We start from the raw sequence: 60,948 nt of genomic DNA, 5'->3' as shown, positions 1-60,948 counted from the left end.
TCTATATTACGTTATTACAACTATTTGGTTCCAATAATTTAAAATCTTTGTAAGCATGGAGGATTACAATTAACTATTTGATTCCAATAATCTAAAAAAATTAAGCATGGAGGTTTAATTTCAAAATGTGAAAACTTTTGCTAAATGTTTTTCGTTGAAATTGAATGTTGTTTTGTTACAATCATGATTTTTGAAGTGAATATTTTGATGGATCAATTCAATCTGGCCTAGTGGGCTTAGATTGGTCATTATGAACTGGGGCATGGGGTTAGCACTAGTTGAGACGTAAGGCCCATAATCCAAACTGGACAACGGATCATTGGGCTTACAAAAAAAGTAGATGTGGACATGTGGTTCACTAACCAAAAGTCACTTCTTAAACCAAAACCGAACCGCTTTAGAAATCGGGTTGTAACCAAACTAACAGTTTGCAATGGGTTTGAGAACCCCATTGAAGCAAGCTAAAGTCGAACCGAACCGGAAAAAAGTTCATGCCAAACAACCCCCCCCCCACCCCACTTATAAACGGGTCTGAAAACAAACCTAGGTTTGGTTCATATTCCGATTTGTGCACCTCTAGGAAAGAGGGAAAAGAAAACTAAAGAGCATGAAGCATAAGGGAAGTAAAAATTTATTTAATTGCACATTGTGATAATTTATTGATTCTCACAACAATTACCTTTTTTAATAACATATTTTACTTTTTAGCGGGATTATAAAAAAATTAGACCTCGATAATGTTATTTTTAGCGGGATTATAAGAAAACTAGACCTTGATAATGTAACAATAACTAGCAATCAATTAACTTGCTACAAGTGCGACTCAATAACATATAAATCAACGCCAAACATGCAACTAGCTGTGCATCCAACTCAACGGTTGAAGCATTTGTAGGTGAGCAACACAAAGTGCCCAGTGGCGGATCCAGGGTCGGATTCCACTGGGTTCCTTTTGATAGTTTTTCACTAATTTCCATTATTTTTTCCCAAATCATAAAAGGTTTACACTATTTTTTTCCATTTTCTTCGAATCGAATGGGTTCCTGAGAACCCATGGAACCATGCTAAATCCGCCCCTGAAAGTGCCACAACCACTTTGCAGACAGTGCATGAGCTTAGTCTTATTCTTGGATGGTCAATTGGAATTACTTTAGCAACCTCCAACCCATCTATGACCATCCCTCAATGTGTCCTTGAATATGTAAATCCCCAGTGTAATCTTCATACGCAGCCGTTACCCATAAGCTTTTTTAGCTACTTAGTGTTGATCCAGAAGATTCTTCTGAATAAGGTTGGTGTCTAGTGACTTGTCAAGTAGAAACCTGAGCAAGAAAAATTCTGTATAAAAACAATGAAACGTTCTTCAGTGGATCTGATTCAAATAAATATTTCATACTCCGATCCCAGGAAAGATAAATAGCACATAAATCTTTATGTTTTCTTCTAAGAAATTTGCCAACAAAGAAAGATTGCATTTATGATTATACAGATTCAATGTATAGATATCTCATCGACCACTCACAAGTATATACAAAGAAATATCACCCACCACTCAAATGTTCCCTGGCTTACATCCTTATTTAATAGATGTGTTTTACAAAAGTAGAAAACTTGAGTTAAGAAAAAATGAAAACACAATTAATTAAGATGTTATGGTAAATTCGTTATGCTTACATAGATTATTATAGTAATTAGAGAGTATAGCTTGTTTTCTACAGAAACCTGTTAGATATTTTAGTGTAATCGGGGATTGACTTGGTGATCAAAGCGAATAATAATACACATCAAGCAAGTTAGGAGGTGCGGGAGTGCACGCTTGTTTGAGTTATTATTATTCGAAGTGTACGGGCGGAGCCCGTACTCTACGGGGGTTCCAAGGGGGCAGCGCCCCCTTGGCGGGGGTCCAGGGGCAGCGCCCCTGAAAGCAGGGTCCAAGGGGCGGCAGCCCTTGGCGGGGTCCAAGGGGCAGAGCCCCTGGCTGGGGTCGAGCTTTAATAAAAATGTGACAGAAATTTTATTTTTTCTGAATTTTGCCACATTTTCGAAATGTTTGAAAATGGCAGTTAAATGACAGTTTTGTCCAAAAATTGGATTAACTGCCATTGGGCAGTTACACCCCAAAACCCAATTCGTATTCAGTTTTTTTGATCATATTTTTCTGGTTCATCAATTCACACAAACAACATACACTAGTTCAATTTCTCGAAATCAGAGTTGTATCCGATTGAATTATTCGGGTGAACCACCGAAATAATTTGATCTGAGAGTGATTACACGCCTCTCTGATCGTCCGGTTTCTGAAAATTCCCCAACGAAGATCAAATTATTTTATGTGAAGATGGCAAGCGGATCGATGAAGGATATGATAATCAAGGAGAACAAACTGGAGAAGTTCGAAGGTGTGGACTTCCGAAGATGGCAGAAAAAGATGCATTTTCTTCTGAGTTCGTTGAAGGTTGTGTACGTGTTGACTACTCCAATCCCGGAGATACAGGAGGAGGGAAATCTGGAGCAAATCAGGAAGCGGTCGAAGTGGGAGAACGACAATTATATCTGTCTTGGCCACATCCTGAACGGTATGTCTGATCCCTTATTTGATGTTTATCAAAATGTTGAAACTGCAAAGTTACTGTGGGACACGTTGGAAGCCAAATACATGGCAGAAGATTCTTCTAGTAAGAAGTTTCTTGTCAGTAATTTCAATAATTACAAAATGGTTGATGAACGGCCTGTGATGGAACAATATCATGAATTGCTACGAATTCTGGGGCAGTTTGCCCAACATGATATGAAGATGGATGAATCCATCTCTGTTTCGAGTATCATTGAGAAGTTACCTCCTTTCTGGAGAGATGTTAAACATAATCTGAAACATCAGAAAGGAGAGTTAACTTTGGTTGAACTTGGAAGCCACTTCAGAATTGAAGAAGGCTTGAGAGCACATGAAAATGTGTTGGTCAATGATGATAAGAAACGGGCTGGATCAAGTTCTGTAAACATGGTTGAAACGGGTGAATCGTCCAAAGGAAACAATAAGTTCAAAGAGAAACGCAAGTTTCAAGGAAACAACAATTCGGGTTTAAACAAAAAGCCGAATTACCCTTGTTGGAAATGTGGTAAGGTTGGTCACTTTAAGAAGGACTGTAAGTTGATGAAGAAAAATAAGAAGTCTGGTTCAAAGGACAAACAAGAGGCTGGTTCTAGCGGATCCAAGGACCCGGGCAAGCAAGGTCAGAATTTAGTACAATTTAATAATTCGGTTCAGAATTATGTCTCACTAATTTCTGAGGCATTTTATGTGCAGGATGATGACATTGCTTGGTGGGTTGATTCAGGTGCAACAAGTCATGTGTGCAAGGATCTTCGTTGGTTTAAAGACTTTCAACCAATCGAAGACGGGTCTATCATAAAGATGGGGAATGTTGCAACTGAACCAATCAAGGGAATAGGAACTGTTAATCTTGTGTTTACTTCTGGGAAAACTTTACTTTTGAACAATGTTTTGTATGCGCCCGGGATTCGAAAGAATCTGTTAAGTGGCATTGTGTTGAATAATTGTGGGTACAAACAAGTATTGGAAAGTGACAAGTATATCTTGTCAAGACATGGTACCTTTGTTGGTTTCGGTTATCTATGTAATGGTATGTTTATGTTGAATGTTGATGTCTCGTTCATGAATGAATCTGTTTGTGTTGCTTCAACTAGTAATGCAAATTGTATAGCTTCAACTAGTAGTAGAAACAACTTGACTGAATCAGAATTATGGCATGCTAGACTAGGACATGTACATTATAAAAGGGTTAAAGAAATGTCTAAAATGAGCTTAATTCCGCCTATTAACATAAACAATGATAAATGCCATGTTTGCAAGTTGAATAAGATAACCAAAAAGCCTTTCATGCAACATGTTCATAGGGAAACTAAAGTGTTAGATTTGATACATAGTGATCTATGTGATTTTCATGCTACACCTTCTCTAGGTAATAAAAAATATGTAGTAACATTTATAGATGATGCTACTAGATTTTGTTACGTTTATTTGTTGCATGCTAAGGATGAAGCTCTTGAAAAGTTTAAGATTTATAAACAAGAAGTAGAGCTTCATCGGAGTGGGTTGATCAAAACCCTACATACGGACAGAGGTGGTGAGTACTTTGATCCGGTGTATTTCCAATCTTCTGGAATAATACACCATACCACAGCTCCCTACACACCGGAACAAAATGGTGTGGCGGAAAGGAAAAATAGGACTTTAAAGGAAATGGTCAATACCATATTGTCCTATTCGGGCCTAAGTGAGGGCTTTTGGGGTGAGGCTATGTTGACAGCCTGCTATTTGCTAAATAGGGTTCCAAATAAAAGGAACAAGACCACCCCTTATGAGCTTTGGTATAAAAAACCACCTGAGCTGCATAAGCTGAGAGTTTGGGGTTGTAGAGCCGTGGTGAGGCTCACTGATCCTAAGATAAGGAACATAGGGGAAAAAGGTATTGACTGCATTTACATTGGGTATGCGGAGCATTCATTTGCTCACAGGTTCTATGTTATAGAACCAAATGACTACGTGTCAGTGCATACGGTTATTAAGGCAAGAACTGCAGAGTATGATGAGAATAGATTCTCTTCAATGCCTAGACCTAGAGACATGGTTCCAAGCTCTAGTAACTCTCACGTGGCTGATCAAGTGATTGATACTCCTCCGGAACTTAGGAGGAGTGGTAGAGCAAGAAAAGCTAAATCATTTGGTGATGATTTTCAGCTATATTTGGTTGAAGGATCAAGAGAAGAAATTAAAATTCAATATGAATATTGCTTCAATATTGAGGAAGATCCTAAAACCTATAGTGAAGCCATGGCATCTCGAGATGTAGCTTTCTGGAAAGAAGCTATAAATGATGAGATGGACTCTATTATGCAGAATAACACTTGGAAACTGTCTAATCTACCCCCTTGGTGTAAACCACTTGGTTGTAAATGGATCTTCAAGAAGAAGATGAAAGTAGATGGTTCAATTGAAAAGTTTAAAGCCCGATTGGTTATCCAAGGCTTTAGACAAAAGGAAGGAATTGACTACTTTGATACATATGCTCCTGTAGCAAGAATATCCACTATTAGATTGTTGGTTGCCTTGGCTGCAATACACAATCTTGTAATTCATCAAATGGATGTGAAAACTGCTTTCCTGAATGGTGATTTGGATGAGGAGATATATATGAAACAACCAGAGGGTTTTGTTATGCCTGGCAATGAGCATAAGGTGTGTAAGCTAGTTAAGTCATTATATGGCTTAAAGCAAGCACCAAAACAGTGGCATCAAAAGTTTGATGAAGTGGTTTTGTCTAATGGTTTTGTATTAAACCAAGCAGACAAGTGTGTATATAGCAAATTTGATGATTCTAGGAAAGGAGTCATAATTTGTCTATATGTAGATGACATGCTGATCTTCGGTACTGACCAGGATCAAGTTGATAAAACAAAGAAATTTTTGTCATCTTGTTTTGATATGAAAGACTTGGGGGAGGCGGAAGTGATCCTTGGTATAAGGATCAAAAGGGAGAACAATGGCATATCTATCTCTCAATCTCATTATATTGAGAAGATATTGAAAAAGTTTAATTTTCATGATAGTTCTCCGGTTAGCACTCTAATGGATCCTGCTTTTAAGCTCTCACCTAATGAAGGTGTAGCTGTAATGTAACACCTCGAAATTTTGTGTCCAATAATGTGTTAACACGTGTCATGAGTTTACACGTGGCATTAAATATTAAATAAAGGACTAAAGTTGACAAACCTTGAAAGTATATAAATTCGAGGGTTATAAATGTCAACGAAGGGTAAATATACTGTATAGTAACCCTAAATAATGCTAGTACCTTCAAACGAATAAATCATGGATCGTACGGAGCGAAACACGGAAGAAAGTGAGAGATTACAAGCTACAGGGGTTAATTGTGTCAACATGTTTAATTTATACCTCTGAGTGACCCTTTGAGGAACCCGAGGCTTTGTAACAGTAAAATACGCTCACTAGAATATACGATATAAATTTCGCGAAGTTCCGTTTTAAAACGAGAAAGTTATGATCAAATTCGTATGCGAGGGGTTAAAAGCGTCAACAATAAAAGTTAAGGCTTTTCGGATAGTAATTAAACTAACCGGGGACTTAACAATGCGGGTAAAAGTCATGAGGCCCTTATTCGTAAATAATCGAGGGCCAAATCGCAAAGTTACCCCTTCGAAACCGAAAGGTCAGGTTAATGATTACAAAAGATTTGAAAATCTTGAAAATCAGACCTCAGGCGGGCCGCGTGGACGAAATAAGCAAGCTAATGCGGGCTGCGAGCCACCTGTTGATTCGTTTACTGACATGAAGATTCAGGTGGCCCGCGTCCATGTTGCATGATCTCTACTGCGGGCCGCGTACGAGTCCCAGATGCAAAAACTTTGGACAGATTCACTGTTTAAGCTAGTGAACGACCTTGTGAGCATTTATTGAAGCATGGGCGCCCTCTACATGCCCCCTAGCACCCAGGGCCACCTGCTGATCATCCATGATCCATTGTAGGGTGAGTTGTAATGATCTTGAGCCCAATTTTTCACTATAAAAGGCACTACATTGCACACAATTGAATCACACCTCAAACCTGCTCTCTTGATCATCTCTGGAGCTCTCAAGCACTCTTCTAACATCCTTAGTCGTGCACCAAGCTTCTGTAAGTATGCCTACCCTTTTGTGGCTTAGTTTTTGCATAGTTTAGCTTAAAAGTCAATCCGTCGTAATTAATGATTGACTTTGCGATAAATCACAAATGGTCCAGTGGTTTGTCGAATCAAAGGTAGTTATATGTTGGTAATCATGTGGGCTTTGAACCCCTAAAAGGGCACCCTCTGATTCCCACTCTAACTAGTCCAAATGTCGAGTCAAACGTGCTTAGAAAAAGTCAACAGAAATGCTATTTTGCGATTTCATGCATAATCTGTAATGTAGATGATATGTAACCTGTTTAAACACTCATAAAACATGATAATAAGTATATTAACTAGTCTAAGCTTGTTTAATCCGACCATTTACTGTTTTGACCTGGTTCGGAGCCGAAAGTCGCAAAGCTTTGACTTTTGCATTGACTTCAGTTCTGACCCGTTAAAGTATGATATAGATATGCCTTAGGACTCTCTTAGGACCAGGTTACATAATGGTATCAACCTCTGTGACCGGTTCGTTGTTTGTCCGAGTCTTTTACACAATTCCGTTAAATGCTTAAAAGTTGACCGTAACGCCCTTTTTAAATTAAAACGAGAATTTCGGACATATGAAAGGATTATAACCTTAGCTACTGATTTCTAAGCATGTCCCTAAAATTTCACGTCAATCCGAGGTCCAGAATGGGAGTCATGCTAAATAGCGCAAATTACGGAAACTCTAGTAATTTAGTAGCGCAATTAGCAGAACGCCTATCTAAACCCAGATTTCGACACCAAACCTTTTTCACACTGATGTAAAATAATATTTTGGGATTTTTAAAGATTTTTAATTATTTTTAACCTGCTCATAACCTACGGTTAAGGCACCGGTTCGGTAAATACCGAATATACCCTTTTTGGCCATAACTTGAGTTCTATAAGGTCTTTTGATCCGATTCCAGTTGCTACTGATTTCAAATAATAAATATTGTATTTTAGACTTTATAAACTGTTCGGGAAACTCAGAATTCCTGTAGAACTCAGAAACCTCTTTTATAATCTTTAAAAAGACCGAATACCCCTACGGGGCATAAAATGGATTTAAACTTGTTACGGGCATTATGGAAGGTATCCTACTGATACCACAACCTCTTTAAAGCATGTTGACTTAGGAAACCAGTGTAGGACTCTTACGGTTACCCGTTACGCCTTTTTGCGCGCACGGTTCGGCTTATGTAACTAGTTTACATAAACTAGCCGAAACGGGTCAAACCATAATGTTTTGACCCCAAAATCCAGAGTGTGGTTATTATACCCGTATAAAACAAGTCTTCAAAATTGTTGGGTCCAAATCACATTCCATTCACGGTTTTCGCCTTTCACGCGATTAAACTGTAACTATCCTTTGAAACTGACCGGTCTAAGCTACGGCTAATATTAAAGACCCGTTAGGATTCTAATAGGTTATTTTAAACCTCCGTTCCAGAATAGGAGACCAGTAAAAGCTATCTGCAATTTATTTTGATTAAGGATTTATACTTGCAAAGGTAAATACTTTTAACTTATTTTCCGTTATACGGGCTTGGGTTACGGTATATAGCATACCGCTTGATCGGGCATCAAATTCTCCACCGTTGAGTGGGTAATTGAATAAATTTGATCGGCTCGTTTAAATAGTCTTGTTACTTAAAAGCCTTTGGGGGGTTAATGACCATGTCCCGGATATCCCTGGCATCATTTTACGAAATGGCCACGACCTAAGCGCGGAGTGTAGGCGTACACTCGTCAGTGCATAAATAGATCGCTGTGGTGTGTCTATTGATCTTTAACCCGAACTTGATCCGGGCTACTGAACGTATAAGGAACATTTAATTCGTTCACAAGATTATATTTAAATAATTCTCCCAAGTTATAAAAGAGTTTGTGCCTTGTGCATTCAAATCAATTTTAATAAACATTTTTCAAAAGTGTCGGTTGAATGTATTTACCAGTGTAAACTGACGTATTTTCCCAAAAAGACTAAATGCAGGTACTATGCGTAATTGGCTGGATATTCTCCTTAGCATCATAAAGAGTCTCGCAAGCTTAAGATGCCTTCGTCTATTGAACAATACTTTTGTTATTATTATTATTGATCCCCTGTGGATTTTATTTCAACAATGGTGATACTTTGAAATTACAGTCAAATGTTGAAATATATTTATCTTTATGCTTCCGTTGTGCATTCATATATTGTGTGGTTTGACTACATTGTTGCCAACTACGTCACGATAATCCCTCACCGGGCCCACCGGTGAGACATGTGGAAATCGGGGTGTGACAGGTTGGTATCAGAGCCAACACTGAGTGAATTAAACACTAGCCTTTGTGTTTAATCTCAGTTACACAATTGCACATACTTGAGTCTAGACAAGAACATAGGACAAATTCGAATTGGTTATTCCAGTTGTCTTTTTATTGTTTATTGTTATTTAAAGTTTTGAAAGCAGGAAACATGCCACCTGCAATTAGACGAGGAAGAGGAGGAAGAGGCAAGGGACAGATCATTACTCACAATGATCACGAGGCTGGACCTTCGAACATGCGAGCTCCTTCCAGTACAAGAAGTGAGGAACCAAGAGACGGAGAAGAAACCTCTTTGAACCTGCTAGACATTCTACCTCGCATAGTTCAACACCCTCATACCGTCATTCTTTTGGACCAAGCTCAGAAAATGACCCCAATAACCCTCAACCATCATTTATACCTCTTCAGCGATCTGCTTTGCACCGTTCTTATGGCGATCCTTCACCTTTCTTCATAGGACAGTTTAACCCGGCAGATTATGTCCAAGAGCCAATAGGGTATAACCCTTTAGGACCAGAGGGTCACTTTTCTGAAGACAATGCAGTGGATATGGACGAGGATACAGACCCCATCGAGCCTGAAAGGGATACTCCCAATCATCCAATCGAGATCTCTGATGGATCATCCTTTCATGGAACACCCTATCAAGGTCCCGACAGTTACCAGGCGAGGTTTGACCAATGTAATTGGTACTTCAGACCATCTCATCACTTCTCGCCTCATGATCAACAGCAACAACAGGATCCTTCTGAGGATTCGCGGTTTGTGGCAATTACGCCACCGCCACTGGTTCAACTAGTAATTCCAGATCCGCCAAGGCGTAGAAGATCAGGCGCACGGATGTCCACCCGAGGAGGGGATTTCCATTTCAGCACCCCTCGCTACTTGAGTGCGAGTCACTTTCCGTCAGTGCCTGAAGAAGAACCACAATTAGGTAAACCTTTGGGTCACCCTGCAGAGGTGAATTCTGCACCAGTTGCACCACCTCCGCCACCATTCGGATACGATAATCCGATACCAGCGTACGGTGGCTCCACCGCATATAATCCGTTTGAACAGCCGACTCACACGCACTACAACTATAACTATGATGCCGATCCATATGTGGTAGCGGCTAATTATAATGCCCTCCATGGAACCTCTTGGAGACCAGATTACTCAGCTCATGGGTATCCAATACCTCCTAGACCTCTGGTTCAACAACCGTCGCAGCAGCCACGTTTTTCTCCACCGGAGCAAGAAGAAATCCTACACCGTTTAAACCGTGTGGAACGAGACTTCGAACAAGAACGTAAGAGTAATCGTGGATTTCTCAAGGGCCTAGCAAACCTACTGAAAGGAAGGAAGAAACGAGATCATTAGTCTCCTTATGTATTGTTGTATTTACAATTTAGTCCCTGCGTGGACATTTATCGTGTTTAGTCCCTACGAGGACAATTACTTTTCAGTCCCTGCGTGGACTTATCTTTTAGTCCCTGTGTGGACACCTATCTATGTATTTGGTCCCTGCGTAGACTTGTTTTCGGTAAACCTCTGCGTAGGTAATTATTATTTAAAAGTCCCGTTTAGGGCAGCGTGTAATCATATTTGAAATTTGAGGAATGTTATGTTATAAATTTCATCTTTGTTATTATTATTATGTATGAAATAAATCAAAATACATTCCTTTTAAATTAATCTGCCTAAATAAAGAATCTTAAGAGTGAAACCTAGCCAGGTGTCATTATAAGACCCGGCCAAGATGGTAAGACCTGATTAAAAGATTCAGATTTCCAGTTAACCTCTGTAATCATGTTAACGTTCATGGCAGATGTGATTCATTAAAATCGCACGCGCCATTGTTATATAAGAATCCTTTTAAGGATTCCAAAGCCCAAATTAATGATTTGTAAATCATGGGTTAAATCGTCAATAAAGATGATCATTTGTTAAACATCCATTGGTGATGTAGTGCCTACGAGCCAAATTTATTGTCAAATAAGACAAAAGGCAGTGGTGGTCTATGACTCCCTATCAGAAAAGGTAAAAGGACTACGGTTCGAACCTTCATGCCTTGATTCTCTGTAATCCCGGCTTATATTACAAAACGTCCTCGTGACTAGGCTTTTGTGCCACTAACATTATTGTTTGTAATTAGGATAAGTTATATTCAAATCCTAAATAAATGTGAGTAACAAATTAACCAGATATGGTCTCTGTTACCATGGTTAATGAATTGCCATAAAAGACAATTCCATAATAAACTCCTAAATAAAACTTTTTCGTTATCTTCTGTAGCAGATTCAAGTTACGATGGTTGATTCCAATGAAGTGAATAGTCACTCCAAAGAAGATGAAAATGACAACGCCCAGATTCATATCACGGGTGCGGAATTGAAAGCTCTTGTCGACGGTGCTGTTAAGGCAGCCTTGGACCGACAGTATGAAGAATACACAGAGTCCCGGAGTAGAACCATATCTAAACCACATTCAAAGCCAAAAACCCACTCAAAATCTCACAGCAAACCCCCGTCTAATCCCAAAAAGGACGATGATAATCACTCATCTAATGAAAACAGTGTCCGTCCAGAAAAAGTGTATATTGATGCATCTCGCGCCAGGGGTTGCACCTATAAGTACTTCGTATCTTGCAAACCCCGAGATTTCACTGGGGAGAAGGGCGCAGTAGATTGTATGACGTGGTTAGACGAGATGGACACCGTGGTGGACATCAGTGGTTGCGCAGAGAGAGATGTGGTAAAGTTTGTTTCACAATCATTCAAGGGCGAGGCCCTGGCTTGGTGGAGGTCTCTGGTTCAGGCCTCGGGGAAGACTGTTTTATACAGCATGACATGGGAGGAATTCATTTCTCTCATCAAGGAAAATTTCTGCCTTCAACATGAGGTTGAAAAGATCGAGACCGACTTTCTATCGTTGGTTATGACGAACCTTGACTATCAAGCTTACCTCACGAGCTTCAACACGATGTCCCGGTTGATTCCGTATCTGGTAACACCGGAGCCAAAGAGAATAGCTCGTTTTATCGGTGGGTTAGTGACGGGTGGTCCTTTGGACAACCCTTAAGCACGTTAAAAGATAAAATAATCCTCCATTTAACCGTGTAATTATCTTGAATTAGATAACTATGATGCTTATGTTTCAGGTACGATTTAGGAGCTTAAAGATGGATAAAAGGAAGTTTTAGAGGCTTTGGTGGAGAACGGGTCGAGAGGAGAACAAAAGAAATAACAAAAGAGACAAAGCTGCTGACCACCGTAAATTACGGTTCTACCATAATTTACGGTAGACCTGGAATTGGCTATTTTCTTCACCGTAACACAGGCTCTCAATACCGTAAAGAAATGATGTTCACCGTAAATTACGGTGGAGCCGTAATTTACGGTGGAACTGCGATTCCAAAAACGTAACTGTCACTATGTATTCGGTTTTTGAGTGTCTTTTCACATTATCTCATGATTGGACGGTTCTTGGACACCTTGGGGACGAATTTTGGCTTGTGGCTTGTTTTGTGAACAATTTCAATCATTCGGTTTGTGCTTTTGATTTGTATGAACAATAGTTTGATGTTGATGATGATTCACCGAGCCATGTCCGGCTAAACTCTTCGGTGATCATCCTAGGTGAATGTTTCTGAAACTTTTGTGTGTTTAATTTCTGCATTTCTAGAATGATATCTTGCGTTGCTTGAATGTCATGGTGTATGTTTGATTGTTTGTAGTTTGTTAATCAATATTGCAATTTCTAGTCTTAATCGTACGTTCTTGGTGCCGTTGGCAACCGAGATATCACGGGAAGGGTTAGGGTTGGCTATTGGTTAATAGGTCATCGGGAAACAACCTCGCGTTATCTAATCCGAGTACTTTGTTCCCTTTTATCACTTCAATCACATATACACGAGTTATGTCTATGTAACTCTTTCTAGTGAAATTACACACAACTGTTTAAAGAAACTGAAACCTAGGGTGATCATTGTTCTCTCCTAATTGTTTACAACCAACTTTGATTTGAATTAGTTCTTAATTTAGTTTTCTAAAACAACAATCCACAATCTTGAATTTTAATTTTCTGCAATTTAGTTTAATATTAGTTTAAATACAAAGCTATACAATCGACACATTTTCCACATACTCCCTGAGTTCGATACCCTTTTACCACTAACTACAGTTGTTTGGGGATTAAATTTGCGTGACCCACGACATCACGTCAAATTTTGGCGCCGTTGCCGGGGAGTAGTGCGCAACGTGTGTTAGTTTAATAGTTTTGTTTGTTATTTTCGGGTTTACGCTGGTTGTGTTTAGTGTGCAGGTACTTCAGGTGTATGCATACTAGAGGCTCTCACAGGTCATCACCGCTATCGTTTGATCCGGAAATTGAAAGAACGCTACGACAAAACCGAGTTTTAGTGCGAGAAAACAAAATCATTGGTTCACCACTTCACCCATTACACCGAGAAACATCATGGCTGATTCTCAGATTCCACCTACAACCAGTCAAACAACCTCATCCTTTATACCTACTTCCACCCAACCATCACCAAACACTACATTACCTAATACCACTGCTGAATTTACACCATCCAATGTCACCCAACCAATCACCACTCAAACTGAGCCTACCATCACCTACGATCCATCCACCACAATCCCACCATTATCTCACTTCTTTTCCCCAACTACGGGTCAATCATCATCCACCTTCACAATTGCACCCAATTCAACTATCGTGCATACTACTTCATCTTTTAGACCACAACAACAACAGTCGGGCTTTCAGTATTCGACCATCCCATTTGGGCAGACCTCGGGAATTCAAGGAGATGGTTATGATGAGGGATTTGAAGATTATGAGGGTTATGAAGATGATGGGTACGGTTATGGAGGTTATGGTGATCAAGGGGAGTTTGGGTATTTGCAAAGTCAATCTCAAGGGATGGCAAGTGTTGGTGGAATGCCACAACAACAAATTATACCACAACACATTCGGCCAAGACCACAAGGGCCACCAATCCAACAACCCATTCCATTGCAACAAGTTAGGCCACAACATGTACACCCACAATTTCAAAGGCCGAATCAATACCCACCGATGCCCCAACAACCAATTGCACCACAAGGGCCTATACCAAGACCAATGGGTCCTATTCGTCCGAGGGGTCGATTGGGTGTTCCAAGAAGGCATCTTAGGGAACAAGCAAGGGGAATAGAGGCACATTTCAGGCCAATCATTACTCAAAACCCTTCACCGGTGGTTATCCCTCACAACAACCAAGGGAGAACTTTTGAAGTAAGAACAAACTCGTTGCAAAGTTTACCGAAGTACAAAGGGTTAGCAACGGAGGAGCCGTATTTCCATCTAGAGGCCTATGACTCAATTTGCAACACTTTTGGGAGTCAAGGTTTTTCGGCCGATGAAGTCAAGTTGGTCTTATTTCAGTTTTCTTTGGAGGATAAGGCAAAGAAGTGGTTCTACACTTTGCCTTCGGCATCAATATATACATGGGGGGAGATGCAACAAACCTTTTTGGATGAATTCTACACCGCCCAAAAGACCAATGATGCGCGGAAGGGATTGAGAAGCTTTCAACAACAACACGGTGAGATGTTTCATGAGGCGTTTGAGCGTTTTAACATGATGATTAAAAACTGACCTCATCATGGAATTGAGTTATGGGAGTTGATGAACGCCTTTCATGAGGGGTTGAGTGCCGAAGACGCACGTGATTTAATGTCTATCACCGGAGGGACGTTTGGAACGAACTATGAGAATGAAGATTGGGAGTTTTTGGAAAGCATGGCAACTACATCAAAAAGGAAGGCCCAAGCTTCAAGAAGAGCCCGACCAACCACTAACCGACCACAAGTGCACGCCATAGATGATGGTAATGTTCAAACCACTAACCAAATATATAATGTTTGTGCTTTGTGTAATGAAATAGGTCATGCGGCTGAAAACTGCCAAGGGATGTTGGAAGGGCAATACGAGGAAGTCCATGCGGTTCAAGGTCAAGGTCAAGGAGGAGGTGGTAGGAACTACAACAACATGAATTCTAATACCTACCACCCCGGATTGAGGAATCACCCGAACTTTAGATATGGGAACCCGTCAAATCAAGCGAACCCAAATTTTCAAGGTAGCCAAGGTAATTTTGGTTCACGGCCATCTTACAATAATCAAGGTGGATACCGAGGCGGAAATAACCAAGGGTATCAAAAACAATACCAAACGGGTCAAGAACAAGGGGGGCTTTCGGGTGGAAACGAGGTGATGGAGATGCTAAAGAGCATGCAAATGGAGATGCAAAAACGGAACCAACTAGACGAAGTGCGAATGCAAAAAGATGAGGTTCGTGATAAAAGCATCCAATCACTAACAACCCAAATGGGTCAATTAGCAACCGATGTGGCGGAATTAAAGAAAGGTAAGGGTCAACTTCCAAGCGACACTAAGGTAAACCCTTCACATGGTACGTCACGAGGTAACGTTAATATTAACCATGTTAGTGTTTTAAGAAGTGGGAAAGAGTTTAAGGCCAATTTGTCACCCGAATTGGTCGAGGGGGTGGTTGAGGACATCACGGGAATGGAAAGTGATGATGAACTTTCACCGGTTAAACCAAAAGAACCAATTATTAAAAAACCGGGTTTGGGTGAAAGTGAAAAGAATGAAAAAGTTGAGGGTGAACCGAGTCAAGTTCCATTTCCATCGGCCCTACTTGACCCGGAAAAGAAAAATTTTATTGTGTCAAGAGGTCCTCAAAAGGAGGAGATGTGGGATATGTTCAAACAAGTTAAAATAAATCTCCCACTCCTTGATGCAATAAAACAAGTCCCCGCTTATGCAAAATTCTTAAAAGAATTATGTACACAAAAAAGGCAAAACAAGAAAAAAGTGCCTAAGCGGGTGGATTTAACCGGGCAAGTGAGTGCGGTGTTGAATGGGGAGCTTCCTCCTAAGCTCCAAGATCCGGGCACGCCATTGATTAATGTGCAAGTGGGTAATTTTCAAATGGCTAAGGCGTTGCTAGATCTCGGAGCCGGAGTTAGCATTTTACCGGGGGGCTTATACGACCAATATGACTTTGGTCCATTAGCAAGGGTGGAGACGACGGTTGTTTTGGCCGATTTGTCTCATAAGTTGCCTCGGGGTATGGTTCAAAATGTTATTGTAAAAATTGATGAGTTTTATTACCCGGTGGATTTCTTAGTGTTGGATTACTCATCGGCGGACCCTAAACAACAACAAAACATAATTTTGGGTCGGCCATTTTTAAGCACCGCACATGCTATTATCGATTGTAGATTTGGTGCAGTTGATATGGCATTTGGAAACAGAAAAATGCGTTTGAATGTTTTTACTAACAATTCTAATGCTAACGGTGTTGATGAGTGTTTCATGGCAGACATAGTAGATGGATGCAACCCGCATGAGTATGAGGAGGATGGTTTGGATATTTGCCTGTGTGACTTTTCTGAACAGGTACATGCTTATGCACTACGGGTTGAAGAGGAAGCACAAGATGTTATGGCGATGAAAGAAGGTAGACCACCATGGACCCACCAATTCGAGGGTCTACCGGTGGAAATCGATTCGGGTACAAAACCATCGTTGGAGGAACCACCAAAGTTGGAGCTCAAGGACTTGCCTAGCCATTTGAAGTACGTATTTTTAGGGGATAATGACACTTTACCGGTCATTATTGCCTCTAATTTGGAATTGGCACAAGAGCAAGCATTGATGGAGGTGTTAAAAGCGAACAAGGGTGCTATTGGATGGACGATTGCCGACCTCAAAGGAATTAGTCCATCCATCGTCATGCATAAAATTATCACAACCGAAGATGCCAAGCCGACACGAGAAGCTCAAAGGCGGTTGAACCCGAACCTAAGAGAGGTAGTAAAAAAAGAGGTAATTAAATGGTTGGATGCGGGAATCGTCTATCCGATTTCGGATAGTGCTTGGGTGAGTCCCACCCAAGTTGTGCCTAAGAAGGCCGGCATTCAAGTAGTCAAGGATGAAAGTGGTGAACAAATTGCCACCCGACCGGTTACCGGGTGGCGGGTGTGTATTGACTACCGGAAATTGAATGCCGCCACTTCTAAGGACCATTTCCCGCTACCTTTTATTGACCAAATTATTGAAAAATTGTCGGGTCAAAAATATTATTGCTTCTTAGATGGGTATTCGGGTTATAATCAAATTGCCATACACCCGGATGATCAACACAAGACCACTTTCACATGTCCATATGGCACCTTTGCCTTTAGGCGAATGCCATTTGGTTTGTGTAATGCTCCAGCAACTTTTCAACGATGTATGATGAGTATTTTCTCGGACATGGTTGGAGAGTCGCTTGAAGTATTCATGGATGACTTCTCCATTTTTGGCACTACTTTTGATGCTTGTCTCAACGAATTGCAAAAGGTTTTGAAAAGGTGCGTTGAGAAAAATTTAGTGCTAAGTTGGGAGAAAAGTCATTTCATGGTGCAAGAGGGCATTGTGTTGGGACATGTGATTTCGGAAAGAGGGATGGAGGTGGATAAGGCAAAGATACGGGTAATATCATCTTTGCCACCTCCTAAAAATGTTAAGGGTGTAAGGTCATTCTTGGGACACGCGGGTTTTTATCGACGTTTCATTAAGGGTTTTAGTGTTATCACCAAACCCTTATGCAATTTGTTATTAAAAGATGTTCCGTTTGATTTTACTAATGAGTGTATGCAAGCTTTCACTGTTTTGAAGGAACACTTGGTCAAGGCGCCTATCTTGCAACCACCCGATTGGTCAAAGCCGTTTGAGATAATGTGTGATGCAAGCGATACCACTATTGGTGCAGTTTTGGGTCAACGGGTTGACAAGAAGCCGGTGGTTATTTACTATGCAAGCAAAACTTTATCCGAAGCGCAACTTAATTACACCACAACCGAGAAGGAATTACTAGCAGTGGTGTATGCTTTGGATAAATTTCGCTCGTATATTTGGGGAAGCAAGGTAGTGGTTTATTCGGATCATAGTGCGGTTCGGTATTTAATGGAGAAAAAGGATGCGAAGCCGCGTTTGATTCGGTGGGTCTTATTGTTACAAGAGTTTGATCTAGAGATCCGAGACAAGAAGGGAAGTGAGAATGTAGTTGCGGATCATTTGTCTAGGATTCCGGTGGAGGGGACCGATGATGTAAGTGAAATCAATGAAAGTTTCCCCGATGAGCAACTCTTAGCCGTTTCCACTTTCGTTGCACCGTGGTACGCTCATTATGTCAACTATTTAGCCACGGGTGCCATTCCAACTCATTGGACCAAAAAGCGTCGACAACAATTCATGGTCCAAGTGAGGCAATACATTTGGGATGAGCCGGATCTTTTCAAGATCGGACCGGATCAAGTTATACGTAGGTGTGTGCCCGAGACGGAAGTGTTGGAAATCTTAACGCATGCCCATTCGTCCGCTTGCGGGGGTCACTTTAGTGGGCATAAAACCGGCTATCGGGTACTATCTTGTGGGTTTTATTGGGCCACTATTTTCAAGGATGCAATTGAATTCGCCCGGAATTGTGTGAATTGCCAAAAGATGGGTAGCATATCGAAGAGGGATGAGATGCCACTACAACCAATCTTGGTGGTAGAGATATTTGATGTATGGGGAATAGATTTTATGGGTCCGTTTCCGAATTCGAATGGCTTCCTTTATATTCTTGTGGCAGTGGATTATGTCTCGAAGTGGATTGAGGCTATTGCAACACGAACAAACGACCATTCGGTTGTTTGTAAATTTGTTCAATCCAACATCTTCTCTTGCTTTGGAATCCCGCGGGTCATTATAAGCGATGGTGGTTCACATTTCAAGAACTTTAACTTCGGAAAATTATTGAAGAGGTATAGCGTGAACCACCGAGTCGCCACACCTTACCATCCGCAAACGAGTGGACAAGTCGAAGTGTCCAACCGTCAAATCAAGGAGATCCTCATGAAGACGGTAAGAACGGATAGAAAGGATTGGTCAAGCAAGTTGGATGATGCCTTGTGGGCGTACCGTACGGCCTACAAGACTCCGATTGGCACAACACCTTACCGGATGGTGTATGGTAAGGGTTGTCACTTGCCAATGGAGTTGGCGCATCGGGCGCATTGGGCGATCAAGACAGTCAACGCAGATTACGATGAGGCGGGAAAGTTGAGAAAGTTACAATTGAGCGAGATAGAAGAGATTCGAGATGAGGCGTACGAATGTGCATCGGCTTATAAGGATAAGCTAAAGAAAGTGCATGATGCGAAGTTGCGCAAGAAAACGTTTGAAGTGGGGCAGAAAGTTTGGTTGTACAACTCTCGATTGAAAATGTTCGCGGGCAAACTTAAAGGCAAATGGATGGGTCCGTATGTTATTCGAAGAGTTGGGCGATTTGGTGACGTGGACATCCAAGATGAGCAAACGTTGAAACAACAAACGGTGAACGGTCACCGCTTGAAGCCGTACTTGGAAGGAAATGACATCAACAACTTGGAGCTTGACAAAGCGGGCTACATCTTACGCCCGGTAGAGGAGGAACAACCATAAGAGGCCCAGGTTTGGTGGTAGTGTACATAGTAGTTTTGTTTTGTCTTATTTTGTATATTTGCACAATTGCCATAGTTCCTCGAAGTCCGTGTTCGAAACAAGTGTGGGGACGTTCGGGTCGCGAATTGCTCTTACATTGTGTTGAGGACAACACGGGATTTTTGAGGGGGTAGGGTAATTTTTACAAGTTTTTGAAAAAATTAAAAAACATAAAAAAAATTAAAAACATAAAAAAATCAAAAAATTTAAAAAAATCTGAAATTTGTCATATAAAATCTCAATTTTTGCCAAAGTATAGATGCCCAGCGTGTACCGTAATTTACGGTACAGCCGTAAATTACGGTGATGATTACAATTTTTGGGGCTTTACAGTATAACCCTACTGAGTTACGATATGAGAATTGATCTTCAGTGTTTACCGTAAATTACGGTAAGACCGTAATTTACGGTGGTGGATGAAAATGTTGAGGCTTTACGGTAGTTCTCTACTGAATTACGGTGCAACTTTGACATTCAGGTCTCACCGTAATTTACGGTGAGACCGTAAATTACGGTACGCGAAAAATGAGTCTCCGTCGGTAGGGATGCCGCATGTAAATAAAAAAAAAAATAAATAAATAAAATCGAATACAAACAAAGCTGACCACGGGAATAAACCCTATCCACCCATTCATCTTTCACTTTCCATCACCATCTTCCTCTTCTCTAAGAACCCACTACCTCCATTGTTCTCCCACCTTCCATCTCTCATAAAACATTCAATTCCTGTCCAAATCAAGTGGAATCTTGGTCTAAATTGACTAATTTTTCACAAGCTTTGTGATTGTGAGGAGAGATTTCAGAGAAAACGCAATTTTGGGGTCGAAGTTTGAAACCCTAGTTTGAGATAATTTGGGGGTTTTGGGATTTTTGGTTTCACAAGCATTCTTTCATCTTGAAACAAGGTATGAATACTTACTTTGCTATATTATGGTGATACATTGTGAAGAACAAGGTGATTTAGGTTATGTGTTCTTGCCCACTTGCTTGTTGTTAAGATATGATAATGGAATTGTTTATTGAACATGGTTGATGGTTGTAGATGTAGAAATTGTTGTTAAAGTAGTGAACTTTTGGGATGCTCTACATTCTAGAGACACCATGCCCAATTTTTGAAAAATTATTGATATATTTTTGGTTCACTAACATCTACAACCATGATAACAAGCAAGTGTGGGGAGGATTTTGAAAAGAGGGTTTAATTTGGTGTTTGTTTTTGTTGTTTGCCTCATGTGTGTAGGAAATGGCAAGGACCAAGGAAAAAGCGGGTTCAAGTTCATCTTCATCAAAAGGCAAGGGCAAGCAAAAGGAGCAACCATCAAAGAAGAGGCAATATATGGGTAGGGTTAGTGAAAGCGAAAGTGAAGGCGAAGAAGAACAGATGGAGTTAGACCCGAGTGATAAGCCGGTGTGGAATTCGGGGTCGTTGGATGACCAAACCGAGATTTGGCAGCCAACCCTTTATAACGACTGCATGAACAAGTTGAAAAATAAAGCAGCCGCATTTATCTGTGAAAAAGAGGTTGATGAACCCCAGTTTGGCCAGTTCGGGGTGTTTGCTAAGTTTCGTGCTTTGGGCTGGGAAGGAGCGCTCAAGTGTTTTGACAAAGATAAGAGCAATCTGTTTATGACTGAGATTCAGGAGTGGATGGCAACACTTAAATGTCACAACTTCAACAAGCCATCACAAATGAAGTTGATCGGGATGGTACATGGGGTGCCGGTTGAGATGTCATTCGACACGTTGAAAAAGCTGGGAAAGTATGACAGTCTCCCGGCTAAGGAGTACATGATTCCCACGCTTGATGATTTATTGCTCAAACCAGAGAAGCACGTGAGATGGAACGACATGTTAGCGGATTTGTTTTTGCCCGGTAGGTACAGTGGTGTGTTATACCGGAAGAATTTGAAAATAGAAGCAAAACTGTTGCATACAATCTGCTTGCTTAATGTCATTCCAAGAAGAGGCGATAAAGAACAGGTGAGGTTTCCAGAGATACCTGTTCTGTATTCATTGATGCATGGGTCCCCACGCTTTCCAATACGCTACCTGATTATGCACCATTTGTGGATATGCCGGAACAAATACGGAAGAGACATCGTCCCGTACTGTCGCATCATAACGGGTTTGATGAAACAGCAGAAGGCACTCACATCCGAAGACCGAGGTTTGACGGAAAGGCACCAGCCTTTTACTTTGGATAGGTTGGGAAACGTTTGGACATATACTCAGTCTGAACGTTATCACAAGTTGAAATCAGAGGGTCAACGGTGGAGGGCATTGAAATTGGGTGCAAGGGAGTTGTTACCGGGAGAGCCGGATGAGCCGGAAAGCGATGAAGAGTTGGTTCCTAGTGGGGACGAGGACTATGCGGACGAGCCGCAGGGTGGTGCAAATGTTGGTTTTGGGGTTTTTGGTGGTGGTCATGGTGGTACGTTTTACGACTACGCGCAGCAACCGTATGAGCCGGGGTGGGCTTATAGTGGTTCAATGCAAGAGGTGATCGAGAGCCAACGCCCTCCGGCGTCCATTTTTGATACTTGGTCGGGGCCGGAGAGGACGTTGTATGATCAAAACACAAGGAATAGTGCAAGCATAGAGCGGTCGTTAAAACATAGCTTTGATCGCAATGAGTCATGGAACCGTACCCACGCATACTCTCGAGAGGTGGATGCTAATAACAGATATCATGATGATCAAATGAGGCGGATGCATGCGGATTGGCATGCCGGAAGGCCGGTTGTTGAAGATCCACAACATGTGGACTATGCTTCATTACCGCCTTATGATGGTAGCATTTCTTATCCGACTCCACCACTCCACCATTCTCAGTGGCTTGATCCAAGGCGGCAAGAGGGACCACAACAACAAGAGGGAAGCAGTAGCGGCGCATTCGGGTTTGGAGAGTGGAATGATATGATGTCATCCATCTTTGGGCCCCTAGGACCGCGCTATTATTGATCAGGTGGTATTCTCTCTTTTGTATAGTTTGTATATATTTGTTGGTTTATGTTGATTACGGTTGGGAGGATGGGTGGTGATTGATCATGTGATTGATTGTTGGGTTGGTGGTGTCGTGTTTAAAATGAAAAACATAAAAAAAAATATAAAATGAAAAAAAAAATACAAAAAGAAATTTGGGGTTTGAGATGAAAAGCTTTATGTGGATGTTGATTGAGGTAGTGATCAAAGCCTCCCAAAGCCATACATTGGGGTCAATGTATCCCAAGTGTGGGGATGGGGGGAATTTTTTCGAAGATTTTTGAAAAAATTTTAAGCCGAACAAAACAATGTGAAATCTTGACGCCCTAATTTATCCCAAGTTAATGCACCGGCAACCTTTATTACCCTTTTCATTCTTGGTGAGAGTTGTAGCCACACGTGTACATAAATAATGATTGTCTTTAATGAGAGTGGCTACGGGTGGGGGTGCGTTAGAACTTGTGCTTGAATGCGATTTGAATCCTTAGTTAGACATGAATGTAGAAAGGATAAGGGCATTAGGTAGCCTCGTCGTTGGTGTGAGCGAGTGTGGGATTTGGGGGGTTGGACCTCATAAGTTATATATATGAGCATGGTAGTGAGAGGGGCGGGGGTTTGGTCATTTAGTTGCCCATTTTGTGCCTTTAAAGCTTATCGTTTGTTCCCCCTAGCTACTTACTTGAAAATTTACCCAAATTTGACCCGGTCTTGTAGTATTAGTGATAGAATTAGTAGTTTTGTGAGTTTGAAGTAGTTTTGGTTAATGTGTTATAGAATGTTAAAAAAAAAACAAAAAAAAAAGAAAAAAAAAGGGAAGCAATGAGAAAAAAAAAAAAGAAAGGGTTTCATTGTCTTGTATATAGTAGTGCATATTTGTTAGTTGGTTTTTGTGTTTGTAATAAAAAGACCGGGTCGAATTTTCGCTACTCATATATATTCCATTTCCTACCTATATACCTAGTCACGTTACAACCTTGAAGTCCCTTTGATTTGCGTTCATGTTTGACCCATTTTAGGAGAATGATCGATTCAGGTACAAGCTTATGATTGTGCAACCACCCGTTTGCCTAGTGTGTGTCTAGCTTATCTTTGCTAGTTTTCACTTGTAGCCGAGAGGAGAGAATTTGAGAGGGGTGCATTGTTTGGGTGTTAAAAAGGGGTTGGTAAATGAAGTGTGTTTGTGTTCTTCGGGTTTTAGTAGGAGAGTGTGTGTGTAGGAGAGTGAGTGTGGTTGCCCAAAGAGTGGCAAGGTTGGCAAAGAGTATACTATATATACTAGTTCCACAAGGTGCACCCTAATGGGTTTAGTTTACAAGTCGGCTAAGGGGTTTACGGCCCAAATGGCCCAACCGGTTACTGTTCACTCGAGACCACATGGTCTCGAGTCGGGTCCTTGTGTTCTCGTGTCGCATACACACATACGTATACACATAGCACATAGTCACTTAGATTGCATACACATAAATCATATAATTCAACGATTCAATTAGCCGTATATGTTCAAACACGTTACATCAAGATACATCGAAGGTTCTAAATTTCGAGTTGTCACATCATCCCCAAGTTGAAAGAAATTTCGTCCCGAAATTTGATGGCACTCACTGAGGAAGCTAGTTAAGTTGTATGGTTTTCCCGGTTTTCCTGGGGTGTCACATCTTGCGACTAGATCCATATTTCAGGCGAGGCAAGGCATTTGCGACGTAAGTCAAGGCAATTGCGCTTTAATTCTCCAAGTAACGATTCACACATAGGTTTCGACGCGATTTCTAGATTCCTTAGAGTTTCCAACAAAATTCTCTAAATTCCGGCAAGATTCCCGGCAAATTTCTACTTTTATCAAAGGAAAATCACTTTTCTACACCAATACACAAATATTTTAGAACTTTTGATACGAAATAGATGTTATTAAATGTTATATAATAGGTTCTGTTTATTTAATTTGTAGAATATTATTATTTTTCTAATAGATGATATATTTCTATTTTTTTTTTCATTGTGCGCTTTTATTTTCTTAGGCTCTCATTTTTGCGCCTAGTGCCTTTAATAACTATGAGGTTTAATAGTGAACACTAGTGTATTTCAACATCAAATCCTGGCCATTGATCTACACACGTGTATGGCCAGGATTAGTTCACTCAGTTCGCAAGCTACACTAGTGTTCACTCTTGAACCTAATCCTATATATATATATGATGTCTGTCGTTAAGGACATGCAAAAACCAACTAAACTATATAGATAGGATAAGTCGGATATCGAACCAGAGGAGGATTGTGGAAAGTGTTATAAGGTTAAGTGTTGATTAACTAAGACGAAAAAATAAAGCTTTGTTGTGAGTTGATTGATTATCTAAAATTACAAACTAAAAGTCAGGTTTAAATCAATAGAGAGAACAATGGTTCCTCCAGATTTCAGGTTTTGCAGTTAACTTCAATTATGTGTTTAATCGAACACTTACATAGACATAAGTGGACTAACCTAATAACTAATTGTGATAACCAAAGACTAAGTACTCCGGTCAATACATAACGGGAGGTTATCTAGTGGTTACCAATCACAATTACCAACCTTAATCCCATAGCAAATATATCCCAATTACTAGAACTCTCGGGAACTGAATGATCAAAGAATAAGGTTAAGCAAATGCAATCGATTACGATTAATTAACTAAATCATAAGTGAAAAGCATCGAATGCTTAGATCACTGAGTCAAACGATTGTCACTAAACAAATAAAATCTGTTAACGTACACAAACCCTCCATCCAGAGGAAACCATAAAAGACTAGCCGCTCATGATGGGTTGATGATCTTCAATCGCTTCGGTCATCCCCTTCTGCCGTCGAACAACCAACTGTATTGATGTGTTTTCTCTTTTTATGTTGCCGCCCCCAAAGAATCCATCAGATGTATCTCGGCCCAATCCAAAAGTCCAAGTCTGCCACCAATGTTGTGATGATGGATCCTTAATGTTGCCAAACCCTCAAACCTATATATGGCGGCCCAATCTCAAGTCCCTTGTTTGATCAAAAGTAATAATAAAATAACCCATGTGTTCTCGGCCGTCAATGTGTGTATAGAATATCGATGATGGGATGGCTGCCAAGATGATGTGATTTTGTTGTTGATAAAAAAATCATTCCCTTCAAGCACTTATGTCGGCTGCCACTTCCTCCAAGATGGCGGCTCCCACCTAGGTGTGTGTGTCCATGTCGGCTTGTATGTGTGCGTGGATATGATGTATATTGATGATGATTTTGTTGAGATTATCAAAAGATAATAATCCCCCTCACCAAGTCACGTGAATATATTTGCCCCTCCTTGCATGTGCCATCCAAAAAGTCCTCTTAGACTTTAGATTTTGACAAACCATTTAATATCCAATTACATCCTATGCACGTGCTGCCAATTCATTGACTCCGTAGCCTACGGGTTAAAGACCGTAGGTTACGGTCCCTACTTTCTGTCCAATTGTATTTCTGTTGACCTTAGATTACGGAATTCAACCGGAAGCTACGGTTGACTTTGGCTGGAACTCTTTTGGCTAAATTTTAACTTTCATTTAGGACTTCATTCGTTTATAATTCTTGCACATTCAAACCACTTCATTAACCGAACATGTTCCACTTCATCTTTAACCACCATAACTCCTCCGAATTACATGCTTTACCTGCAAAACAACGATTTCTCGTAGTTATCTCATTCATGACGTATAATCACGTAAACGGCAATAGATCACACAAATTAAGCACGTTAAAACTTGGATTTCACAACCTCCATCAATATATATCTTCTACTATAATAAAGCAAAAGTTTATATGGACACGTGTAAGCATATCAAGCCCCCCTTTCATTTCATCCTATGTGTCAATTTCTCATATTTTTTTAATTAAACCTTCTCTTTCTCCCCAAACCAGCTTATCTGGTTCAAACCACAGACATCCATGCCTTTTCAGTTTTCCAAAACAACTTATCTTATTCAAAATTTAAACTCATTATTTCCCTGCACCTTATTTCCCTTTTCCTTTCAGCTGAGAAACCCTAAAACTTTTGGTTGTTTCAGAGGTTTCTTACATGATTATGATTTAGGGTTTTTTTTAAGTTCTTTTTTACTGGATTCGTAGGTGGATGATTAGGGGCTTATAACCAAGCACCAAAACCCTAAGTGGGTGCCATCACCTCCGCCGCTGAATAGCGGATACACGTCGAAGTTACAAGCCCGTCGGAGCTCATAACCAACATCGCCATTGTTGAGCAGTATCGATTACAGGTAAGGTTTTAAACGCTGTTCCACCTTGATCATTATTTTGAAACTTGGTTTTGGCTTGGACTACGATGACCTCTGGAAGAAGATGCAGTAAATAATCATCAAAATTAGTTAGGGATAATTTTACTTTTTCTTTTTAATCTTGAGAAGATTCTTGATTTTTCTGGATTATTTTGGTGAAATTGTTTCAGGGTTTTAGTTTCTCAAATCACCAAAATCTCCGATTCAAGTCTCAGATTCTGGTTATTATCATCGAGGTATCAATCGCCTTTCGTGTTTCTCGGTATTTGATTTCAAAAAATTTAAATTTTGTTAGATTTTGATTTCAAGGGTTTCAAATGAGTTATTGGTTTTTCTTGATTAATTTGGTTTTTGATCCAAGGGGTGGTTGAATTTGGTCTAAATTTGGGGCATTTAGTGGATGTTTGTTGTTATTTCTACTGTTGGAATTGAAGTCATAGATTTTGATTACAAAATGGAAGTATAATTAAATATAAATGAATGATGTCAAGTGTTCTAATTTTCAATTGAAATCATATACAGCTTCTCACTTAATTGTGTTCGATTCCTATGTTTAATGGTTTCTTATTTGGTTTGGATCCGTATCAAGATTTGCCCATATCTCTTTCTTTATTTTGATTTCAACCCAAATTGCAAGTACCCATCTTTGATTTCAATAGATTTCATTAAATCAGTTATAGTTTTTTTTCAAGAATGTTTTCTGTCAATTGATGTCTAAATGAATGTTTGATTGTTTGGTGTTTTATGTTGCAGTGACTGTAGAGAAAAAAACGAGACCAGTGTGTTACATCGGTCTTGGTCCGGGTCAGGTTCTGAGGTGCTCATTAAAGTGAAATCGGATGGAGTTTGTCGTTGGTACTGGAGAAACCATTTGGGCTGGGTTTGTTGCTGAATTATGCAGCATAGGTAACAAGAAAATTGCATGTATCTATGTCTTTTAACTTCCGTTAAATCTTGGCCACCTGCAATATACTCTGCATTACCCGTCATTGCAGCCATAGAGCCCCAGCTTAACACGTCGTCATCCATGAGTGATGAACTCAAAGAGGTAAGAGTAAATATTATTTGTTACCATGCGTGCACATTTTAACTATACAATAAGCATACTAAATCTCTTCGGTTTTTTGCATGTCAGGAACTGGCAGTGTTATATGAAAGTGATGGGCAATATGATAAAGCTTTTGCACTTTATGCAGATGTAAGACCTCACTTATATACTGGTTCTGGTTGAGACGATTCATTTTCTTATTTTTGTCAAAACCACGATGGGTTGGGTTTCCAACGAACACTTTTTCATATAAATTATATTAAAGTAGGTTAATTATGATTACAAAAACTATATTATCACAAGTTATAGAAAGAATCTATTACTTGAATACAAGGATTTAGGAGGTTTTATAAATTTAAAGTAGACTAATAAGCGAATTTCGGTTCCATTTAGGCCCATTTGATATATAAAACATAACCCAAAACCCATGCATAAGGAAACGGGTCAAGATGACCACCTCTACTTTGGAAACAGTTGCATCATATAGAATATGGTTTTGTGAAGGTCTTTCTTTATCATTAACTCCTTTTTTCAGCTTATGAAACCAGATATCTTTGAGTTTATTGAGAAGAATAACTTGCATGATGCCATTCGTGAAAAGGTGTGAGAAAATGTTATGTGATTTCTTTTTTTTTTTTATATTGAACTATAAAGTGCACTTTTTGTAATTTCTGAAATTGACACACCATGTTCTTCATCGATTTGTTCGATCATCTGACCTGTGAATCTTTCATATATTATTTTACAGGTTGTCCAGCTATTGCAGATCGATCATAAGCGTGCAGTTTCATTGTTAATCCAGTACCGGGACGTAATTACCCCTGCTGAAGTTGTTTCCCAACTTCTGGCTTCAAAAAAGCCATGTGGATAAAGATAGCATAAAGCATGTGGATATTTGACAATTGCTTACTATGCTGGAGATGTATGCATTTTATCTCGACCCATGTTCATAGTTGTAATAGTATTTGTTTAAAATTAAAAGATTTTTACTCTTTAGGTGCAATATCAATTTGAACAATTTATTGACAAAGAATGATGATTAAGTGGTTTCTGAATTGAGGAGGTTGTTTCTGCAAGTTCTGGTACGTAGGATTCTCTCTATATGCATAGATTTGTAATTCTTTATATTATGTTTTACTGGTGTTACAAATCTTGCAGCCCTAAGGAAAGTGTTGTGACTTAACAAATTTGAAATTCTATTCAACAATCACAAAATAATGTATTTTGGTAGACTCGAATAAGTATAATTAAAAAATGTAATGTTACGATACTTTACCAGCTATATACTAAACCAAGTAGATTGATCATCATCAGTTTGGTGTTTCAGTTGTTGTCTTAGTGTTTTGATCATTTTGACATCATTTTAAAAATTAATGGGTCAATTTATGTTATGTTTAATCTATATTTATCTAAAAGGTTAAACGAGCAGATCTATTTACCAAATAGCTTTGTAGAATAAATGGGTTGAACGGGCCGGAATAGACTACATTGTATTTTGATTACATAAAACCTATTAAGTATATTTTTAGAGAGTTTAAATATATAAATTGTGTTATAATATCATGGTCGAGCAACTTAATACGCCCATTTCGCCATCTCTTTCTCTCTTTTTAGTTTGACATACACACTTAAGGAAGTAATTGTGTTGACTTGGATTGTAATCTCATTTTGAAGAATAGTTGTTCATTACTGAGTAACATGCTTATTTCCAACTAATTCCATAGGATTCATTTATTTTATCAATAAAGATATAAAGAAATGAATATGTCTATTGTTTTCAGGGAATGGTCTTGAATAATATGTGGTGCCATAAGCAAAAATCTTCAGGATGCAAATTTTGTGAACCTATAACAAATCCAGAGATGCTGGTAAGATGGATTTTGAGAAAAAAGACTCGAACAATACTCAAGCTAAATCATTGAAAACTAAGTGGAAAGGGTCAGATAAGATGCACACATCTTGACAAATTATTCTCTATTTTTATTTCCAAGCTTTTTATTCCTAAATGTCTAAGGTGCACAAGTTTAGATAACTACACCTCTAAATTGATAGTATATTATAAATGAAATTAGCTGTAATTTAGATACTTATAATTACTTTAAATACCTTTCAGGTGTAACTTTTATTTTTTCCTTTTTAAACGATTAAATGGAATATGTGATCTCTACAAGATTATGTGCCGCAGAAGTTGGGCAAATTGGAGCACCAACTAGAAGAGAAATTGGTGATGGTTAGGGCCAACCCAAGGGTAAGCCAAATGAGGCTTGGGCCTTGGGGCACATAAACTATAGGGCCTCCATTTAAAAAAAATTATATTATATGTATTTTCTCAAAAATCTGCAACATATCTTTACACATCTATCTATACTTTTTATAAAAGGAGAAATCCAAGTGACATAAGAAAAGTTGACGTGTCAGCAGGAGAGCATGTCCAACAAGGCTTTTCTTATGTCATTATTACGTCATAATGCATAATATATAAATCACTTTAATTTGATTTCAGACCACTGTCTTGTGTATTCAAATGGTCTGGCCCACATTCCAAAGGGCAAACCACTGCTCTTCTATAAGAAAGTAGCAGATGCTTCCTTTGGCAAATGTATACTAGCAGCAGATGTTTTGAAATTGTAGGTAATTTGAAATTCAAAATGCATGGGGATATGTCATTTTCAATTAATGCATGTCACTCACTCACTTCTGTCAATTATCTTTTTATATAAACGTGTTCTCTACTTTTGTATTTTCAAACCACATTTCTAATGTATCTTTCCCTCAAATCCCTTATTCTCAATACTCGGCATTTGCTCATAAAGGATAACAGAAAACTGAAGCTCTCCCTGTCCCACTTTCAGAAAATTTTTTTTTGGGGATATGTGGTTTGCCTTGATCATGGTAATGTGATATATATGATTATGTTTGTTTTTCTTTTTGATTTTTACTAAAGTTTTGTTATCTGAGTTATGACTAAATGATGATTGTGAATGATCTGCTGCAGATGATGATGATGATGATGATGATGATGATGATGATGATGATGATGATGATGATTGTTCTACAGCTGTTTCCAGTGTCATTGTTTCAACATCGTTTAAAGTATGTGTTTTTTGCTAATCCAGTTTTGAAATTTTGAATTCTTAATTTTTAAGTGATATACTCTAATTCTCGGTTTATATTTCAGTCTAATCATAGTTGTTTGAAATTCATACAATCTGCTGCGGGTTATTATAGGTTTGTATTAAAAGAAGCATAAAGTTAAATTAAACACAAAGAAAGATTATTAATAATGTACATTTAAATGATGATTATATATATGATTTTGGGCAGATGATGATGATGTAGAACCCGCAGTAGTTCCTACTAAACGCAAGAAAGGATCTGCTACTGCTGTAAGATAAGATTTTATCTTACTAGAGTAATGGTCTTTCCTGCCTTTTTTGTGTTAAAAGAAGCATAAAGTTTTGTTTAAAGTAGCTCTTTATGAACAAAGTTAAGGATTACGTATATGAGGACATGGCTACTCTTCAACAGTTGAAGAAGTGTTTTCATGTACTGCATCTTGATCTGTTCATGAGAGATCATGTTTCTAGAAACCTGATGTTGATGCATTGAGTACTTCGGTGGAGTTCATGGTGATTGTCGAAGATATACATTGATGAAGTTTAAAGCTAAAAGAACTAAATTTTAAGCTAAAAGCACTAAATTTTTGCTGTTAGCTTCGTAAATTTCTAGTGGTGTTGTTAGATTTTAAAATTTCGTTGTAATTTTAAGCTGAATAAGTATTATTATGTAATTTTTAATATCATCTGATTATTGCAGATTAGTACTTTTGATGTAGAAGTGAAATTGTTTCTGAGTTTAATTACATTATGTTGATATTGTATCAATTTCTGTTAGTGTATAGAGAACATCTGCTCTAAATCATCATCTGCTGATCTAACGGCTGTTTGACTTGCTACTGTTGTCAATTGCTAACATCTGTTGTTGCCAACATCTATTTGACTTACTACTGTTGGAAACTGGAGAGGCTTAAATAAATGTTCGCAATATCTTTGTATTCCAAATGAATAGATTTTTTATCTGAGTTATGACTAAATGATGATTGCTGATGTGTCAATTTTTATGCTTCTGAGATTTTTTATCTGAGTTAAAATACATTTAATTTCAAACTACTGCTCTATATTTAAATGTCAAAGGTCTGGCCCACATTCAAGAGTGTAAACTACTGCCCATAGCCAAGAAAGTATAACTTAGCAGATGTTTCCTTTGGCAAACATATACCATAGCAGTGGTTTTGAAATTGCCGGTAATTTCAAATTCAAAATGCCTCGGGATATGTACTTTGCAATTAATGCACGTCACTCAATCACTTCCGTCTTATGTTAAAGGCGTCTTATAGATAAATGAATAGGTTAATTGTAATTATAATAACGTGTTTAATTTTATATTTTTCCCATGTAAATGCATTAAAAGCTTAACGAGTGTCGCATCATATTCTTTAGTAATAACCGCCTTCATTGGGTATATAAAATACATTGGGCAATGGTTTTGATCATTACCGTTTTCATCCATCTACTCAATCATCTTCAAAAGTTTGTTGACGAGATTTTCACAAGGCTCTCTTCAGAATGGAAAATTTGGGTTTCAAGTGATTGTTGACGAGATTTTCACAAGGCTCTCTGCAGAAGATATTGGCCGTTTCAAATGTCTTTCCAAGAATTTTTATAGCGAATTGTCAAGTCATGCATTTCAGATGATGCATGCTCTCCGAAGTGGAGTTTCAGTACAAAAGAAACTACTATCCTTTAAAGACACGTCAATTGTCATTGATGACGTAGTTGCTGGTACTTTGGATGTTGTTAGAAGCAAAACCTTAAGTTTTCCTAACAATGTCCACCCTAGCAACTTACGTATTCTATCGGCATTTAATGGTTTGTTGTTAGTTTGCAATGAAGGGATTTGCTATCAGTTGATTCTTTGGAATCCAACTACCAGGCACTATAAGGTTTTGTGTGATGACTACTTCAATTACAATCATCATCGAAACTCTGATACTGGTGGAATTTATTTTGATCAGTTCAATGATCTAAAAGTGCTGAACATCAGATGTTACCGTAATGTAACTGCTGCTCGTGTTTACTCACGACGTCATGAGTCATGGAGAACAATAAATTTCGGTAGCATAAACAATTATGGTTCAAGTGGTTATTCATGGTCTACAGGAGTTTATGCTGATAAAACGATATATTTTATGGTTTCAAATTATTGGTATCCACTAGGTGAGAGGAACATCGTTGCTTTTGATGTTCTGAGTGAGACTTTCAGAATGCTTCATTCTCCTAAGAGTATTGTAGTCAATCCTTGCCAAGGGCATTTTTTGACCATCGCAAAGAGGCTGCATTTGATTGTTATTGGAAAGTCTGCTGAGCTAACTGCTGATTTGCTCAGATATGAAGAAGAAGGCTGGATGAAGGTGTTTGTTTATAATAATCCTCGTGTAGTTGATTATGTAGATAGGCGCCGAAGGACTAATATAATTGAAGACAACAAGCGGCTGATAACAAGCATCTGGGGGGATATGATTGAAGTTGATCTAAGCAACGAACTTCTGAAATACCTCCAACATGTTGACAACTACAATGGTCCGAAAGGAGCTTTACTTATCGAGACTACTGTTTCACCAATTGATTAGGAATTAGGATCCTGTATTTGCTATTTGCTGTTTTGACAATTGTATTTTATATATAATTAGTTGTCTTAAAATTATTAATCAAAGCTCTGTTATTTGCTGTGTTAAAATTTTATTGAATGAATATTGATGTTTGAGAGTGTAAAAGCTTGTAATATTGGCAAAGGTCTGTTTAAATGATCAAAGTTCTGTTATTGCGAACAGATGTTTCAAAATAAAACAGTGGTTGATACATCTGTTGACTTGGGTCAACAGATGGATGAACTTTGTATGCTGTTTGACACTTGTAGTTTTTATATAATTAGTTCTGTTAAAATTATTAACGATGTTTGTTATTTAAATTAAGTAAATAAATATTTAGATTTGAGAGTGTAAAAGCTTGTAATATTGGCAAAGGTATGTTTAAATGATTAAAGCTCTGTTATTGGGAACAAATGTTTGAAAATAAAACAGTGGTTGATACATCTGTTGACTTTGGTCAACAGATGTTTGTTACTACTGTTGAGAAAACTGTGGTTGAAACCGCTGTTTGGTTAAAATGGTGGTTTAAAACCACTGTTGTGTTAAAATAGTGTTTTGTGGAGGTTGAAGGGGATTGAAATGACTGATGGGTTAAAATATTGTTTTTTGTTGGAGAAGGAAGATTCTTGAATTACTGTTTATATAATGACTGCTGTTAAAGCTCAATGTTTTAATCCAATGATAGGCTATCCACTGATAGTTATAGTCAGCTACTGTTTTCATTTTCAGCACTGTAATACTGGCAAAGGTATGTTTAAATGATCAAATCTCTGTTATTGGGAACAGATGTTTGAAAATAAAACAGTGGTTGGTACATCTGTTGACTTTGTTCAACAGATGGATGAAAATAGATGTTTGGAACTATTGTTGAGAAAACTGTGGTTGAAACCACTGTTTGGTTAAAATGGTGGTTTAAAACCAGTGTTGGGTTAAATTAGTGTTTTGTGGAGGTTGAAGGGGATTGAAACGACTGATGGGTTAAAATATTGTTTTTTGGAGAAGGAACATGCTTGAACCACTGTTTATATAATGACTGTTGTTAAAGGTCAGTGTTTTAATTCACTGATAGTCTATCCACTGATAGTTATAGTCAATTACTGTTTTCATTTTCAGCACTGTAAACTACTGATATTGATTCATCAGTGGTTTCCTAATAACTGTCATCCATTATTCATCAGAAGTTCTCACGTGTACAGTACTTAGCCGTCAGATCTTTTGTAACCGCTGCCACATCAGCATTCACTTTTTCCACCTATAAAACCCTGATCAAAACCCTAAACAGGGTTTTGACTGTCGAGTCGAATTCAAAATTCCTTTCAAAAGCAGTTTTCATCAAATTCTCTCAAATCACTCATCTTCTTCCTTCGTTCTTAACTACCTTTGATTTATCATGGATCTGCCATTCAAAATCCGTCATAACTACGTGTGTACATTTGCAAAAACAAGTAAAAACACAGGTTTTCATTCCGTGATTGATGCACTTTCATCTTCAAAGTACAAAACTTTGTTGACCTGCAATGAAACCATCTACGTGGATACCCAACGAGAGTTCTGAAAAAATGCAAAGCTTGAAACTAAGGATAAAAAGACCTTAGCTATTACTTCATCAATAAGGGGAATTCCAGTGGCCATCACACCTCAAACCATTTTAGAGGTTTTTGAAATCAATGATCTTACAGGTAAAAGATCTTTCCCAAAAAACAGAGTACCAAACTGATTTCACTGAGAGAAGGTATGAAGAAGAAATGAAAAAGGATACTTTAGAAAAGGGTAGTTTTCCTCCTGCTCCGAGGTTTTTATTCCATACCCTCCTGATGTGTGTGTCAAATAAAACAACAGCTTTTAATGAAATACCATTGAAAATTCAATACCTGGGCTATGCTATCATAGCTGAACAAAATTTTAACTACTCTCAGGAAATTTTCAATGATATGGTTAAGAATGTTAATAAAAAACCATTTTTATTGTTTCCAAGTTTTTTAAGTTTTCATCTTCAAAAGAAATTTTCAAAGGATAATGCACATGTGCTTATCCAAGGAAATCCTATTCAAATAAACAGTCTAACTTCTGAAACATTCACAAGGCTGTCAAAACCTTTAAAAACCCAAATAGAGGTACTTGAGCAGAATTTAGCAGCAACAACTGCTCCTCAGGCCCCTGTTGTTGAGCCCATTGCTCCTGGTGATCATAGAAGCACAACCCCATCTGTGAAACCCACACCAAAAATCACCAAAAAGACCAAAAAGAAAACTATCCAAAAGCCCTCCAAACCCACCAAAAAGGTGACTCTGGAAGACGAGATCCCAGAGGTAACACCTGTGACAATACAAAAGTCACCTGAAACCACTGCTGCTACTTCCTCACAGCAGATGGAAGAAAGATCTCAACCTGAGCCTAAAACTCCTCCTGCATCCTCTCAAAAGGATCATGTTGTATCAACAGGGACACCACAATCAATGATACCTCTGTTGGATGCACTTGATATAGCTCAGATAAAAATCGGTTCTTCTCAATCACCTGTCAATGAGAATATACCACAACAAGTGACTGAGTATGGTGTCTCTATCTCTGTTAACCCACCAACAGTTGAGGAAGCTACACTGCAGGAATTACAAGTAATTCATATCAGTAGTTCAAGTGGAGCAACTACTACTGGTGTTGAACCCACTGGTTTACACCTGGACAGTAGTTTCATTAGTGAGACTCCCTTAAAGGCAATTTCTTCTTTGGGAACCATAGTGTCCACTAGTGTGTTTCCATTATACGCTGGTTACCTTAAAATGGTAAGTTCTGCTGAAGAAAGAAGTCCCCAATACCGAGAACAAGGGGCATTAGTGGATGATTTTTGGGAAACTTTTCCTAATTCAACCACTGATACAACCACCACTGGTGGGAAATTAGATGATCCCATTAACTTGGGTGATGGTTTAAAGTACAAAGAATTAACGGAGAGGGTTGATAAACTTGACACATCTATTGTAGAAATCAAAACTATACTGCAACAGCTGTTACAAGCTCAAAAGGCTACACCCACTGCTGCACCATCCGCAACATCTGATCCATCCGCTGCTGAGCTATGGCTTCTATTTCAACCACTGTTTCACAAACGAAGACAATATGCAGATCAACATGAAGTTCAACTTCAAATGGTCAGAAATGTCATGGAAGCTAGGTACAAAGATACTCAAGCAAATATCAAAGCCATTAAAGCTCATCTGCTTCAAACTACTGGCACTGCTCCTCCTTCAATCATCTATGTTGAAAATCCTGATGATGTCAAAAAAGTGGGAGAAAACTAAAGGGAAGAAGGAAAAGAAGATGGTTTATACATGTCACCAGATCGAATGTCCAAACTTGTGGTAGAAATCCCAAGGCCAGATGGTTCCAAAAAGGTTGATGAGACTCAAAATGCATTTACTGCATTAAAGGCAAACATGAAAGGATCTAAAAGGTTTGAGGAGGAGAAGAAAGTTTTGATGGAAAAAGAAGAGCAGGGTACTTCTAAACCTAATAGAAGACAGCCTACCAGAAAAGTAAGTCAACGAAAAACCACACCTACCAAAACCACCAAACAAACTCCTCAAATTCCCAAAAGTTCCTCTCATTAAACCTCCAAACCAACAGATGTTAAAACTCATGTTGTATGTGACATCTGTGCTTGTGATATCATTCTACAGACTTTGAACAATACAATATTAATAAAACAGTGTGTTTTGATCCCAATGTTTTCCATTTGTGTTTGATTTTATGCACGTGTTGATTTTTGATCGATTTTGAACTCTATATCGCTTTCTAGAAAGTTATACGCAAACTGATGCGTAAACGTGGTCAGTTTAACGCGACAAACACTCCGGAACAGCAACATAAACTTAACATACCTTAAATAACCTTTACACAACTTAGAATTAAGTTTTAAAGGCATTGGCATGGCAAAAACAAGTTTATTCGCTCACAGGGACTATTTGCGTCAACTTGCAAAAGTCTGCCGTTTTGTAAGGCAACGTACAGTCCGGAACTTGATCATAAGTTAAACATACCATATATAACCTAAACATGGCTTAGAAATAAGCTTTGATAGGTTCAGTGTGCGAAAACATGCTTATATGATCTTACAGGGACTAAAAGGGTCAAAAACGGCGTAAGTTTGCATTTTCGCGCATATCTGACGTTCTGCCACATCTGGACATCCAAAATTTTTGTACACACTAAAATATATTTATTTTAGTGATCGGCATGCAAAAATTCCTTTCATCGCTTAATTTGGTTGGTTTTCGCGTTCGTTTGAGTTTCGTCGTAATTTAACGAACAATGCAACCATACGACCACAAGAGCCGACATCCGAGACTTCTCTGAGCATACTTTGAGTCCTCTAAACTTTATTGACCTTGTAGAGCCTTGAAAATGGCTTAACGGGGTGACTCGAATGCATGTAGGGACTAAAGCTGCCAAATTTGAAAGTTTGCTGATCTGGGAGCTCAGGCGGGGCGCGTAAGCCCACCCCCATCTCTTACGCGGGGCGCCTGAGCAGCCCAGCGACCAGAAGTTGTAATTTAGCATTCTGTTTGAATTTCAGGGGCTGTTATTGTAAATTTTTGGTGTGTTAAGCAAGTTTAAGTGATCACCAAGGCTTTGTACCTGCTTGTGACAATTGGAGGGTCAAGATTTATTGCTTGATGGCCACACAAAACTTGGCATGATCCTATTAACTCACCACAACTATAAATAGCATACTCCTTTCATTGTTTTATTGCTCATTCCTCTCTTCTCTTCTTTACACCTGCTTTGGAGCTCTCCTAAACTGATTGGGACTTTGTCTTCTTTGTAGAAAAGATAGCAATGACCCTTAGTAAGCATTCTTTCATTCCTTTTATTGCTTTTTCTTTATGATAATGCAGAAAGTCAAACAGTTTGGCCAACAGTTTGACTTTCGGTTTTGACCATCAATTGGTCAAGTCAAAGTTCAATTGAACTTTGAAACGTGATTGTAATCATGATAGTTATAATCCTTCGTGATTATAGCCGCTGATTACCACGTTAACTAGGTGTAGTGTCGAGTCAAAGTTATAATCCTTCGTGATTATAGCCGCCGATTATCCCGACACTCTATGACAAACCCAAAACCTTCTCTTCTACCCATTACATGTGGGAGTGTAAGCCATATTAAAGAGTTTTGCTTGAGGACAAGCAAAAATTCAAGTGTGGGGGTATTTGATGTGTGCAAAATGCAACATATAAATTACATCAAATGAGGCATAAAACTAACCCTTTTTAAGTACTAATGTTGGAAAAAGTGTGTTTTTGTCTTCCTTTTGTATTTTTAGGATTAAATGAGCTCAAATTAACAAAAGAAGCAAAAAGGCAGCTAAATCTAACATAAATACAAGAAAAGGAACAAAAGTGGATTGCCCGACCCCTCGACAGCATCCTCCTAAGCAAAACAGAGAAGACAGAAGACTGAACACGCCCCGTGCTCAGCGAGCACGGGGCCGTGCCCAAGAAGCAGCAGAAAAGACAAACCTATAGAAGCTTCTATTGCTCACCACGGGGGCGTGCCCAAAGTACTGCAGGCACATTAATTGTAATTGCGAATTACAATTAATGAGGAGAGATAGTGTCAGAAAGGCACGGGGCCGTGCCCAGCCTTCTGTTCAACCTATAAATAGGAGTGCTTTGGCTCATTGCAACTCATCCCTTGGCACACCACCTCTCTCACACTTCATCCACCACCCACCACCATCACAACACCATCATCCACCACCATCATCCATTGTCCATCACAGAGTGTGTGAGTCGTCTCGGGATCCAAGATCGATCGTAAGAGTTCTTGACAATCAAGGCTATGTTTGCCTAAGTCTCTTACATCACTTGGTGAAGACAAGTGTTTAGTATAATACTTTTTATTTTTAATCTTTTGCACTTTTTATTTGGTTTTGTATTAATGACTTTAATAACTAGTTGCTTATGTTGAAGGTGACTGTTCCTTATCGTTTGTCCGTGGTGTCTTGGCATTATTTTACTGTCTATATAAAATAAAAGATTTTCACCATTCATATCTCCACGGTCTATATGGAGGTATGTTGGCTACCTGGTCGGGGGTTAAGGGAACGGTTTGGTAAAGGTCTTGCCCTTGTTTAGCGTTTAGAGGTCCTGCAAGGGACCTGGGTCAAATTTCGTAGGACCTCCTTCAATACCCAAAGGTATTGGATGGCGGGGGGGTCCAAACTCTTTGATCCCCTCATAAGTTAACTACTATTAATACTATAACCCGGCTATTTAGGACTGTATCCCTGCTGACTCAGACTACTTAGTCGAGGGTAACGTCACCTCCAAAAGAGGGGCCTACCATAATTTGCATTAATAACTTAATTCATTATCTTTCAATAATCCGACCCTTTAGGATTGTATCCTTGCTGACTCAAACTACTGGGTTGAGGGTAACGTCGCCTTCAAAAGAGGGGCCTACTACAATAACTAAGATAATCTCTTAAACAAGTGTAAAAGTGCGAAAATAATCAAAGGTTATACTGATACACGAGTCGGATCCAAGTGATTCATCTTGTCTATCTGTTTTTATTTTTATTTTATTTTTCAGCATTTAGTTAGTTTTATTTTCTTAGTTTAAAAATCTTTTCTAACATTTTGATTTGATTAGACGTTGAGGATAAACCGGTACTAAAAGCTCTGGTGTCCTTGGACGACCTCGGTATCTTACCAACACTATACTACGTCCACGATGGGTGCACTTGCCCATATGTGTGTTTAGTGTTAGTAAATATCGTGTTTTATAAATTTAAAACTTGGCTAAAAAGTGTAAAAAGGGCTTAAAATATATACCAAAAATATATTACACTACACGCACATCAGCAACTCACCTCCCCGGCGTTTCCGCCGCGGTTTCGTTGTTTTGACGCGGCCGGGGTGTGACATTGTATCAACAGTTGTTGGTACTTCAGTTGTTTCAACAGATGTTATCTCAACAACTGCCATCACTACTACATCAACCCACACTCAATCCACTGTCATACCAAAAACAATATCACCACCACAAAAACCAGCTGCCCAAAAGCAGAAAACAACAGTTGACACATCAAATGTTGTAGTGACCATAGTGGTTGGAAAACCAGTTGTTTCAACAGCTGTTAATCAGATACCAACTACTTCAATCTCTGCCACTGAACCCATAAATACATCACCAACTTCTCCAAAGCACAAAAGGAGAAAGATAACAAACATTGTACTGGAAGATGACACTTCCCCAACTCTAACATCTACACAACCACTGTCCCTTGTCACCATTCCAAACTATGTTCCATTATCTTCAGTTCAACTCTTCAATCAAAACACTGCCATTGACCCTGCAGGAGTACAATATCCTCTAGATCTTCCAGTAGTCAGGGAGGAAATCAAATCCTTCTACTCTGAAGATGATCCTGAAAAGAGGAAACTCCCATCTGTTCAAGGTTATCATTTGCCAACAAATATAGAAGAATATCTCAAAATAAAGGCCCAACAGGCAAAGGATATATCTAAAAGAGATACAGAGGGAAAGTCTAACAAAGAGATTCAAAGAAATTATCAATACCTGCTCAGTAAAGTTAGAACGTTAGAGCAGTTCTCAAAAGTCTTTTTTCAGAAATTATCAGAAAAAGATGATGAAAGCATGAGAAATTACTATCTTGAATACATAATAGCATACAAGAAGTACATGGCAGAAAAGTATCAATACAAAGAATGGACCATCAGTGAACTGCAAGAGGAGACAACCAGAATTCAAAAGATGATTCAAGACAAGGTAAAGCAAACTCCTCCGGTTTGGGCCAATTACAAGAAAAATGTACCAGAAAGGACCTTGAAACTGAAAAGAATGAAAGAAGAGCTGATAACTGTTGATTATAGGTCAAGGAACCAGGTTACAAGGTGGAGAAAAGAAAAGGTGTTTGTTACCTACAAAAAGTTGGAAGAGTTAAGGAAGAGATATCCCACTGCTCCTAAAAAGCCTGATTATCCGGAAGCAGTGGTTCCAGTCAAACAACAAAAATTGCCAATCAGGAGACTTGCTGCTCCACATGCTAGCATCCTTTATCAAAGAAGGAAAGAAAAGCAGATGGATGAATTAACAAAAGAAGACAAGGCTCAAGAAGATTACATCATCAAAATGGTTTTTCACACATTTACGGAAGAAAAACAAGACTCAGCAGAATCTAAACTTTAAGTTTTCATACTCTAAACTTTAAGTATTTACTGACTGGCTTATTTATTTATTTTATTTATAATTCTATATAAATATAACTATAATCATTGTTTATATTTGTTATGCATGGTTTTCTAAGAAACCACCCGTGTTTGCACAATCTAAACTTTAAGTTTGTTAGACATCTTTTAGATATCTTTTATTAACTTTGTTAAATATCTTTTATATTTACTTATAGTTGTCTTTTAGCTATAATAAATAACATGTTTTGGTAAAATATCTATACACATATCTATATGTTCTGTCAATATGTGTTATGCATGGTTTTTTCTAAGAAACGACCCTTGTTTGCACACGGGTCTTACCGCTAGTACTATATAATAAAAGAAACCACTTTAGGGACACTTGTCATCATATTAGGCCACCTCTTATAGATAATTATTATTTTAATTTAATTTCTTCTAATTAATTATAGATAACTCTCCTACTAAATATTTTTTAATTTCATAATGTATATTATAGATAATCCTCCTACTAAATATTATTAGTTTAATATCTTATGGATAATTATTATTTAGTTTAAATAAAGGGTTAACTTTATTGAGACTTCGTTAACAAATTTTGAAATAACAGAATAATCTATTTTTATCACGAAAACCAAACTTTGTATTAATATATTAGATATTTTTATTTTCACTATACAAAATTACATTTACTCGACCCATGTAACACATGAGGTTTTTTAAGATATAGCTTTTTATTATTTGATATATAAAATTAGATTTATTCAATTCATAAAATACACGGGGTTTTTTTAAGGATATATATTTTTAATTATTTAATACAGAAAATTACATTTATTCAAACCGTGTAATGCGCATATTTTTAAGATGTAATTTTTTGTTGTTTGGTATATAAAATTACATTTATTCAACTCGTGTAATAAATGAGGTTTTTAAAAGATGTATTATTTTATTATTTGGTAAACAATATTACATTTATTCAACCCGTGTAATACACGTGGTTTTAAAAATATAACTTTTTTATTTGGTATATAAAATTACATTTATTCAACACGTACAATATGATTCTTATAGATATAACTTTTTATTATTTAGTATATAAAATTATATTTATTCAACCCGTACAATAAATGAGGTTTTAAAGATATATTGTTTTATTATTTCGTATATAAAATTTATTTATTCAACCCCGTGTAATGCACGGGTTATAACCTAGTACAATAAATATATAAGAATGCAAAAAAAAAAGAAATTTTTAACTCCGACAACAATAAATCTTATAGTTTATTTTGCCGGTCCCAAACCCGGGTAAAGGAGGAGGGTTTTTCTCAAATTGTTTTTTTTTTGGGAGGGGGGGGGGGGAGGCCACAAACTTTTACTTCGCCTTAGGCCACCAAAATGGTTGAGCCGGCCCTGATCATGGTACACTTGCAGAAAGAACTATATGTGTTTAGAGCACCATGACCAAAAGTAATGAATCTTCTAGGCGTGTCTGTTATTAGGTTTATTATAAAAAATGGTTCCTATTTGTCCGGTTTGTATATGAAGTGCATATGAACGGACCAAATTCAAGTATTCTGATTTGTTAAAACCGCGTGTACACGCGGGCTCTAACCTAGTCTACCTATTATACTAAAAAAATACACTTAATGCCACATGTCCTTTTCTTAGGCAATCATTTATTGATGTGCCATGTCTCTTTGAGCAGAGAATTGGTACATGGGCGGCAATTTTTTCCTCTTATTTTCTTTCATCAGGCGGCTTCTCAAACACGCTCTCTCCTTTCTCTTCAATCAATCCTTAAAACCCTAATATCAATTTCATACACGCACCGCCACGTTCTAATACTATTTTCCTTACTTCATTCACCATTTTGATTCATCTTTTTCCTATCAAGAACCCAAAATTTATGCTTTTCCTATGTCTAATCGTTTTCTTTATATTTGATTCTGTAAAAGAAAAACAAGAAAGAGAGAGAGAGAGAGAGAGAGAGAGAGGGAGCAGATAAAAGATGCAGAAGGGAGATGAGGTCATCTTCTCCGATGACTGGTGTCGGCGATAAGGTTTTCTTAGTAATCTGCGGCGACAGTGATTCCAAGGTTGTTGTCATCGGTGGTTATCAAAGAGTAAGATCCGTCTTCCGGCGATTATTAAACTTTTGCCTTTCATTCTTTTGTTTCATCTTCCTCTTTTCAACTTACAGCAGGTTCGTTTCACATCCAATTTTCCAAAGGTTCGTTTCGATTTAGGGTTGGCCGATTGTCACTGGTAAGGTTGATTTATCATTGTCATCGTTTAAACATAGATATGTGAATAATATCCGATTCTGTGTATGTTTTGGGATTATATGCCTATAGTTGCCTAGATTTTGTGTCTTAAAGGTGTTTGATGAAAGTCCTAAGAGAATGCAAATTGACCAAGAAAGAGGATTCACTTTAATCTCATCCACTGCAGATTAAGGAATTCTGATGATGCCTTAATTTTATGTTCTTTATTGCGTAATATGTCATTGTTCGTTGTTATTTTGTTAATTTACCCTTTTTATGGCATGTTTAGTTGATTAATTGTTAATTTCTCAGTTATTAGTTGCTGCTTCTATCATTTAAATCACTTCTTGATGTTTATTTAATAGAAAATTGTTTCACTTATTTAAATTTTGCTTTTATTAATCCATATTTACTGTTTGATTTTATTTGAGTTATGCATGTTTCACAAACAACAGTTTAGTTGTGTTATTTCGTGGTGGTAAATTTCAAGAACATCATACTCACTGGATTATATGTTTATTTATAAGCCTTTTGCAGTTATGTTTTGATTTCGTATGGATTTCTTTCACTTTTTATTATCATCATACGTGACACCTGTTTGCTATTTAATTTAGGTTTTCTAATTGCAATAAGAGAACAAAAACTGAAATTGGAAGGGTAGTGGTGGCCGACAAGATTTTGGCTGCATCGCATAAGGTGGAAAGAGGCAAACTGATTGAAAAGGTTTTCCGGTGAAGCAACTGGCGCCCTCAGCAGGTACGACCACTGATTTGCTGAAATTGTCTGCATCTATGCTTTTTCATGTAAATCGATTGTTATAAGTCGATTCCGTTGCCTTTCTCTCTTCTGGTCCTTATTAGCATCACAATCTAGCATATATGGGATCTTCAATGCTGACCATGTTGTCATATACAACTTTGGTTGTTTGTATCATTCATAACTATGATCTTCAAAGTTTAAAAATTGTTGCTCCTTTAAGATCTTATTCATCTGAAGACAATAATCTTTAACTAGTTGTTAGAATCTTTTTTCCTCTAAATCAACTAATCTATCTATAATCTTAAAACATGATTAAAATGACATTTTTAACACAAATATAAGTAATGAGTATATTACTTAATCTAAATCAGTCTATGGATGTACTTTAATGGATAGTGTAAATAGTTAAATAATATGTGGAACAATGCGAATGAGTATGTTAAATTTATTGAATGCTTCTTGGATTGATATCATTTGTTTCTTAGAGAGTATTGTTCAATTCACTACATATGCTCATCATACAAGTTTTTCATTTGTTTGGAAATGGCTTCATCCTTTTTTTTAAGTGTTGTGTTACCCTTCTCCATTTCATTTGGTAATCACTGTCTTCAAACATTTTTGAATTCCTTATTGGAGCTCACGTTTTGTTTTAAGAAAAGAGAAAAAAACATTTTCAAAAAGCAGGTCTTACCGTAGCTTATACCGGTCTATATTTATGCTTACATTAGTTTGACTCGGTTCTTTCAATATTTCAGAATGATATGATAGGGTTAGCGCCTAAAAGAATTCGTTATGACCACCGAGCTTCACTCTTGATTCCACAGATGAATTGAGCATCTCGGGTGGACAAATAGTGCATGTGGTTTCTTGGCCATTGCTCACTATAGCACTTTCTGGAATAATGGGAGTAGTTCCACTAAAGGTACACGATTCATTGATTATACATCATGTCATCATATTATTTAATGATACCTTCTTTAGCTTTTCCTATTTCTTCCTCAACTTGCAGATTCTGCTCGCTTAACAAATGGGTACTTGGATACAAATCTACAATCATAGATTATTTAGTTGATGCTATTCAATTATGGCATGGATAATAATAGAGGTTCTTAATGCTACTTATAGTTTCTATGCAAAGCTAAGGTCAGTTATCGTTGATGCTAAGAGGACAAAACTAAAGAAAAAATAGTCGCTTTTAAGAAAAAAAATAGCCACTTTTATGTACTAAAAATACACTTCATGGATATTCGACCCTTTTTCTTTTTAACTGTTTATTTCTTTTCAACAGTTTATTTTTTTGTTTTGATCGTTTGATGTGCAAGTCAAGATTGTTTAGCTGGGTTGATCCAAAGTTCTTTTGTCCAAAACTGCTGGTGCCGAGTTAGGTCTGGTTAGTTCAATTCATCCATCCGGTGTCTAAGTTAAAAATAAAACATAAAAAAGTTTATAGTTTTTTTTTTAATTTTCGACGGGTAGGTTTTGAGGGTGGTAGAACCCGATGGCAGAAGATGAATGTGAATGCTATAATGGTGTATTTCTTGAAAAAAAAGGAGAGGGGGTGGGGGGTGTTTAGGGTAGTGGTGTCACCAAATTGGGTAGTTTAGGGAAGTGGATGGAGCGAGGGACATGACACTGTAGAATTTATGGAGGTTAGAGTAAGTTAGGCAAGTGACCCTTCCCCTTACACAGTGCTAAGGTCCTTCACTAATGTCAAACTGCGTAGAGTTTTATCAAAGGTCCCATCGACCATGTCCTGCTGATTTCCGCTTATTACCAGATAAATTTATTTTCTCTGATCATTTCAACATGTTTTTTACAGGCTTTTAATGTGAATTATGTTTAGAATAAGGCATTTAAATTTGCACTGTTTACGAGCATAAAGTTAGTTGTTATCGGCTCGGTGAGATTTTTTAACACTTTATTTTTTATTATATTACAATATATAAATTTGTTTTAAGAAGCGGGTTGAATAATGACTCAAAATGGGTTTGGATTAATATGGTCACTGTTGGTGCAGGGCAAAAATGAGTCGGGTTCACATGTAAACTTTTAACCCTTTTTTTATTTTTTTATAAATACTTAATAAAAATAAATTAAATTTTATGATTTTTTGTATTTGACCAGTTTGACCAATTTTCTTTTTTGTTTAGTTCTTTATTTTGACCCGTTGAGAATAAAATAACCAAAACACCAATTTTTAGGTAAATAAGTCCATGTAAAGGTCAGGCAAGTTACCATTTTACATTCTCTGACAGCTATTGTTCTCCTGTGTATTTTTAGAGAATCCGTTGTTCTCAAATTTAGTTCTTTTTAGATACTATCTTTCACTCAGTGACCAAAGAATCGTTGTCAAAAATTTCATTATTAGGCTTTGAGTTTGAGGTAAACAAAGTTGTATTACTAGCTTTAGTTCCTAAAATTCGAGATGTGAGGCGTTAAGCGAGAGCTTTATGTACACGAGGCGTTGTTTTTTGTACAACCAAATAAGTTTTTTGTACAATTAAAAGTCTTTTCATTAAGCAAACCATTCATGATCTCCTAATCCTTTTAATCACTCTTACATATTAGCTTTCTACAAGCCCAATTACTTTTACACAGTTTACATGAAGCGCCCGACCTTGAGGCATTTTTTAGACTTCCTTGAGTTCCTTATACCTCCTGATGCGCTTTACAAATTTTCTGATCAAATTTTAACAGGTTGGAAGAACGACTCTTGGTGGTTTGTTTGCTTTGGGATATAACAATGTTCTCTGTTATAAATGGGCATCTAAAGTCTAAACCACTTTTTTAGGTCTCAATAGTTGCCTCGGCCACATAATTTGATCAACAATTTGATCTAAATGCACTTTTGCTTTAGATCTTTGTTTTTTGTGTAGATTTAAAGCAGTCTCTATACAACCATACGATTTAGATTGCGATGATGTTTTTTTAAATCTTTTAATTCACTATTTTATAAAAGGTTTATGTTGGTCTCTTTTCATCAGGTTGTTTCAACTGCAGATTTTATCTCACTTCATATGTCGCTTATCTATGCTACTTCAAAGGTGTTTAATGATGTAACCTTTGCAAAGATGAAGAAAGGAGTCCAGATCATCAATGTGGCACGACGTGTAGTGATCGATGAAGATGCCTTAGTGAGGGACCATGATACTGGAATTATTGCACAAGGATCGTTAGATGTGTGCATGAGCTTTACAAGGTGAACTTTCTTCAAATTACGCTAACACGACTATGGTCAGTCCCCCTTTAGGTAACTTCTATCTGAGAAGTTGGGAATCTGTGTTATGGAGTGTGGTCATGTCGGGTTCTGGAGATACTTGGGAATGGGATTTTCAGGCTGTCGGCTCAACCTATTTTTGCTTTTGGAGTTACAGACCTTCTAAACCTTCATAACTTTCACGAGGTTCCTTTAAAAGGAAGAAGTCTATTCAGGCTATTTTGAATACAGTTTTCCGGTGGCATCTCAGGAATAGTGTTCTGTTTGATCAAGCTCAACTGTTGACTAGGCAAAGTGGTTGAAGAGACTAAAGTTATGGGATACTTATGGGTCAATAATAGATCGAAGGAGTAGGCGATTAATTGGCAGAATTGGTGATAGTTTGATGAATTTATGTAATTGTTTGTGTTCTGTTTGTTCGACGACGGGCAAACCTACAGATAGAACAACTAATATGGTTTATGACGAGATTTTCAACGAATTGTGATCGTTGCATATTCATGTATTTCAATTTGTTGTTGTACTCTAATATATTCCTTTGTGTTTTATTGTGTATAAAATCATACTATTTATATCAATGATGATAATGAAGATTTTTACCAACCCGCGAAGTTGGCGGGTTCTTAAACTAGTATATATATATAAAGTTAGATAACTATCCACTTTTAAATAAAACTAAAGAGTAAGGTTATTTTATACATGGGCCTTAACATAAAAACTGACTTAACGTGAAAAGTGAAGGAGAGAAGTTTTAAAAAACAAATTTCTCCATTTGATTAAGCACATATTTTAGTCTCAAAATCTAAAAAAATCGTGTAAAATCATGATTTTACATTTTGCAATTATAATTTTAATTACTGTAGAGTAACTCTACGAGTGTAAAATCATTAATTTTTTTTATATTTTGCAATTAAACGTTATACTTAAGTAGATGGAGAAAAAAAGTTTCCTTCACCTCTTATATTAAGGATATTTTGTATGTTAAGACCCATTTATATTTGATTTTTAAAAAAAAAAAAAAATGAAAAGGGTGTTAATAAATTATTTTGTTCAAATACTTATAATCCAATGGTTTTATATTAAAACTGAATCGTAAATAAAAATAAACATACAATGTAAGATTGTCTGATGCGTCACTCACGCTACCCCATGTGAGATATTGTTGGCAACATTTCAGATGTGTGATACACCATGCATCTCACAGGAAACCAAAACAAAAATAGTATCAATAATAATATCAAACCAAAACAAAAATAATCTCACTAGAAACCAAAACAAAAACTTTACAAAAATAATATCAAGAATTAATTTTCAGTGGGTGTGAAAGGCGAATACGGGTAGTGTCAGTTTGTCTTGGATGAGAGGCAAAGTTTTACCGATTATTTCACTATCGTGCCTTTGGACGGGTGGAGGTTGGGTTTCCACACATCTGGGAGAGCCAAGGGGCTGGCGGCGGTCGAGTAGTCGATCTTAGGCACAACGCCCGGTGTCACGCGTCGTTCCTTGCCGTTCAAAAAAAAAGTACTCACAATTTTATTTTGTTTTTGAATAATTTAATAACATGATATTGTCTAATTTGTTTTTACGAAGATTCTAATATAAATTTTATTAAAACTACTTTGGTTTTAGTATATAATATTTTCGGGTCTCGTAAACAGCTTTGACATGTATTCGTATTGTTAACCTAGGTGGAACATAATTACGCACTTTGACATCGTTAACCTAGGTAGAACGTATTTACACACTTTGACTACCCAAAAACGATGACTGCATATTTTTGGTTTGTATTTTATGTTTGCGTTATTATGAATTTGAAAACGAATATTTCAACTAGCCAAAGACGAACGTCGTCGTTCGACTTGCGAGTATAATAAGAACGATTTCATCTTTTAATTTATCATTTTTATGTCATACAGATCACACCCAACTCATTGTTTATTCAAGTTACTATTTTATATTTTGTTGGGAAAATAAGGTTTAAGAAAAGATTATGAAAAGATTAAAATCTCAAATAACGCTTTGTTTGGTAATTTCTTGAATTAATAAATGGTGTTACTAGTTGTCAACTAGGGAAATTAAGGATGGGCATATACTATATGCATGTCAATTAACACTTAACTATTGAGAAGACATCAAGATCATCATACACAAGACTCATCAAGTGCACAGATAAGGGTGAACGGGGCGTACATCGTGGAGGCATGCGGTGACCCCTAACCCAGATCGGGAACACCGCCGCCATCAACGCGGGGACCCGATTCGGGGAAGGGGATCGGTGGGTATTCACCGTGTTGAATGGGCTCGATTTTTGAGGAACGGTCATGTTCAACGGTCGACTTTTTTTCTAAAAAAAATCACTTTTTAAAACATATATAAATAACCACACCATTCACTCAATTTTTATACTCAAACCACACCAATTTCACACATTTTTATACTCTCCAACCACACCCACTTCACTTATTTTTTATACTCTCAAACCACACCCACTTCAAACCGAGCAATGGAGAACCAACCCTGCGAGGCCAAGAAAAAAACTGAGGGACGGGGCTCGCAAGCGTCTCGTGGTGGTTCGAGCGGTGCAAGTGCACAACCACAACCCCCTTTCGGATACACTTCACAACCCTCGTTTTTTCCAACAACCTTCACACCCCTCCTTTTACAACACCCAACCACCCAACCTTCAAGCCAATTTCGGCTATTTTCAAAATTTGTTATCAATGGACGCTCCTCCTCAATCCCCCGCCTTCGACCCATATGCTTTTCGTGCCCCACAAGTTCCATCACGAGTAAATGTCGAACGTCCTCTACCTATTTACGACGACGAGGACGATGAGGTAGTGCCCGAAACTCAAAATTTGGGCGACGAGGACGAGGACTAAGTTCATATTTTTTAACACTTATTATTTTTATAATATGTAGGATCGCACACGAGGAAGCGGATATAAGGATCTCGACGTGATGAAAGTCGCGTTAACAGAATTTAAAGAGAGATTTCCGAACGGTTTTCAACATGTCGAGGCGTGGGAGGTCGTTCGAAAACATGACAAATGGGCCCAAGTCCCATTGTTGGGTGAGGAAGGTGAAGGTTCGGCACATAAAAGAAAGCCCGTTGACGTGGACCCTTCGATACCGGATATGAACGAAGACCCCTCGCCACAAAGACCACAACGGCGAGACAAGCGTCAAGCGACATCGTCCGAGGGAAGCTCGGCCGAGTTGGCGGCACAATTCAAAGAGTACACCGCCATGAAAGAAGCGAAGCAAGCGATGGAATTGGAGGCGATCGAATTGAGGAAGAAAAGAGAGTCGGAGGCTCGCGAGCTCATATCGAAACAACGCGAGACGATGAAAAACTACAATTACGATCGAGATATGAAAACATTCCTCAAGCCGCACGACGATGCTCCGCTAAATATGTTGTCGTTCATCCTCGCCCGAAAGTTCGAAATCGCTAACAAGTACGGGTGGCCATGCGATTTCTAAAATTTTTATTTTCTAGTTTTAATGTAATTTTTATTTTCTAGTTTGAATGTAATTTTAATTTTCTAGTTTGAATTTAATTTTTATTTTTATTTTTTACTTTGAAATGGCTTTTGTTAATTTTTATTTAATTTTTATTAATATTTTTTTATAAACATGCATATTTTCAACAAATAAAAAAAAAATTAAAAAACCAAGTCACCTAAGAGGGGAGTGCCGCCATCAATTTAAGGTGTTAGGGAAGTTTAAGAGAGGAGTTGACGTGGCACACGAGGATTGGTTGGGCATAAGAGAAGGGACTCCCCTCTTAGGGGAGTGCCCCTCTCACCCTAAAGAATAAATCAAATGATAAATCAATACTAAGATGATCAAGACTTGGGAAATGAATTATAGTAATCATCAAGTGCAACAAATCATGAGGTGCAACATTGTTATATGTGTAGATCAAAGACCAGAGAAACATGTGATGAAGACTTAAAAGGCTACAAAGTTCAAGAATGAAAAATCATCTACTAAGAAATTGATACATCAAGAAATTGATTGAGGATTAGCGAGAAAAATAATTAAACCTTAATTACAAGATAACGAATTAATCTTTACTATATAAGTCTTAGGGGGTGTTTGGGGTTGAGTTTTGAAAATAGATTATGCGTTTTGAATAATCAGAATCAGATAATTAGCTGTAACAAAACGTGCTGCAGAAAGATAGTGTTTGGATTTGATTATGTTGTTTGATATCACAACAATCAGATAATCAACATTGTTTGGATTTGATTATGTTGTTTGATATCACAATAATCAGATAATCAACTATTTGAGTGTTTGGCAAGTATATATATTTCAAAAAAATAAATAAGTGAAAACGTAAAAAATTAGTTTTTGGATTATCACGTTTTCCTGCAGCAAGGGGTGACCTACTTATGGATTATCACGTTTTGAACTCTACAAAACGTAAAAAATCACTTTTTATTAATTTTTTACCAAACACTCAAAATAGATTTTTTTGCGATTTCAAAACACAATAATCAAATAATCAGGTTGAAAACGCAATCCCAAACACCCTCTTAGTTAAACTATACAAGTTGGTAAATTGGATGGACTTTAAATTTTGAAAATGGACGAGTCTAGTTGGTTTCTTCTATTTGTGGGATGTAATTATGGTAAGACAAAGTGTTACCATAAATGAAAAAAAAAAAAATAAACGACTATGTTGTACCAAACCATCACTATGCTTCGAAAGTAAGCATCTATGTTGGTATGTATCAAATGGTTGCTTTGAGAAGTGAAAAATCAGAGGTAGAGGGTTGGAAAATGTGTTGGGTAGATTATAGACGTTACACAACGTCCAAGATATAAAACAAGCTAAAAGACAAAATCTAGGCATTTCATAATCAATCGTGGGTCATTGATTAAGTGGGATTTGGAAGGAGACGAAAATTCAGCTTTCTTTCATGGGTACATCAATAGTAGGAGGGCGTGTAATAATATTCCGGGGCTTATGATAGATGGTGTGTGAACGACCAAACCTGTTTTGATCAAAAAGGAGATTATGAGATTTTACAGAAATGCGTTCAAGGAAAAAATAAAGGACAGACCTAAACTCATATGTCACAACTTAAAACGATTGGCGATAGAGGAGGCAGCTTCTCTAGTGCTTCCTTTCAGTGGTGAAGAGATCAAGAGTGCAGTGTTCGATTGCGGGGCGGACAAAGCTCCTGGGCCAGATGGTTTTAACTTCAGATTCATCAAAAGGTACTGGTCTTTATTTGAGATTGATTTTTCTAACATGTTGGCTTCTTTTTACATTAAAGGTAAGATATCGGAGGCATGCAGCTCTTCCTTTATAACGCTTATCCCGAAGAACAAGGACCCTTTGGGCTTAAAAGATTATAGACCAATCAACCTAATTGGGGTGATAAGTAAGACTATCTCTAAGATTCTTGCTAATCGGCTCAAAAAGGTGATCGGGAGTATCATCTCGGAAAATCAGACGGCATTTCTTAGAGGCAGGTACATTCTCGACAGTCCCCTTATAGTTAACGAAATTTTGGCATGGATTAAAAAAGAGAAAAAAAGGCCTTTTTGCTTAAAATAGATTTTGAAAAGGCGTATGATAATGTTAACTGGAGGTTTTTGTTGGATATCATGGAGCAAATGGGTTTTCCTAATCTATGGTGTAAATGGGTGGAAGGGGTTATCTCCTCGGCTAGGTCTTCGGTGTTAGTCAATGGGTCTCCCACCTTTGAGTTTGGCTGTTCCAAAGGAATTAGGCAAGGAGACCCATTGTCTCCTTTCCTGTTCCTAGTAGTTATGGAAGCTCTCTCAAACATTCTCGACAAAGCAAGGTTAGAGGGGTGGTTTAAAGGTATCCAATTGCCTAATAATGGTCCGAATATTTCACACCTTTTTTATGCGGATGATGCCCTTTTGATGGGGGTTTGGGATAAGGATAATGTGGTGAGCGTGGTGAGATGTTTGAGGATTTTTTTATCTTTGTTCGGGATTAAAAATTAATTTGAATAAATCTGACTTATACGGGATGGGGGTGGAATTTTCCGATATTAAGGATATGGCCAAGATGGTGGGGTGTAACACAGGTAATATTCCTTTATCTTACTTGGGTATTACGGTGGGGGCTAACATGAATAGAATAAGTAACTGGTCTCCTATAATTGAGGTTTTTGATAAAAGATTGTCGATTTGGAAAGCAAAAACTATCTCGATAGGGGGTAGACTTACTCTTATTAATTCTGTGTTGGAAAGTCTCCCTATCTATTACATGTCGCTTTATAAAGTTCCAGCTGGGGTCATCAAGATGCTGGAAACTAAAATGAGAAAATTCCTCTGGGCGGGATCAAATGATCATAACAAAATAAACTGGGTGGCCTGGGAGTGGGTTACGTGGCCTAAATCTTGTGGTGGGTTGGGTATCAGTCGTCTCAAAGAGGTCAATGTAGCGCTTTTGGTCAAATGGGGATGGAGATACGGGGTTGAAAAGCATAATTTATGGAGGAAAGTGGTCGATGCTTGTCATGGTAAAATAAATCAAAGAAGTTTTCTTCCATTCAATAGTAATATGGGAGGGTGTTGGAAAAACATTGTAAAATCGATTTTCAATTTTAAAATTAAAGGGAAGGGTTTAAATCAATTGGTTTTGGGTAAGGTTGGAAACGGGGAAGATATTAGGTTTTGGATCGACTCTTGGGAAGGAGAAATTCCCTTTATGGATAGATGGCCACATTTGTTTCGGTTGGAAATATTTAAAACTTGCAGGGTTGCAGATAGAATGGAGATGAACAGGGGAAATGATGGGTTAACATGGAACTGGTCTAGATTGCCGGAGACGAACGTGGAGCTAAAGGAGTGGCAGGAGTGTAGAGAGATTCTTAATAAGGTGACTCTCAACAACTCTAAGGATAGGTGGGTTTGGAATGATGATAGCCAAGATGGGTTTTCGGTGAAGGCTATTAAAAAGGCCTTAATTATCGAAAGGGGTAATAGTTAACTTCCTGATTTCGAGTGGTGTAAATGGGTGCCTATTAAATGCAACATTGTCGCTTGGAGAGGTAACCTGGATAGACTTGCTACGAGAGTGAACTTAAAAAGAAGGAATGTGAACATCATTTCTATTTTGTGTCCTTTCTGTAATGAGTTTGAGGAAACAGTGGAGCACCTTTTTACGGCGTGTTCTGTGGTGAATCGGGTGTGGTCGGAGTTAAGTGTTTGGTGTAAGATCCCCCCAATTTTTGCTTTCAACTTCAAAGACATTCTGGATTCACACATTTATTCTCAAGCTGGAAAAAAGGCTAAAAAAATCATCCAAGGGTTTGTGATTATTTCGTGTTGGTGCATATGGAAAGGAAGGAACGACATGGTCTTCAATCAAATCAGGCGTAGCCCGCAAGAGATTGTGAGGGAGATTAAGTCGAGAGGTTATAGTTGGATCAGAAATAGAACGTCATGTAATCATATTAGTTGGGGTGACTGGTGTAAATACCCTATGTATATGCTGTATTTTTTTGTGCCCTTTGCCCGTTTGGGTCGAGGGAGTGTGTTCTTGTTTGGCCTTTTGCCCGTGTGGGTCGGAGATTGTTTTTAATGAAGTTTTCTTGTCAAAAAAAAAAAAAAAATTTAATAGATTGGTCAGCGGTTTCTTTTTCTTCTTCTTTTTTTTATTTTTTTTTTTATTTTTGGGTATTGCCTACAAATACAAGTCTTTCCCGACCATTTTCACTTACCCCTTTTACTCACAATACTTTCAAATACACATCTAATGTGACAACCGACAAAATTCAGGTTAATTCGTACATCCCAATCATTGTTTAACAATTATTTATGTACAATTTGTGATAGAGTCCGTAAAGTTTAGCAAATTCTGGGTAAACACATAGAATTGTATTTAATAACCGTTAGATATTGGTTTATCGCTTAAGGTAAGAGAGTCAAAACAGATGTTGTATGGTGATTATCCAGCATAATGTAAAATGTTGAAATTGTTCCAATATACCTGTAACATTAATTTGATGGCATTATTATGTGTTGGTAATGAAAAATAGATAAAATCATAATATTGATATAAAAGTATCGCATTTACAGTTTTTATCACGTATGTGTTTAAATTACCATCTATGCATACATTTTTATTCTACAACACACACATATAATAGTATTTTGCATGGCCAGTAACCTTGTGATATAGTTACTTGAATGGAATTAACATGGTTACCCTAAAATACTAATCAAATTGCTAGTAACATTGTGTATGTTAATTAGGAGACAACAACATATTAAACAAGTAATTCTTTACAAGATCCCAAGTCCAACCCACCCCGCCCCATGCCCACCATTTTTCGGCTGAAACCCCTACCCTTTCACTTATTTGACTAGGATTAAGGGTATGATGTTGAGAATTTTTTTTGTTGTTGTCACAACCCTCGACCCAATCCTGGGCGGGAGTCGTGATTAGATACAAGTGATACCGGTGTTTATTAAAATTATCGCAGCGAAAATTTCATCAGGACCAGGTGTCAGGAAAAATAGTAGAGTTTTCAAAACACTGTAGTTTTCATTTCATAAAACTGTGGGATGAAACCCATATTTACATAAAGGATTTTTCACATAGATAAGCCCTTGATTACAAAACACGTTTTATTCATGTTACATAGCCACTTATTTAAGCTTGAGTGCCTCATAGCACTTTTCCTTCTCTTCACATTAACTCACCCGAAACACGTTTTAAAAACCTTCGATCAGTGAAAAATACTGGTGAGTTCATTCATTTTGTATAAAAAACGGATTCATTATAATTACAACATTAAGGTTTTTATATTTGTTTCTATATTACAAAATTACTATTGGCTATCTCCTATTCGAGTTATATGTTTTGTGGAATGAGGTTCCACGGGATAAATATACTATTTTTGAGAAAATATATATATTTATTAGATGAGTTCATTCGCATGTTGACACGGGTTCGGAGTTTTGGGACTATGTCTCGATATATGTGGAATTCTGTGTAACTACATATATATTTGTGATAATATATAGAAATGTATACACTTGGACAATCAATCACCAACATGTTGTAACATATAACACTTTCATAAGAAGGGTTAACATTTCTCATGTCTAAGCATGCTTTGGTGAACAACTTGTCGGGTTACTCGGGTAGACACATGGTTAGACCTTGGTGTCTTATTGGTTTAGGACACTTGTAAGTCGGGATTATTTTCATTGAGTTAGGCATTGGTTATTGCTAGCTTGCATGGATTGCTTAGGTGAGTTTTCAGGGCCTTTTTTGTTTTTTAAATTGGTTATTTAAAATTGGGAGAAATACATGCTTGTTATGGGGTATGGTAGTTGGGGATGAATTCCATCGACCGATATGTGTGCATAAGTTTTATTCATTGAGCCCGGGAAGCCCTCATAGTGGTATTACACTAAGAGTGACCATTAGTCTACATGACCGCAGAACAGTCGAATAGATCTATTGGGTTTAACATGCCGCACCCTCGGTTGGACCTTGGGTGCAATTGTGTCCTACTTGTTTTTGCATCACCTTGGTTGGTGACGTGGCGAGGAAACAATGTTATGGTTTGGTCACGGGCTTGTGTTTTGTACATACGTCATTGTTCTTGCAAGACAATGATTTGATCATCCAGTTTCATTAGATCACGCTTACCAAAGTTTTTATCAAATGATTTTTTGTTTCATTTGTGTCATTAAAACCTGTGAACTCATCAACATTATGTTGACATTTTAAGCATGTGTTTCTTGGAAGTGAATGACGTTTTACAAGCATTGGAGTAGGTAGCATGCATCTATGGCGATACCGTTTTGTCTGCTTTGCTTCCTATTTCCCATACACCTTGGGATATATAGACCAAATCCCTAGTTTGTAGAACATTATTTTGGAAAGAGGTTTCAAACTTATTGTCTTTATTTGGGTTGTGTAAACGCTAAACACGTTACATTGGTTTGTAACTTTATATTATAGATTTGGTATCATAAGATGGTTTTATTCATATAACGGTTTGCTAATCGGACGCTTGAGATCATTTCCTGTCACACCTCGTGTTTCAGCCTCCGACGGGGTGTGGTGTGACATCTAATTAGTATTTTCTAGTTCCCTTTAGATTTACACATCCAATCAAGGAGAGCTTGAAGATAAAAAAGTAAGAACAAAAAGAAGAAGTGTTTCAACTTAAATATTCAAATCTTCCATTTGTGAGGTTATCACTAGCGTGTTGAGTGATACATTTGTAAGGGGTCTCACCATTGGTTGGTGATTGTTGTAAAACACTATTGGGAGATTGTTCACCATTGTGATAGAGTGGTTTTCAAGGAACGTAAAGCCAGTTACTTGATAGCTAGTGAACAAGGTGATAGCCACCTTGGACTAGTTAAGAAATGTAAAGACTTACTATAGTAATAGTGGGTTGAAAAAGGTGATCACTACCTTTGATTAGTGAATGAATTTCTACCAGTTTGATAGAGTGGTTTTCAAGGAACCTAAAGCCACTTACTTGATAGCTAGTGAACAAGGTGATAGCCACCTTGGACTAGTTAAGAAATGTAAAGACTTACTATAGTAATAGTGGGTTGAAAAAGGTGATCACTACCTTTCATTAGTGAATGAATCTGTACAAGTGATATCTTTCATCTAAGAGAAGGTTTTTGGTGGATAAACTCTCGATTGGAGAATTAGGGAGATGACATAGAGTAGATTAGTTAATATCCACTTGAACCCCTGTAAAGCAGTTTTGTTTTTCTAACCCTTAACTCTTTATATTCATTATCTATTTGTATTGTTGGTTTCAAACAAGTTTAAATCAATCAACTTAGTGGTGAATTGAAGAAAAAAATTAAGAAAATCTATTTATCCTCTTCTAGTTTTCTATATATTTAATGGGTGGAGATACAATAGGAAGTTTATTTGGCTAGGAAGGATAGGAAGTGATCTTGACCATTCATTAAGTTAATCAAGGGCTAAGATTAAATCAGGGAAATTGAAAAGAATAAAAGAGGCGCGTGAGTTTGTTCAAGGGCATTCTAGTCAATCCAAGCCAATAGTTTCTCTCTCCTCCAATTCCCCCCCATTTTTTAAACGTTAATAACTCTTTCATACGACATTATTTTTTTATAAAAATTGCACCAAAAAAACGAGCGTTTTTTTTTCTTTAAAACGAGTATACTATTGCTATATTTTAAAAAAAAATTAAAACCCAGTTGCGTAAAACGCAATAGAAAAACCACCAGTTACGTAAAACGCAATGAAAAAAAAAACCTAAAAAATGACATTTTTCTAAAACGCAATGCACCAAAAACACAAAGAAATGACTTATTTGTAAAACGCAATGGCCAGAAAACACACAGAAATGTCTTATTTGTAAAACGCAATGGCCAGAAAACACATAAAAATGTGTTCTACCTAAAACGCAATGCACCAAAAACACAAAGAAATGACTTATTTGTAAAACGCAATGGCCAGAAAACACACAGAAATGTCTTATTTGTAAAACGCAATGGCCAGAAAACACATAAAAATGTGTTCTACCTAAAACGCAATGCACCAAAAACACAAAGAAATGACTTATTTGTAAAACGCAATGGCCAGAAAACACACAGAAATGTCTTATTTGTAAAACGCAATGGCCAGAAAACACATAAAAATGTGTTCTACCTAAAACGCAATGCACCAAAAACACAAAGAAATGTCTTATATGTAAAACGCAATGGCCAGAAAACACTTAAAAATGACTCATTCTAAAACGCAATGGACTGAAAACACCTAAAAAATGTGTCACTGTGAACTGTCTGAATTGTCTACGAATTACTGTCTTCGAAATGAGCCAATTTATGGAAAATTAATTTTTCTGATGCGTTTTTAGTACAGCAATTTAAATCAATCAACTTAGTGGTGAATTGAAGAAAAAAATTAAGAAAATCTATTTATCCTCTTCTAGTTTTCTATATATTTAATGGGTGGAGATACAATAGGAAGTTTATTTGGCTAGGAAGGATAGGAAGTGATCTTGACCATTCATTAAGTTAATCAAGGGCTAAGATTAAATCAGGGAAATTGAAAAGAATAAAAGAGGCGCGTGAGTTTGTTCAAGGGCATTCTAGTCAATCCAAGCCAATAGTTTCTCTCTCCTCCAATTCCCCCCCATTTTTTAAACGTTAATAACTCTTTCATACGACATTATTTTTTTATAAAAATTGCACCAAAAAAACGAGCGTTTTTTTTTCTTTAAAACGAGTATACTATTGCTATATTTTAAAAAAAAAAATTAAAACCCAGTTGCGTAAAACGCAATAGAAAAACCACCAGTTACGTAAAACGCAATGAAAAAAAAAACCTAAAAAATGACATTTTTCTAAAACGCAATGCACCAAAAACACAAAGAAATGACTTATTTGTAAAACGCAATGGCCAGAAAACACACAGAAATGTCTTATTTGTAAAACGCAATGGCCAGAAAACACATAAAAATGTGTTCTACCTAAAACGCAATGCACCAAAAACACAAAGAAATGACTTATTTGTAAAACGCAATGGCCAGAAAACACACAGAAATGTCTTATTTGTAAAACGCAATGGCCAGAAAACACATAAAAATGTGTTCTACCTAAAACGCAATGCACCAAAAACACAAAGAAATGACTTATTTGTAAAACGCAATGGCCAGAAAACACACAGAAATGTCTTATTTGTAAAACGCAATGGCCAGAAAACACATAAAAATGTGTTCTACCTAAAACGCAATGCACCAAAAACACAAAGAAATGTCTTATATGTAAAACGCAATGGCCAGAAAACACTTAAAAATGACTCATTCTAAAACGCAATGGACTGAAAACACCTAAAAA

At 37.5% G+C, this 60,948-nt stretch overlaps 1 protein-coding gene, 1 long non-coding RNA gene and 1 other non-coding gene across 8 annotated transcripts; 2 read left to right on the top strand and 1 right to left on the bottom strand.

Annotated features, from left to right (window-relative positions):
* Positions 1-14,581: 14,581 nt before the first annotated feature.
* On the bottom strand, positions 14,582-14,687 carry LOC118485307. Its single transcript, XR_004875611.1, has one exon. It is a non-coding gene; the product is annotated as a small nucleolar RNA R71 (small nucleolar RNA).
* Positions 14,688-26,455: 11,768 nt separating this feature from the next.
* On the top strand, positions 26,456-30,268 carry LOC110896663 (vacuolar protein sorting-associated protein 41 homolog). 3 transcript variants are annotated; one of them, XM_035980981.1, is made up of 9 exons: positions 26,533-26,863; positions 27,052-27,117; positions 27,635-27,787; positions 27,877-27,929; positions 28,017-28,079; positions 28,465-28,530; positions 28,678-28,851; positions 28,927-29,011; positions 29,711-30,266. In XM_035980981.1, exons 3-7 carry the CDS (start codon positions 27,721-27,723, stop codon positions 28,798-28,800), a joined length of 372 nt encoding a protein of 123 aa, XP_035836874.1. In that variant the 5' UTR covers positions 26,533-26,863; positions 27,052-27,117; positions 27,635-27,720; the 3' UTR covers positions 28,801-28,851; positions 28,927-29,011; positions 29,711-30,266. The 3 variants fall into 3 exon arrangements, with proteins under 3 accessions (XP_021999564.1, XP_035836874.1, XP_035836875.1); XM_035980982.1 differs by lacking the exon at positions 27,052-27,117 and having other exon boundaries at positions 29,711-30,268; XM_022143872.2 differs by lacking the exons at positions 28,927-29,011; positions 29,711-30,266 and having other exon boundaries at positions 26,456-26,863; positions 27,635-27,929; positions 28,678-28,901.
* Positions 30,269-43,552: 13,284 nt separating this feature from the next.
* LOC118484892 lies at positions 43,553-48,534 on the top strand. 4 transcript variants are annotated; one of them, XR_004874875.1, is made up of 6 exons: positions 43,553-43,976; positions 44,054-44,118; positions 44,732-44,873; positions 45,632-45,798; positions 45,886-45,907; positions 47,861-48,528. It is a non-coding gene; the product is annotated as an uncharacterized LOC118484892 (long non-coding RNA). The 4 variants fall into 4 exon arrangements; XR_004874874.1 differs by having other exon boundaries at positions 47,877-48,527; XR_004874876.1 differs by having other exon boundaries at positions 45,701-45,798; positions 45,886-48,534.
* The last annotated feature ends 12,414 nt before the right edge of the window (positions 48,535-60,948 follow it).

The sequence above is a fragment of the Helianthus annuus genome, chromosome 12 (assembly GCF_002127325.2).
Source record: "Helianthus annuus cultivar XRQ/B chromosome 12, HanXRQr2.0-SUNRISE, whole genome shotgun sequence".
In the NCBI taxonomy this organism is placed as follows: Eukaryota; Viridiplantae; Streptophyta; class Magnoliopsida; order Asterales; family Asteraceae; genus Helianthus; species Helianthus annuus.
The sequence above is the reverse complement of the archived record's forward strand: the minus strand, read 5'-3'. Positions and strand labels throughout refer to the sequence as shown.

What these genes read in the sequence shown, in the direction of transcription:
- LOC110896663 (XM_022143872.2), top strand. Translation starts at nt 27,804, where the DNA reads ATGTATCTATGTCTTTTAACTTCCGTTAAATCTTGGCCACCTGCAATA. An exon ending in TGAGTGATGAACTCAAAGAG is followed by an intron (nt 27,930 to 28,016) that starts GTAAGAGTAAAT and finishes TTTGCATGTCAG; the next exon opens with GAACTGGCAGTGTTATATGA. An exon ending in CTTTTGCACTTTATGCAGAT is followed by an intron (nt 28,080 to 28,464) that starts GTAAGACCTCAC and finishes TCCTTTTTTCAG; the next exon opens with CTTATGAAACCAGATATCTT.